Source organism: Podarcis vaucheri (genome assembly GCF_965113315.1).
Source record: "Podarcis vaucheri genome assembly, chromosome: 10".
NCBI lineage: Eukaryota > Metazoa > Chordata > Lepidosauria > Squamata > Lacertidae > Podarcis > Podarcis vaucheri.
In genome coordinates this window covers 29,117,852-29,189,940 of record NC_138748.1, presented here as the reverse complement: position 1 = coordinate 29,189,940, position 72,089 = coordinate 29,117,852, and the positions used below count along the sequence as shown (strand labels likewise).

The 72,089-nt window shown below is 41.3% G+C and overlaps 2 protein-coding genes across 5 annotated transcripts; one reads left to right on the top strand and one right to left on the bottom strand.

Annotated features, from left to right (window-relative positions):
• Positions 1-23,990: 23,990 nt before the first annotated feature.
• On the bottom strand, positions 23,991-48,165 carry CAND1 (cullin associated and neddylation dissociated 1). Of its 2 annotated transcripts, XM_082239504.1 has the most exons (15): positions 47,969-48,154; positions 41,591-41,734; positions 39,924-40,078; positions 37,799-37,922; positions 36,674-36,930; positions 36,474-36,579; positions 35,311-35,456; positions 34,541-34,833; positions 33,891-34,032; positions 31,183-32,676; positions 28,392-28,487; positions 26,936-27,105; positions 26,038-26,202; positions 25,183-25,290; positions 23,991-24,549 (listed from the first exon to the last, which is right to left on the bottom strand). In XM_082239504.1, the coding sequence occupies exons 1-15, from the start codon at positions 48,034-48,036 to the stop codon at positions 24,325-24,327; spliced, it is 3,693 nt and encodes a 1,230-aa protein (XP_082095630.1). In that variant the 5' UTR covers positions 48,037-48,154; the 3' UTR covers positions 23,991-24,324. The 2 variants fall into 2 exon arrangements, with proteins under 2 accessions (XP_082095630.1, XP_082095631.1); XM_082239505.1 differs by lacking the exons at positions 23,991-24,549; positions 25,183-25,290 and adding an exon at positions 25,935-25,964 and having other exon boundaries at positions 26,011-26,202; positions 47,969-48,165.
• Positions 48,166-48,526: 361 nt separating this feature from the next.
• Positions 48,527-51,467, top strand: LOC309541717 (nuclear cap-binding protein subunit 2). Of its 3 annotated transcripts, none has more exons than XM_082239911.1 (2): positions 48,527-48,678; positions 50,796-51,467. In XM_082239911.1, exon 2 carries the CDS (start codon positions 50,852-50,854, stop codon positions 51,356-51,358), a length of 507 nt encoding a protein of 168 aa, XP_082096037.1. In that variant the 5' UTR covers positions 48,527-48,678; positions 50,796-50,851; the 3' UTR covers positions 51,359-51,467. The 3 variants fall into 3 exon arrangements, with proteins under 3 accessions (XP_082096037.1, XP_082096036.1, XP_082096038.1); XM_082239910.1 differs by having other exon boundaries at positions 48,615-48,783; XM_082239912.1 differs by lacking the exon at positions 48,527-48,678 and adding an exon at positions 48,931-49,117.
• The last annotated feature ends 20,622 nt before the right edge of the window (positions 51,468-72,089 follow it).

Here is a 72,089-nt window from a genome sequence, read left to right as displayed (position 1 = left end):
GCAATGATCCTGGCGCCGCTGCAAAGCAACAGAAGTAGCAGCGATGCTTTAAGCTAGATCGCCTTGTCTAGCCACTATTCGTAACACCGTACAACATGAATTTCATGCACAGCGAATGCCTATTCATTCCCAGGAACTGAGAAATGTGTACTGAAAGTACATACTTTTGTTTGGCCATTGATTAACTCTGGCAAGAACAAAGGTTTTGCTTCCAGCAAAACATCTTCCACTAGGAATTACATAGTCTAAATTTACATTTCCTGGAGTAGGGGCAATCACTGCTTTTTTCCACGTGGGATCTCATGGTCGCTTGGACAGGTGCCTTGATTGGCTGGAGAACGCTTTGCGATTATTCAGCAACTCAGCAGCAGGAAATGTACATTGTTATGCCTGCTGGCAGCTACATCAGCGGTGTCTATTGTCAATGCCTTTTCATTTAGCTTTGTACCTTATGTTAGAGCTAATGTCTGCCAGGAAGCTGTTTTCCTATGACTGGGCAACCTGAAACTATGTTCAGCATTTTGTGTGCATAGGGGACTGTCCCGTGCTTCTCTCTCCTTTAATCCTGTCCTACCATGAGGATGTCTACAGGAACAGACCTCTCACAAGTAAGCAAGACAGTACTGGTTTGGCCAAACATTAATAGTAAAAAAGGGTGATGACCACTGTGGTATGCAACTGTTTCCAAATTAAAGACCCCTAAAGTTGTGCTTTTCAGGAAAATATGTGTAGCATATGTTTGTGTGCAGGCATAAATTAAAACCTGGACTAAATCATTCCTGGTCCACCGGGAATCTCCCAGTCTCTCCCATGCTTGATTCAGCATTTTATTGACATAGCAAACTTTCAGGCTGAGTACGAAGAGGCAATGGCAAACCCAGCATCAGCATTGCTGATCAGATTGTGGGGACAGCAGGGCCTGTACTTGCTTCTTCACCATCTCCATCTGCTAGATGAGTGGGTGAGGGACGAGCCCATTTTTAAAAACTTTGGGTGAGTTGCAAAAGCATTCCATGTACAAATACAACTTCACTAGGCTGGACAATGATAGCTATCTTGTGCATATATTCCAACATAGCATTTCCCCTCATTATCTCCTCCTTCTCTGAAAAATTTCTGTTGTGTCTTCAAGCGCCAAAGACATTGAGTCACAGATTCATAAAATGGCAACAGAGATGAAAGGAGCTCCTGAAAAATGTGAGATGGCTTGGCAAACACCAGCTCAGCCATCTCTGCCTGGATGAAACTGTTTGGCAGTGCCAAAATGATGTTGTTTATCGCAGGGCACAGATCGCTGGGCACAGCTTTACCAAATTGGAACACCTGCCTTTCTTGGCACTCTGCTTGCTCGCAAGCTAAACGAAAAGCTGAGCAGCAATAAAAGAAGAAGAACTTTGACTGCAAAGTGAAACTTGCCGATGATATGAAAGCTGGCCCTTCTAGCAAGGTGTACAGATTCCATATGGCAACTTTGCTAGATTCCTTCTCCCCAGGAATTGTGCTTTTGGCTCTTAGGAAGTTATAAACTGCAACAGAAGGACTGGTGGCAAACCATAAGCATGTGCCCCCCCCCCAAAAAAAATTGCCTCTGCACTCCATCAGAGACAGATGATTAGTAGAATCAAAGGAGATATTTGTCAGTTACAAATCTTGTTACTCAGCATTACCTCTGGGTCATGTTACTGATAAGAAAGGACTGAAGCATTATGGGTTTCATGATTTAAATCAGCTCTGGCCTTGCTCTTCCTACCACCATCCCCCCCCCACTTCCTATCAGAGGCTCTTGACAGTACAGTGGTACCTCGCAAGACGAATGCCTCGCAAGACAAAAAACTCGCTAGACGAAAGGGTTTTTTGTTTTTTGAGCTGCTTCGCAAGACGATTTTCCCTATGGGCTTGCTTCGCAAGACGGAAACATCTTGCAAGTTTGTTTCCTTTTTCTTAACACCGTTAATACAGTTGTGACTTGACTTTGAGGAGCAACTCATAGAACGTGGTGTGGTAGCCTTTTTTGAGGTTTTTTAAGACTTTGGTGATTTTTGAAGCTTTTCCAAAACTTCCCAACACTGTGCTTCGCAAGACGAAAAAAATCGCAAGACGACAAAACTCGCGGAACGAATTAATTTCGTCTTGCGAGGCACCACTGTAACAGCTGCATGACAGACAGAAATTCAATAGTTGCAGCATTTCCCAGTAAGTATATGCAGCATTAGAGAATACTACACTGGCTAAATGTCTGCCTGCCAAACAGTAGTTAATGTGATTGTCACAGAGCCTCTGACAGGGAAAAAAGAAGAAGTCCCCAAAGCAGCAGTTGCATGAGGCCAAGTCACCAAGTTGCTTTTGCGCTACACAGGTCTACATAGGTCTCTTGGACTAGAAAACAAAAATATGGTGCAAGTAATATTGCTGTTGCTAAAGCGCATGGTAGAAACCAGACCTACAATACGCGAACATCTTGAGATGGTGGTAGCCATTGTTAAGAACCACACCTACCCAAGCATTTTTTTTTTTAATATATCAATGGCTACTAGCTATGATGGCTATACGCTGCTTCCATTCTGAATACCAGTTGCTAAAAACCGCCGGAAAGAGGAATGCTGTTTAGCTTGGGTCCTGCTTGTGGTCTTCTCATGAGCATCCTGTTGGTCCCTGTGAGAACTAGATGCTGAACTAGATTGGCAACTGGTCCAACATTGCAGGGCTATTCCAACGTTCTTACGTCAACACCATTTAATCCGGTGTGTAAAGGTAAAGGTAAAGGGACCCCTGACCATTAAGTCCAGTCGTGGCTGACTCTGGGGTTGTGGCGCTCATCTCGCTTTCTGGGCCATGTGGCCAGCATGACTAAGCCGCTTCTGGCAAACCAGAGCAGCGCACAGAAACGCCGTTTACCTTCCCACCAGAGTGGTACCTATTTATCTACTTGCACTTTGACGTGCTTTCGAACTGCTAGGTTGGCAGGAGCAGGGACCGAGCAATGGGAGCTCACCCTGTCATGGGGATTCGAACCGCCGACCTTCTGATCGGCAAGTCCTAGGCTCTGTGTGTAGGCTAAAGCTAAAGGAAGAGTGAGGAACCAGGTGTTGTTAGACCAAAGCTTCCATCAGCCCCAGCCAGCAGTTGTAGTCTGGCAACATCTGGAAGGCTGCACATTGGGTATCCCCTTGGCTAAAGACACTATGGTAGGGATGGACGCCTCTCCAGGCTTGGCTAAACTCCATCATTCATCAGCCTTACCCAGCAGGGCCAATAGTCAGGAATGATGGAAGTTGTAGTCTAGCAACATCTGGAAGGCAGCCGATTCCCCATCCCTGCACAACAGGGTAGGGTACCAGCTATCTCAGGAACCCTGTTGTATAGTAGCTATCTTAGGCACCTTTGTAGGGATAGTGAGAATAACCTGACCCCTCCATTGGGCTTCTTTACTGTTTCCACAGCTCAGACCAGGGCACATTCCTGTCTCTCAAACTGATGCCCATTTAATAGATACATTACCATTTTCTCTATGCTGCACATCAGTTTTGGGTGGATATTTAATTTGTTCCTGATATACATTTGCAAAAAGAGTGAGAGGGCTCTCTTGATTCTTACCATCTAATCCCCAAGATGTTTCTGTGGTCTTAGTGAAGGAAAATGCCTGTTATGGGACATTAATTTTCTGGTTTGACGTCTCTATTGATACAAGTGACTACTTCACAAAAACAAACAGATGTTTTCCCATTCCGTTTTCCACTGATCTACAGCTATGCAGAGAGAGGGGAAGTAGGGAGACATTTAGTAAGACGTTTGTGTGTTTTGTTAAATTACCCAAAGGAAACACCAATAAGATCACAAAGTGCCTACAGTAAAAATGTTCCACTCATCTAAGCGATTTATAAATTAAACATCAAATATGGCAAATGGGAGATGGGGAATAGGTTCACTTTGATCCTTATAAGGATGAGTTGCTCAGGCATGATGACTGCAAAAGAAATCAGAGATGCAGTTTCAGTGGGATTTATAGCAATCTGTGCACAGGGCTGTGGAGAAATTTAGCAGCGTGCCCAGGCTGCCCTGCCTTATTGTCCATTTGCTCAGCATTTTCTACTGATTTCCCAAAGCTTACTTCAACAGGATTCCTTTGTAAAGGGGAACTTCATGCCAAAGTTTATCTCTAAGGTTAGCTGAACATAGTAGGCAGAAATGCAGCGGTGTTTTGAAAAAACAAACAAACATGATTTATTGTGGCGCAAACTATTTATTGTGGCCTGTAACTATCTTCCCCCCTTGGTAATGAAACTGTGTTGGAGCATCACCTTGACTTTAGTTTTATGTAAGCAAACTAAAGGAGGATATATCAAACATTTGGGCCCCCTTATCAAAAGGTAAGCCCTCCCCTAAACTGAAACCACTGCAGCTTTCACACTTATTACACAGATTCTCTAACCCACCCCAGCATGCAAACGCCTTCATCAAGTTGCAGCAAAATGTACATGGGGGTTAGCAGTAGTGTAGCTAGCCACTCGGGTGCTGGGTGTGGCGCACGCATCCTGCAGCTGGGGGTGTGGCGTGCCACCCATGGGGGGCATGGAGCCTCTCCATTGCCTCTCCCTCAGCTGTAGGGTGGCTGAGGGCGAGGCGGAGGGCAGATGCAAGTCCCATGCTGCCGTTTCAGGCTCCCAACTCACCATGTCACTCCTAGGAGAGATGGGTAGCTTGGGCACGCTGCAGGCCCAACAGTAAGTGCCGGCCACTGTGGTGTGGTGCCCATTGCCAGCCATGTTTCATTATGTTTGTTGACTGAACTAAAAGGTTTCGTGAGCCCAATTTTTAAAATTATTTTTTTAAACTCATATTTTTTTGTCATTTTGTCAACCCGCTCAGTGATGACACTTGGGGCAGCCTGCACCCTGCGCACCTCCCTTCTCCGCCACTGGGGTTAGGCAACAGGGAAAGATGGGTCCTGTTTCTGTTTCCATTGGGATTCTCTGACATTCCTACCTGTAGCCTAGCGGACCTATGAGTGATGTCAGTTCTAAGCGCAGTGTCAAGGAGCAGATGGGCAGCCCTGCTGTGCCCAACACCCACAGGAAGTGTTGTGGTGAAAACAGTAGTTCAGCTGCACACTTCCTTGTTCTCACTTTGTGCAAGCACAGTGAAAATGAAAAGGTCTCCAAATCCCAGACTAATAATCAGGTTTTGATTTTTTGGTGTGTGTTTTTTTTAAAAATAAAACCACCACCACCTCCTCTTTGCACCTACTTAGCAGCACTTTTAATTAATTGTGCTTATATTCAGGAGGGAGCCTCTGAAAACTACACCAACTCTTGAGGAATCATAACAGGAAGTTCTATTCTGAGGTTCCACTGTAAAACGCTGCTTGGCTGAGCCACACACACCAGGCAGATTTAGGTTCCTTAATCACACTTGCAAGCTCTCGTCTCCCAGCAGGCATTTTCTGTCCTCTTTGTTCAAGGAGACATTGGCATGTTCACACAGAGGCATGTGGAGTTCCTATATAAAGGAATAAAAGCTTTAAACTCAAATGTCGGTAGGGAATAATTCATTTAATTATAGTTTATGCAACATTGCAACAACATTTAGGAACAAGTTGTTTTCATTTTTCCAGTGACTATATAATACCATAGCTTGCTAGAAGCCCAGAAATATTCAGTTGCCACTATGACTGGCAGCCCAAGAGGGGTCAGGCAAAGCCTAAAGGCACACCAGGCCTGGGGCAGTCTGTGGTTGCTACAAGAGCTCCCTTTTGATGTGTTCGTGAGGCAAACCTGGGAAGCACTGAACAGAAACAAGGGGAGGTTTTGTAATGCAAACAGAATTATGCAACTCTTATATTCTCAAGTTAATAACAGGCAGATATAATTAACAGTTCTGTACTCACACTCACAGTTATTACTATGAATCAGATTTCCCAGCCAAAGAAATTGGGGGAGAAAATTACAATTCTTCTGCCTTGATTGTGAGTACGTATAACAGAAAGCTGTTAGGTCGTAACCATATTCTGTTAAGTGAGCTGGACTATGAATGGTAGAGATGGGGACAGTGTACTCCAGTTCCCATTAGCCCCAACCTGCATGGCCAATGTTGAAGGATGATGGGAACTGTAGTCCCATCAGCTGGAGATCGCAGGTTCCCCGTTCTTGCTCTTGAGTATCAGTCTGAAGTAAGGCTATTTACCGGTACTTATTAATTTCAGTGAGTCTACTCTGAGTAGCCCTAGCATGGGATATAGCCCATTAGCTGAGTTTGTGCAGCCCTTGAAATATTTTATTTCTTGCCATCTACTAATTATATGTAACTGAGAAATATCACAGAAAATACACAAAATCAGAGTGATTAACCACTGCTAAATATTCCTGATTTGTACAGTGGTAACTTGGTTCTCAAATGCCTTGGTACTCAAACAACTTGGAACCAAAACACTGCAAACCTGGAAGTAAGTGTTCCGGTTTGCGGACTTTTTTCGGAAGTCAAACGTGCTCCATTTTGAGTGCCACACTTCCATTTTGAGTGTTATGTTGAGGTCTGTCTGTTTTTGTTACTTACTTTGCGTTTTGTTTTTGCAGCTCTTTTGTTTTTGTGACTGTGTGGAACCCAGTTCAGCTACTGATTGATTGATTGATTGATTGCGTGACTGCAGTACATTGTTTATTGCTTTCATTTTATGGACCAATGGTCTTGTTAGATAGTAAAATTCATATTAAATTGTTGTTTTAGGGGTTGTTTTTAAAAGTCTGGAACAGATTGGTCCATTTTGCATTACTTTTTATGGGAAAGCGTGCCTTGGTTTTGGAATGATTTGGTTTTGGAACGGACTTCTGGAACGGATTAAGTTTGAGAACCCAGGTACCAGTGCATTGTCCTGCTCAAATTTGAATACTGAAATTCTGCTTGGTTTTGAATTTGCTGCTTGATTTTAAATTTCATTTTGTCCCCAACAACCCTCAGTCATCTAGCTGGCCATTGTAAGAAGAGGATGCCAATCTAGAAAGATTTGGCTGATCTAGAAATGTTCTTATGTTCTTAAACACTACACATCCTATTATTATAGAGATTAGTGTTTCATTTGTCTGGTATAAGCAACAATGTGTGTGTGTGTGTGTGTGAGAGAGAGAGAGAGAGAGAGAGAGCGCGCATAAAAATCGGGATGAACAGGACTACAGATTATTCTAGTCAATATAATCAGAGATACATGGTTAGTAAAGTGCCGTAATTTTTTTTTACCTTCATTTAGATAAAGATGGTATTAACAATATAATCTTTACAATATTTGGCTACATTTGATACTACATACAGTGGTACCTCGGGTTACAGGCGCTTCAGGTTACAGACTCCGCTAACCCAGAAATAGAAACTTTGCTTCAGGATGAGAACAGAAATCGTGCAGTGGCAGCACAAGGCCCCATTAGCTAAAGTGGTACCTCAGGTTAAGAACAGTTTCAGTTTCTGGACCTCCAGAACGAATTAAGTTCTTATCCCGAGGTACCACTGTATTTAGTTTATAACTACTATTTTTAGGTCTAAAGAATTCAAGGTTATTTGAACAGTAATAAGCAGTGCAGTTTTGCGTATGATTTTATTGTATGTTAAATGCTCCCAGTTATATATACAATTACACATTTGAAGCTGTGTTTGGCTAGCGTTCGCTTGTCTTTTTATAGTCTTGGCTGAGTTATATTTAACAAATAATGTATCCCAACAATGCAATCCACATGGATCTGAACAATAGTGTACACTTTCAGTTTTCTAAATTCTCCAGAGTACAGTACACATTGAACTGCAAAATAAATAATTTTGAGCTAAAGCCTCTGATACATGGGAAATAAAGCATTGGCTCGAAGAAGCTTATTTCTGCCTGGCTCAAACTACTCTCATTGTGACCTAATTGTATGAACTGTTTCTCATGAGCGCAGGATGCAGCTTAGAACAGCGCATCAACTCAACCCACTTTTGACAGATTTATGAGGGGAAATTGTGTGCCCATGAGGAACATGTCAGCAAATTATTTCACCATGAACATAGTTCTATTGGGGCTGCATCTCTTTCCTCTCTCTGATCCTCACATAGCAGTACTGTAGCTGGCCTGAGCAGCCTTATCTTGAGAATACTTTCCTCAGAAGAAAGTCATACTGAGTTGAATGAATTTCCTCAAGTATGTGTGCATACAATTGCACTTTCCAAGAAAAGATCGCTAGGATTGGGCTGTTCAGAATCAGTGCCAAACTAGTTGTTTTGTTACACAGGGGGGGAAACATTTTTTCCTGTTAGAAGTACAACACAATAAGCCATTCAGTGTGTGAGTTCAGGGGTTAATCCTGTTATCGGTCTGGATGACAGCAGACTCTGTTAGGATGTTCAAGTCAGGTAGACATTAGGAGTCAGTGAGGAAGACGGTTGAGAATTGACACTTGGAGGAGCTGGACAGAAATATAGTTCTGAATGAGTTTTTCCCCCTGTGGAGTTCTGAACCCTATATATAAAACCCTGTTTATTTCTCCTCATATTATATACTGTTTTCTTCAGTTTATCCTCAGTGAATTAATATCACATCCCTTTCTCTCTGGTTTCCGTCTGCTTTATTCCAGTCACTCTGCTAACATTTTCCCCATGGAAAGAAGTAAGGGGAGGCTGCCAGTATGAGTAGAGGGTGAGGAATCTGCTTAATGTTTCCCCCTTCCATAATTCGTCTGCACTAAATCACTTCCCAAAAGCTGTCTTTCCGATAAAAGGGATCCTTCTGCTGGGAAAGCAGCTGGGGGTGGAATTTTCAGCGGACCAATGGTAGGAAGGGAAAGGATTAAGAAACCTCACTATCCTTCTTAACTTGATCACTGCCTCCAATGCTGCTTTTCACTGTTATAACAACAACAACAGGCAAGAGTTCCTGTATCTCCTGGGCAATGCCTAGTTTGGCCTTTTTACTGAAAATAAGTCAATGTCTACTAGACACGTTACCATGAAGCTGTGGCTTAACAGGAAGGAGAGGGCAAAGGACAAAGCATTGCTGAGGTCATCACAGTGCAAACCATAGGAGCCAACTTTCAGGAGTAAGAGCCAACTCCCAGGGGCTGAGGTCCCTTTGCACCCCCCAATAAAATATTTGAGGGTTCCCCCAAAGCTGATGGGTTGTTGTTGTTTAGTCGTTTAGTCGTGTCTGACTCTTCATGACCCCATGGACCAGAGCATGCCAGGCACTCCTGTCTTCCACTGCCTCCCGCAGTTTGGTCAAACTCATGCTGGTAGCTTCGAGAACACTGTCCAACCATCTTGTCCTCTGTCGTCCCCTTCTCCTTGTGCCCTCCATCTTTCCCAACATCAGGGTCTTTTCCAGGGAGTCTTCTCTTCTCATGAGGTGGCCAAAGTATTGGAGTCTCAGCTTCAGGATCTGTCCTTCCAGTGAGCACTCAGGGCTGATTTCCTTAAAAATGGATAGGTTTGATCTTCTTGCAGTCCATGGGACTCTCAAGTTGATGGGTATCACCATTCATATTGTGTGTATGTGACATGTCATGTGATTGATTATGTGGGGTGGGGCTTACTTGCCCCCCCCCTATTTTATTCAAGTTGGCAGTTTTGGTGCAAACCCACTGCTGGGAATATGGGATTGGCTCTGTTGGTACATTTGAACCATGCAAGCCTCAACGCGATCTCCCTCCCAATAAACCACAGTAATGTGATGGGCGGTCAGCACTCTGCCGATTGCTGCTGCTGTTGTGAAGACATGTGCTTAAAGCTTCAAGGTTTTTAAAGGGTAGCAAAGTTCAAATCAATATGAGTAGTTCAGCAGCTTTCCTCTAGCCAGCCCTTCTTAGCCTGTTGCATCTACGTTGATCGCTTTCTTCAGCCTTCATACCTCAGGGTTCCCTGTAGATTTGTTCCTGTTTTTCTTTCCCCACTCAGCTTTCCAGCACTTTAGCCGTCCTTGCATGTACCATTTTTCCTGGTTCTAGGCCACGTGCAAGATGATTTCTCCCCCCAACTAAAATATCTTCCCTCACATAATTTCAGCACCATGTTCCAGAACTTTCCATGATACTATAAAGGCTCAGCTAATAGCTGAAGGGACTTCACCAGCACCAGCACTATGCCAAACACACACACAAACTCTTCACAATGTTCAGTGAAGGAGACGAGTCAATTAAATTTATTCCGTTTTGCCGAGTATGAAACCAGTTCTGGCGACAACCCTTAGCAAATGAAATGCCTATTTTACAGCAGTGCTAGTACTATTCCACAGGTGTTGACAACAGCGGAATAAATTTCTTCATATGGCATGTCAAGGTGCTTTCTGAAATTGTTAATTCACCTCATAATGAATACTTAAACCATTTCTTCATAATAGCATAATTAGAACCTGTTCTGCAAAGTAAGCCCCAAAGGTGAAACAGAAAGCCTGCTAGACCAGTTGAATGAATCACTAGTTAATTATGCCTGTGACAAAGTTCTAGTGTGACGGAACCTTCCTCTTATGTAGAACAAAATGCTTACAAAGGAAATTATTGGGCATTAAAAACACATATCTGTTAAATCTTTATATACATTCAGAAAGGCATATAAACCGGAGAGATGTCGAGTTTTGATCAAACCATTTTTCAAATTCTTTTGCTACTGAATCTAGCCTCAAAGCCAGAGCAATGTGTAATTTACAATGTGCATAGATTTCAATGAATGGACACGAGCAATGTAAAATATTGATGCATTTCTCTGTCAGAATGGTTGTTCTAGAGGGGGCGTGCCAAGAAAGTATCCTAATTCTGAAAATATATGAATAAGAATTTCTGCATCTAAAAATGAAAAATTCATCATGGTGTGTGACCTTTCTTAGCTCCCACACATATGGCCAAAAATGCAGGTCTGTTCCAACACACAGCACATTGTAGCTGGTTTCATTACAAGCTGGTGTTTAAAAAAAAATGTTGTGGAATTTTCCACTTTAGAATGGGTTGAATGCTTAGAGTTTTCAGTTACATTTGACAAGAAATATTGCCGTTCATGTAAATTGCTGAGCCCATAGGAAGCGCACCAGGTCAAAAACAACCAGGAGTCTTGTGGTACATTTGCCACCCAATGCTGTCTATTCTCATCATATACAAATGACATTTTTAAAAATTTGAGACACCAGGACTGGGGGGGGGGGGGGAGAGGTTGAACCTCGGACATCCTGAATGCAATATATGTGTACCTCCTCTGAGCTGGAGCTGAAACTCTCTCCAGTGCCATGGGCTTGATGTAATGAGTTCTATAACATTATTATTGCTATTATTGCTATTATTATTATTGTTATTATTATTATTATTATTAGAGTTAATATAGTGCCCTATACCCAGGGCAGTTCACAGAAAAGATCACAACATATATAATCAGAATGAAAACAACAACCCAATAACACACCCACACCCAGAAAAGAGCCACATTTTAAAAGGGTATAGGATGTCAAACAGATCAACCAAAGACCTGGTTAAAAGGGAACGTTTTTGCCCGGCGCCTAAAGGTGTGTAATGAAGGTGCCAGACAAACTTCCCTGGAGAGACCATTCCACAGACGGGGAGCCATTGCAGAGAAGGCCTGTTCTCGTGTTGCCACCCTCTGGACCTCTCAAGGAAGGAGGCACACGAAGGAGGGCCTCAGAAGATGATTTCAGGGTCCAGGTAGGTTCATATGGAAAGAGGTATTGCAGTCCCCATAACAATAGTTATCCAGTAACCATACAGTGGTTTGCTAGCTGCTTACAGGCCTATGGTCTACCTCATTTTGTGCAGGAACTAAATCACCATGTGGGTAGGTCTTCTTTTTGAATTGCAGATGACTTCAAGCATCTCTTTCAGTCCAGTAGTATGCAATGAACTACCATAAGTTCCAGGTCCAGGTCTTCATCTTCAGCAATAAATTTTTCATTAAAGACAAGCCATAATAACCAGAGGCATACTAGAAAATGAAGTGAGACATATCCGGGTGAAAATCTAATGAAGAACCAAAGCATACAGCCTTTCAAACAAGGATAGGAAAACCGTGACCCTCTATATATTGCTGGACCCTTCTCTTTGTCATTCTCTAGAGTGTGACCTCAGGGCCTAGGGCTCAGTCGCAGGAGATAAAAGCCTTTTAGCAAAGCACTTATGCAAGAGAGCAGGGTTCAGTACAGTCTCAACAAATACAAGGCATCAGTCTAGGTTCAAAATATGATCCAGAGGCTAGATCGGGCAGTGGCCCAAGGTCAATAGCACAGTGTGTTCAGGCAAGGTACACCACATGAAGGAGAGAGGGCCAGGCATGTGCGGTGTTTCCAGCAACTGGAAAGCTCAAGAGGGAAGCCTCACATACTGTGGTCTCCTGAACCATACACAAATCCCAGCTGTTGACAGTGAAAGAGTTGCATGGATTGCTTCCTTGTATTAGGAAAGGTGGGTGAATTAGAAAGTTGCTGGAAGCTGCCTGTGACAGCTACATTTGACATGTGATAATTCCGTCAGAGACTGGCTGGGTGATAGTCAGGAAGGGGGGGCGGGGGACCAGCAGTTCCCTCCCCTGTAAACACACCAGAATTAGGACTCAGCTACACAGCTGAAAATAAAAATATTTAAATATGTTGTAAAGTGCAGTATACAAATGTGACACTAGATGGCGACAGTGAGCTATGCAAAATTCGATGTATTTTTCAAAGCGTTTTTTTTTTTAAAGCATTTCCACAGCATGTTTTATATGTGTGTAGATTCCACCTTACAAAACAAACATGGAGCTGGGACCCCTACCCTGCGGATTTGTCTTGCAAGTTGCAAGATGCAGTTATTCCCTCTTTTGCACTTGTTCAGGGGAGTCAAGAGTGATTCTTTACTAGTAGTTCTAGCTAGCTGTGCAAGTGCTGGTAACAAGCAAATACATATGAGAGTGCTTAGGCCTAAGGCAATGTCATTCAGCTTATCCCATTGTGGCTGTGCACTGTCCTTTTGGAAAAGCATAGCATCTGCAAAGCCCCTAAGAATGCTGTTTAGTTACTAAATTCAATATTGTTAATGCAATATGTAGGAAATGGAAGAGACCTACTTTTGAATCTAATGTGCTTTCTTATCAATATTGCTCTTTTAATCGACTTACAGATTGGGGGGGGGATTCAAATGATGGTTTTGGAGCCACACGAAAACATCTGAGCAACCTGCCAGAAGCAAAGCCACTCAGAGAAATCTGAGTTTGGGGGACCAAAAGTGTGGGAATTGGATAAGGAATAATATGGTGGTAACTCAATGAGTGATGTGCAAAGAAAGGCAGGAATGAGATTTCAGAAGCCTGTACTTTAAAAGTCCCACTCTTCTCTTTTCTTAAAGACAAACACTCCTCTTTCCTTACTCTAATTCTGATCTTCACCTTCTGTGAACTGCTTAGCTTGTGGCTCTTGAAAGAGGGAATGGCAGTGGGCAACACGGCTGCTGCTGCTGCTCAGCTTACCTCATGCTGCTTCTGAATTGAATTTGGTGTTAAAAGCTTCTTGAAAAATAATGTATGTCTAGTAGACCAGCTTTGGGTCACCATGTTCCTCTCCGCTGAGAAGAGTACATCTCTGTTTGAATCACATCTTTGTGTGTCAGGCCTGTAATTACTGGAAAATCTCACCACCACATCTCCAGCTGCTCTATGGACTCTGTAAATACCTAGCAGGAAAATAGCCCTAGCCCATGGGTAGGCAAACTAAGGCCTGGGGGCTGGATCCGGCCCAATCGCCTTCTAAATCCGGCCTGTGGATGGTCCAGGAATCAGTGTTTTTACATGAGTAGAATGTGCCCTTTTATTTAAAATGCATCTCTGGGTTATTTGTGGGGCATAGGAATTTGTTCATCCCCCACCCCAAGAAAATATAGTCCAGCCCACCACATGGTCTGAGGGACAGTGGACCGGCACCCTGATAAAAAAAGTTTGCTGACCCCTGCCCTAGAGGAAGGAGGAATCAAGCACTAGCAACTCTGACGAGGCCAAAACAAGCCTTAGTTAGAGGCCAAGACAGAAACTATACATCACCTCTCTTGTTGTCTTCAGAACGGAGTTAACCAAACATCCTCCAGATGTTGCTGGCTATGGATGGGTCTTGCTTTCTGGGGCTGACAGGAGTTGTAGTTTGCAATTTCTGGCTATGCCTGTTTTCAGACATTGTAGAAAGACAGAAATGACCATTCCTAAACTGGAAGCTTTAAGTAAAGTCCTTGGAGAGAGGTGAACTTGTGACCTCCCAGATGTTCTGTTATGCACTGAGTTGAATGGGATCCAAAATGCAGCAGTCTGATTGGTCCTAGAACAATAGGATCCAAAATGCAGCAGCCTGATTGGTCCACAGGAGCCACCCAATCCAGCTCCAGGTGGAAGTGAATCCGCAACCTGATTGGCCAACAGGAGAATTCCGGAATTAGCCAATCATGTGGGGCCCATTGTGTAAATAATGTATATAAGCAGACTTTCTGGGGGAACTTCCATTCCTCCTCACCACTATGAGTGGAATAAAGAGCATGAAATCCACTCTCGACTATGAGTATATTTCATGTTCCTAGAACTACCAACATCCCTGTTCAATGGCTGTGCTGGCTGGGGCTTTCAGGAGTTGGGAGTCCAACTACATCTGGAGGGTGACAGGTTCTTCCCCCAGAATACCTTAAGACTTGGTGTGCTCAACTTTTCGTTTAAAAAGGCTGTGGCTGAATATTAGCCTGCTTGCTTTTCATATGCAAGGTCTGATTCACAAAGCCTTTCCTCTTTTGTTGCAGGGTTCTGTTGCAGGGCTATTATGGGCCAGCCTTTTGTGAACTAGAATCCACTCCATCAGATTCATGAAGTATTAGCCTCAGTTGGCAGGTATATGTACACATAGGCATATGTTTTGAAAAGTTCTATATAGTTACTCAAATATTCCAGCGGGGAGTTAAAGCCTTGCACACTCAAATTTCAGTATTAAGAAGAGATTTTCTTGACAGGAATCCAGTGATATAGATGGAAATAAAACTACATTCAAGTTTGTAACCCCCAGCCTAGAACCACATTTCTTATATTTCACCATAAAGGAAAAATTTCAGGTCATTTGTCTCATGTCAAAATCATTATTGACTGACCAAAACAATATTCACCCAACTCAGAGGGAGGGAGGATTCATAGATCTTGACAGATCCTATGCTGCTATGGAGCATGGAATACATTTCTTCACCAAAGTTATTAGCAACCTGCAGACATTGGTCTTTCCATCCTATAGAATCATTCGGAATGACAAGCATAGAAAAATAGTTTAAAGAGGAAAGCTAGATTGATCTTACAGGAAATGAATTGTTTTGGGTTATGGGGGCAGAAGCCTAACTGCTATTTTTGTTTAGCTAAATAAATCTGGTTTTGACTAGGCTGGTCTGGAACTCATCTCAATAGACAGCAGCCCATAAAGGAAACTGGTGTCAGCAGCATACAGGGCGATGGATTCTCCACCCGCAACCCTTTAGTAAAGAATCAAACCTTGCATAGGTTCAGACTTTAAAAAGAAGTGTGAGCTATGAGTTGTTTTAGTGTGTGGGAATGGAAGTAAGGGATGAATTGGAACAATAAATGAGCTCCTTGCTTAAAATAACAAGGAAGAAGATCGGAATCCACATATCCTGCCCATGTAATCCTGTGGTTGTTTGAAACAAATTAAAGCCAATTGCTTTCTTTCTGTGCATTCTAGGGCAGGGGAATTTGCAGCCAGCAGATGGTTTATTTTCCCCTGGCCAGAATTTTTGGATCTCAGCCACATGTCATTAGTGACCTATTTTTTGCTGCAATGAGATCAGCTGTGTGTTGCAGGACCCTGAATCAGCAGCTTTCCCCCTGGCTCTGTCTACCTAAGCCTTCAGCCAGTGTAGATTCTCCGAATGTGCTCCTTCCATAGTCCCTGTATAGACCCATAGGAAATAACCTTCAGCCATAACGATGTTGGGCCTCTTTAACCTTTAGAACAGAGACAATTATCGGAGAAACTGAATATAAATCTGATTTTCCCCGCCCTGCTCAACTCAATCTGGATGACTTAAATTCATTTAATTTCAGCGGGAACTAAATCCCACAACTTAGTCTAGGTCTTACCCACTGTATTTAAAGCACTATGGTCTAATATACATTCTATTAATGTGTCATCTACGATGCACAAGAGATACAAGTACCTTTATAATGAAACATCCCTGTGATGAACCATTATTACTGTGTCTTAGGAATTCCTTTGTTGTTTGCTGCCTCCAACAGGATGCCTGAAGAATTTTTTTTACACAATTGTGGTAAAATATGTGTTTAATGGCCTACAAGCTTCTAGGTAAAAAAGGTAAAGGTAAAGGACCCCAGACTGAGGGAGTTGATGTTTGTCCACAGACAGCTTTCCGGGTCATGTGGCCAACATGACTAAACCGCTTCTGGCGCAACGGAACACCATGACGGAAACCAGAGCGCACGGAAACGCCGTTTACCTTCCTGCTGCACTGGTGTAATTTCAAACTGTTAGGTTGGCAAAAGCTGGGACAGAGCAAAGGGAGCTCACCCCGTTGCGGGGATTCGAACCACCGACCTTCCAATCGGCAAGTGCAAGAGGCTCAGTGGCTTAGACCACAGCACCACACTTCTAATGCTGTCCAAAGCAATGATTTAGATAGCTTCAGACAAATGTAAGCCACTGGATATTTAGGACTATATTCATTCACTATTAGACCCTAAGGAACATTAAAGCAGATGGGCGATCATTTACAGATATATTTTGAATGGGTAATGTGTGTGCACACCAAAGCCCAAAATCATTGCCACTGTCATAGTCTAAGACAGATAGTGTGGTGAGCTTTTGCCTGTCCTTCTGGCTATTTTCTTTCCAAAGGGTCTTTCTGCTCCCCCTCTCGCAAAAAAATAAAAAAATTTAAAAAATCCATAATCCTGCAAAATCAATCTTGAGTATGAAGCAGCAATAAAGAGGCGATCTTTCATTTCTGCAATTAGCTCTCGATGTTACACTGTAAGCAATTATTATTCCAGTGGAAAATGCTATTCTAAATTCTGCTGAGGTACAACATGAGCTGTGCTGTTATTATGGCTGCATTTAGATTTAAATGCTAATGATCCGTTAACGCTGAAGGAGCTAAAAATATTGCTGGACATGATTTTAAAAGTAGGGAGAACGTTATTGTAACATGTCCTCTCTCCCTGATCACATCCTATTATCTGGCCTTACATTATGGGTTACACTGAAATACAGAGTCCAAAGCAAGCCACTTCGATTCAAGAACAGAAAATGAAGTTTTGTGAACCAAGCTGTCCACCTTTCTCATTTCATCAGGCCACTTGCAACTTCGCTAAAACATTGAACTCTGTTAATTAGAATTAACGGTCATTTTACATTGGAGTCTTTTCCAATCTGTTTCCCCCCAGGTTTTTCGGACTACAACTCCAGTCATCCCTGACCATTAGTCATGCTGGCTGGAGCTGATGGAACCTATGGTCCAACATCAAGGGCAGGCGCCAGATTAGGGTTTGCTCCTATTGAAGCAAGTCAGACTGTTTGGTGGCCCATGTGCAGGTGGCTTTTGTTCATTTTGTACATTTTAAGGACACTATTCTCAATTATCTAAGGACTCTCTAAGCCCATCTACTTGGCAAGAGAGGCACTAGACCTGAGATTTCCAGGTCCTTAGAACTGATTTTGAATTAGCACTCCAAGCAGAAACCTACTGTGAGGAGACACTCCACCTTTAGTCATTCCTGAGTGAAGAATCATGCAGTCTGGAAACTCAAACAGGTACTCGGTAGCCACATTTTCAGGGGCACCACCGAACAGTAGGGAACTTGGAATCTCTTGCAGTGTTACAGAGACACAAGGGTACAACTCTTGGGAGAGCGAAATATCATGCTCTACCTCTGGGAGCGGTGCAAAAAAAGAAGAAAAGGGAAAAAAGCTTGCTGCAGCTCACTGATCTTTTTACCTTCCAAATGACTATCTAAAGAACTTGGCAGAAATTGGAGGGTATTTGTAAAGGGGGAAATGGCGATCAAATTTCAGCGATGCTATTAATTCCATAATCCCATGTGCATGAGTGGTCAGAGCCAGAGATTTCTAATATAGTATTTCAAACTGCTGCCGCTCTAAAACCCGCATTGCTATATTCGTAGCATCTCAGTGTTTCTCAGTTCTTGGGAGTGGGTGGAGAGAATATGTGCCGGCGTTTGATGTGACTACTGCATCCCACACACTAGGGCTCCTAGGCCCACACTATAGACATGTGTGAGCATGGTGCCAAAGCAGTAGGCACAGCAACAGTGATAGAGAGTCCTCTTGCATCACGCGGAGTTTGCTTTCTGGCAGGAAGCAGTTCTGGTGATCCATTTTCAGGAAAATGAAGCATGACACCATTAAACACCATACAGTTGCTTAGGCAGACATCCCCGCAAGGCAAAACGAATTGCAAGAAGCCCATGATATGTTTTATACCTTTCCTAGCTTTTCAAATCTAATTGATAGAAGCTGTGACCACGGTAGGGTGGGGTGGGGAGGCAAGGAGGAAATGATTGTGAAACACACCCAAGAAAGTCAGTTAAGTGTTTCAAGCAGAAAGCAAAAATGCCTTTGAGTAAATGTTGATTTAAAATGCTGCCAGTGTGCTAGTTACTTGTGCTTGAAGAACACAGATGTTCCATTTCTTGATCCCTTTGGGCTGTTTGTGTGTACACCTGTGTGCTCAGGTTGGAATGCAAGGGGCAGATGGGGAAATCAAGGCTCTATTGTACCCTTTGGGCTGTGGTGTGGTGATATGAATCATATTTGCATAGCTAATACAGTACTGAATGCCAGTGACTTTAGATCAGTGGCTTTAGATCGCCATCTTCTGGGGGAAATTCAAACAACTCGGTTTTTAGAGGGTGTATGACAAATTAGATTCATTATCTGCTGCAACGGTTGTGACTGTGTACTTTTTTGTTCCATTTAACAACTTCTAATTTGTTTCCCTTGACACACACACACACAAACATCAGCTGAGAACAACACTTCATGCATCTTATGAAGTGGACTCTGGTTCACAAAACTTATGCCACAATAGGTGTTTAGACTTTAACGTTCCACAAGACCAGTGCTTTTTTTCTGGGAGGACGCAGGAGTACGCATACCCCTAAACATTTTGTGAATCTTTGTACTTTTGTCCATTTACTGTATTTATTTTTCCCAATTTGAACTATAAAATGGTGGTCTTCTTGAGTCAAAATGAGAGTACCCCTAAACATCTTTATTTATTTTAGAAAAAAAAGCAGTGCACAAGACTCTTTGCTGTTTTTTCTGTCACAGACTAACAAGGCTTCCCCTCTGAAAATTAGAATCAATTTAAAAACCCCACAAATAACTGCCGGTTTAAGACAAGGATTAAGGCTTTCTCATGTGGGCTCAAGTTCTACAGATTCAAGAAGCTAAGGTTGAAGCCTTAACAGTTGTGCCTCAGGTTCAGGGATAGTGTTGTTGAATGCCACTATTTGTGCTTCCTACTTGAGACTCAATGCACCCACTTTTGCTTGGTCTTTCAAGATGGGGAGGATGAAATTCCTGGGACCAGCAAAGATGCCATGCGCTGCCCTGATCAAGAATTTCCTTATGAAACAACTGGTTCTTACTGTATTGCTACTATGTGTTGACTTATGAACACCTCTTTTTCCTAATCGCCTTGACTTCAGGGGCACCAATTTCAAAATGCCACAAAATGACATGCGTTTTTATTCTGTTGTGTGTGGTAGAAATTTTCTGTTGGTAGGCTGAAAAACAAATGCCACAAAAAAGCTTAAGGGCTATTTTCCTCTCCGACAAGAGGAGTGCAGTAGAACAATGATAGAACTCATGTGAACTTCAATTACCTGCTACGTAATCTTCCTCTGAGAGATGGTGTTTATGCTCCTGTTTGGAAAGGTGACATCAGATGTCATCCATGCGGCAGTAGCAGCACTCTGGGAACACGAACCTGCTCCCAGGTGGCCAATTTCTTTCCACTGCCTGCTCCAGACGTAGATTTTGTATTCGTGATCTTCAGTTAACATCTCAACAAGATTGTTTTTCCAAATATGAAATAAATGATTGTGTATGCCTTATATGTTATTTTTACAAAAGTTGTCCAATATAGTTTGGGAAATAAACGTTTGAAAATAAAATCTGAAGTTAAAACTACTTTAGCACTCAGAAATTATACTGATTTTAAAGGTATAATGTTTTCTCTGTACATCCCATGAAATGACAGTTAAAGGGGTTATATTAAAGTGTTTGCTGATGCTGGTAGACAAAAGTATTGCATTGGAGAACAACTTCAGAGATTTATTCACCTTTATGTTATTTACGTAGCATATAAATTAAATATACTCTTTTGTGTTTGTTTTTTAAATCTTTGTGAAATACACACTCTCTGTGAATTAATTCTCCAAGCATGGATTCTTTTCAAGGTGGCACCATCCACACACAACTTGAAAGGGAGCCATGGAGGTTTGCCAAAATACCAAAAAGAAACACAACAAAAATCCCTAAAATACGGAAAATCCCGAAGCAGCCCAATGCTGCATCTGATGATGGAAGAGAATACCGAGTCAGATTATTGGTCTGTTTGGCTCAATATTGTCTATGGTGATTATTAGGGAGGCTCCACTTCTCTTCTAATGCTTATGTTCTGTGATATATACAGAAATGTAATTTTCAGCTAAGTAATTTCAGATTGGGGTGTATGGCATGTTAGGGGAGGGATGGCATTTCTGGGGGACAGGGCAGGGCATATAACATGGGTAGGCAAACTAAGGCCCGGGGGCTGCATCCAACCCAATCACCTTCTAGATCCGGCCCGCGGACGGTGCAGGAATCAATGTGTTTTTACGAGTAGAATGTGTCCTTTTATTTCAAATGCATCTCCGAGTTATTTGTGGGGCATATGAATTTGTTCTTTTTTTTTCAAAATATAGTCCAGCCCCCCACCAAGGTCTGAGGGACAGTGGACCGGCCCCCTGCTGAAAAAGTTTGCTGACCCCTGGCATATAGCCTAGTGCAGAGGTAGAAACCTCTGGCCATCTCCCAGGAGCATGGCCAATAGGCAGAGATGGTGTGACAGCCACATGTTCTCTTTCTTCAGTAGTTATTTCCTGAAAGTTTCAGTGGTTTAATGTTAGGCTTTGATAATTCAGAATGCCAATTTGTTTTTGAGGTAAGGCATGTTTTGAATGACATTAGATTTAATAAAATTAACAAATACAGAATGAAATAGCTATTTAATCCAGAACACCATCAGTTTTGCAAATGTATACTTGGTGCTGGGGACCAGGAGCAGACTGGAGGTTCTGTATGCATACTGACTGTACTGTATTGCCCAACTTTTCTATGGCAGAGCTGGTGGAAACAATCTCATAACTGGTGTCAAGATTCTCTAGGGAGATCTGTGGTCACTGGGACAGACAAAAGCCTCCATCTATGTCCCAATACAGGTGCTTGGATTTAGCATTCTGCTCATTTAAATGGAGGTGATCTAGCCATCACAATTGTCAGCAGAGTATCACAATTAATAATCATAATAATAGTTGTAGAAGTAGTAGTATTTATACCCCACCCATCTGGCTGGGTTTCCTGAGCCACTCTGGGTGGCTTACAACATATCTAAAAACCTAATAAAAACATCAATCCTTAACAATTTCCCTAAACAGGGCTGTCTTCAGATGTCTTCTAAAAATCAGAAAATTGTGTATTTCCTTGACATCTGGTGGGAGGCTGTTCCACAGGGGGGGCACCACTACTGGGAAGTTTCTCTGCCTGGTTCCCTGTAACCTCACTTCTTGCAGGAAGGGAACCGCCAGAAGGCCCTCAGAGCTGGACCTCAGTGTCCGGGCTGAACAATGGGGGTGGAGATGCTCTTTGAGGCTTTAGGGCTTTAAAGGTCAGAACCAACAGTTTGAATTGAGCTCAGAATTGTGCTACCTAACAGAAGGCTTGTGTCAGTTTGTAGGAAAACCAGCTTATCTCATCCACCACAAGCAATTCTGGACTCTACTTGATTTTCAGCATGTTAGGCTTTTTTTTTTGTCTGTTAGTTTCAGTAAAAGACCCATTTGCTACTTAGTGCTTATTATTCTTAGGACCCACTACCTGTAGTTTCTTATGATGCAACTTTATTTTCATTTTACTATACTGAGAACCGTTGGAGGGCTCAGAAAACCTAGGCAACAAGAACTTACATGTCAGAAGGCTCACAATGTATTTACTCGAACATAGTCTTCCATTGTCCATCTACTCCTATGTTGCTACTATTTGCCAAAACAGTGCAAGGCTTAAGATGGGAGGGAAATACCCTTTTTCTTTCTAAGTTTCCTGTCTCTATTTTTCAAGCAGTAAATATTAACACTTGCAGCAGAATAATGAAGTAGAAGGTTTTTTTCCAAGTAAATCCACTGTTTATCCAGTTGCTATGGGGCATGGAACCTAGAGTAAAGTAAGTTCACGAAAGCAAATTTTTTGGTCTCCTCCACTCCACAAAAGCAACTCTTGAAAATGTTGGATGGGTTGATTGCTAAGGAGAAAACCACATAAAATTGAACCAGTACTGAGGGAGTGGTTCAGGTGATGGCAGGGGCAAGAAGGGAACAATAAACTCTCCTCCCATGAACTCCATTAAATAGCATCTCTTATGAGCCAAGCTGTTATTTCTACCCTTTCTAGGATTGCCTAAGACTGGCCCAGATCCTTCACCTTTGAGAGCAGTATGTGAAATAGAAGTAGTGCTGAAGAATTTTATTTTATCCAGTAGTTCTTCGGTGCCCACCATTATTAAAAAATATTTTCGGAAATGTATTTTAATACCCCCCCCTTTTGACCATCACATAATTTTTGTATTTGTGATCTTTGGGACGCGGGTGGCGTTGTGGGTTAAACCACAGAGCCTAGGACTTGCCGATAAGAAGGTTGGCGGTTCGAATCCCTGCGACAGGGTGAGCTCCCGTTGCTCTGTCCCAGCTCCTGCCAACCTAGCAGTTCGAAAGCACATCAAAGTACAAGTAGAGAAATAGGTACCACTCCGGTGGGAAGGTAAATGGCATTTCCGTGCGCTGCTCTGGTTCTCCAGAAGCGGCTTAGTCATGCTAGCCACATGACCCGGAAGCTGTCTGCGGACAAACGCCGGCTCCCTCGGCCAATAAAGCGAGATGAGCGCCGCAACCCCAGAGTCAGTCACAACTGGACCTAATGGTCAGGGGTCCCTTTACCTTTGATTTGTCGTGTGCTGTCAACCATGAACTTCTTTCTTTAAAACTGTGTTTCCCAAACTTGGGTCTCCAGCTGTTTCTGGACTACAACTCCCATCATCCCTAGTTAGGACTAGTGGTCAGGGATGATGGGAACTGTAGTTCAAAAACAGCTGGAGACTCAAGCTTGGGAAACACTGCTTTAGACCATTCACCACAGCTATAGGCTTAAGTATCACCAGCATTGATGCTAGAAGCTCAAATGTTCCTCTCAAGCAATTTAACTTCTGTGGGTTTCTGTCTGTGACTTAAAAAAAATATTTTCGTATGCAAGTTTAAATACCTTGACATACCTAGGGTAGGTATAGAAAACACCGTCTTATTTTTGGGTGTCCCCATTTCTCTTCCAAACTTAATCACCTGAGCTCGCCATGGAAAGGACTGACACCTTAAAACTGCAGTGATACAACAGTACTCATTTGAACAGTACTCACTCGAACTTAATTATTAATAAACGGCACATACTGTTTTACACATAACATATATTTGTAAACTTGTTCATGCAAAATTAGTGTGCACAACAGGGAACTGTTTACTCCCACACCTTTAAAAAGGACATGTTGGCATTTTTTAAACTGTGCCCAAGACCTCTGCACGATAATAAGTCTTACACAATTTTTAAACTGCCAGCCAAATCAATTCATGTAGCTGAAACAGAAAGACAAAAGTTATACAAAAACACAGTAGATTTTTATATCAAGAAAAAAGGAAAAGAAAAATCATGGTCACAAATTTTTAAACTTTTAATCCTAAACATTACAGGGCAAACAGATGTTGGAATCTATTTCCATACACCATGCGTTTTAACCTTTTATTTCTATTTAATGTGTGTCCAAATCCACTAAAACTTGAGTGGTTTACAACTTTTGAGTTATGGAAATACATATTTCTGGAATAAATGCTAAAAAAAGCAACAATGGGAAAAAAGCCAAACTGTCTCCATAAAGGTAAAATGGAACATTGTGAAGATTAGATACTTTTCTGTTTGTTTGTTTTTAACTTGTCAATTCAGTGCATCGTATGGTTCAAATTAATGGTTCCCATTCTGAGTATCTAACTAGTGTCCATTGATTCCAAATTAGTGGACGACGAATCTTTCTGGATGCTTTCAAAAATGGCCGCAAGCTCAGGATTAGAGCTTATCTGTGACTGAAATTCACTCATCAGTGGACTCTTTTCTGCTTCTGGAATGGTTAATAATGCTGCTACTGCTCTCATGGCAGATCGCTTCAGTTCATCTTGCTTTTCAAATTCCTGCTTCACAGAATTTGCTTTTACCTGTTTAGTTAAAAAAGATACATATTATATAAATTCAAGAGTAAAATCTATCTAGAAAGCTATTCAAATGTACGCATACCCACATCAGATAGTATGTCCACTTGCTGAGTTGACAGCAGAACAGAGAACACTAAACAAGAATGCATGAAATGTCTAGTAGTAGCCTTACGTCATGGTGGCCAACTTTTCACTAACTACTGAACTACTACCCCTGACAACATTGTCTAGACAAGCCTCAAGATTAAAGCAAAGGTGCCATCATATAGCCACAAAAGCACACTGCTAGAAATCAGGCTTCTTTCTTCTATCTAAAAGCACACTTCTTGCTTTTGCTTCAATCAAGACTATTCCTAGGTATAAACTGAAATAATAACTGAAAGTTTCTTAAGGTAACACATGGGTGAAGAAACCTCTGAATGGACAGGACCTCAAACTACATATGAAAGCTGCTTACAAAATATGGTCAGAGAAAAAACTGGGTGAAATAGAGAAACAGCATGTTGAGAAAGAATAGGGGCTTCAAAAGATTATCTTTCCAAGACGGAGTCTGTGACCAAAGTAATATATATATATGAGACTATGCTTTACAATTATCCTGTAGGCTAATTCAAAGCAATTCAAGTCACACAATACCTTGGTTGTACATGTAGCACGTAAGGGTTCAACCAGTCTATCCAGCCTCTGCAAAACTGCACTTGGACATAGGGTAGACAGTCTCACCAGCATCAAAAATGTTAGCATCTGGTTAAGAAGAAATAAAAATTGAATAAATAACAAAGTTTTAGCCACCGCTAAGAACAGATTTTAAGTATCCAAAAATCTAACTGTGACTCTACAAGTATAGGGAGAAAAAGCAGTATCCAGGATCCATATTCTCTTGACTACACTTTTTGATGTTTCTCTACCACAAAACCAATCATTTGAATGTTGTCTTTATTAGTCGAATTCATGCTGAACTGGAAGCAATTGCTTATCAAAGCTGATAATATGTTGTAATTCATATTGTTGGAAGCCTCTGGACTACCAATGGCTATTTCCTGTAGAAGGAATTGTCTTTAAGAAAAACAGTTTCCATATAATAGCACAAAATCAGGGAAAAGAAAAGCAGCAGCAGATTTCATCTTCCTTTCCTTTGCTGTCCACCCTAGGTGCTCCTCCAGAGCAGACTGTGGTGGTGCAGGGAGGCTGGACAGAGGAGAATAGGAAGGGGAAATCATGTTTGCGCAAATAGAAACTTGTTGAGCAAGGGGGATAACCACAACTGGCTATCACAAGGGATTAGGTGCCCTAACTTGAGAGCAGAATAAAAGGTAGAAAAAGCTTTCATTAATTTTTGTACAAAGCCAATACCACCTTCCCATGTTTTGTTTTTTTACTGTTTTATTGCAATTTTTCAGCAACTAGCTTACAAATATCTACATCCGTATATGTATATGCATATGCATATGTGTGTACAAATACACATATAAGCAAATAACAAGCACTAACCTTAATATCATAGTGATCCTTCAAACCATCTTCCACATGGTTTAAGAATTCAAAGATGTCTAGCCTATCAAGGCAGCTATCGAGCAGAGTGTACATACACTCAAAAGCTGCCTTTCTAATGTCAAGACCATCATCAACTGTATGCTTAAATGGACCCATTTCAACCTGCAAATCAGATCAGAAATTGTTAAACGCACTGAAACATATGTTCTTACATTTGCCTAGCTTTTATGATATACATCTTTTGTGTATGATATAAAATAATAACTTGCATCAAAATCATTTTTAGCATCAGATATAATATCAACATGGAATTTCCCTTCACAATTAAGAGTAGGTTTTGCATTTCAAGTTACACTCTGTATGCCCACAATTCTGCAGTAAGATGAATCACATTAAAATTAAATTGGAGCTGATTGTATGGGAAAACCTATATGACTTGTGAAGATTCTGGGACATGACTCATTTGGCTTGGCTCCCTTTGTAACAATGCACGTAGTGAACACAAAACATTTTGCATTGCTCTTTATTCCAGTAGCTCAATACCTTCCCTGTATTTTCATTTCTGGTACTATGAAAGATGTTTATTGAAATTCGTTACAATATGGCAATTTTCAAATTATATTTCATGTATGTTCCTCACTCAAGGTAAACTTATGGTCTCTCTTAACTCATATCATCATATAAAATATGATGAGTTTCTTCAATAATTCTAGGTTAAAGCACTCATATGCAAAACTTTCCAGAAGGACTCGGCTTTAGTTAGCCACCTAATCAGTACAGAAAACAGTTGCCTGAACTTGCACGAGGATCTGAATACAAAAAAACTTAAACAGAAAACATTAGCTATTCTGAACACCACTGCTTACTCACCCTGTAACTTGAGTGGATTACATACCTCTCTTATTAGTTCCTTTCTCACTTTTGTTTCATTATAAAGATGTGGAAGCACAGTATCTAAAAGGTCCCTAATTAGTGATGGTTTATTGTGTGCTGCTGAATTAAATGTTACCAGAGCTACTCGTCTCACATTCAGATCTGGATCTTCCAATGTTTTCAAAAAGTCACCTGCAATCATTTAAAGAAAGTTAACAGCATATGCTCCTGTTCAATATCTGCCACTTTTCAACTTCTCACTGGCTTCTCCCTGCCCAACTGATGTTTGTAAAAGGCGGGGCCATGAATTAGGAGAGGTTGGATTAGTATGTCATCTCATGAAAAAAATGGACTACAGGTGACAAGCACAACAATACACTCAGTATAAATAAAAAGTGAGTCTCACTTTCCTTATACATTTCCTCTTACGACATGTTGCAAAAGCATAACTGTACTTCGTACTAACTGGTTTGCCTACATTTTTGTGAAATACGGCAGCAATTATCATTCCAATGCATGTTTACCTTTTGAACAACCAATTTACTTTGATAATTCATCAAGTTTGTGAGAAGTTTTTGAGAACTTCATGTGTACAGTGGTACCTCGTGTTACGTACTCAATCCGTTCCGGAAGTCCATTCGTAACAGGAAACCACTCGTAACATGAGGGGCATCTACTTCCGGGTTAGCAGAGCGTGTAACCCGCAGCATTCATAAGGGGGACGGTACATAACTCAAGGTGTCACTGTACAATCTTCCCCCACCCCACCCCACCCCAATTCCTCTATGAGTGGCATAATTAAGCAAATCTGAAAACTGCCACTTTCAGTTTTCACATTTCATAGTCTCAGACAGCCCTGTTTCAGGACTTTAAGAAATTAATTCTCCAAATCTAAGGGGAAAGCATGTTTCAAAGAAACCATACAGGAAATGGAAAACACAAATAAGACAAACCAATGACTTTAACAGGAATAAGATTTTTTTCCAGCTACCATATCAGAAAGTATCCACTTTCCCAGCCACAAAAGGCTGGGTGTGTTTTTTTTAAGACTACGTACAATTCAATTACTCCACAAAAAGCCTCATTCATGGACTGCAGCGATTATACAGCACCTACACAACCCATTCTCAACTTTTATTACAGCATCTTTGAGCAAACATTTGTTGTGCTACACTATTATTGGACATAGCTTTGAATAAATTTATAGACAACACAGAAATCAATGAGCATGTTTAAACAAAAAGTTTGCTTTAAGCTGGGAGAATCCCTGCTTCCATTTAAAAGGGAAGCATTATCCTTTGCTAGGAAAATCTCAAGTACTTGAGTCACCCTCTTTTTCCCCGACCTGAAAAAGCTACATTTGACACTGGTACCTAGAAAATACTGACCTTTTAAAACACACTCACATGCACACATGGAAGAAAGTATGTCATCTCAAGGTAAATTGCACTGCTTGAAATGATTGCAATTTCACTTACCTATACAATTCTTTAATAATGGGTCTATGGGCTGTGGATGGTCAGAGATTGTGAACTTCACAGCAGTGACCACTGAACTTCGAGCATATGATGATCCTAATAACAAAAAGATTAACCAGAATGCTTGAACAATGTCCTCATTGTCCCATGCTGTAGTATGCAATTACAAAAACATCATGATTATTAATAACAATGACAACTTTTTAAAATACTGGGATTTTATTAATACATAATTCATCCTGTAGCATTCCCTTAGTGGGGATTCAAAAAACTACTTACTACGCAAATGAATCACACAAATCCAATTAATTTTTTTTTTTCAACAGCTCCCCCCCCCATGCCAAATTACAAGCAGAATTTGAAAGGTTCCTAATGTTAAATTCAAAAGCAGTTTACCACATCACAGGGGGCAATCACTCCGGGTAATTAAGAAAAACAATATAAACAGGTCAGATCTCAGAGGGCTGTCTCCAACTAAGTCAAACATTGAGTTGGCCTACTTGAAATCAAAGGACTTCAGTTAGTTGGGTCCATTAGTTTCAGTGGGTAAGACAAATGCTGCATACAATCCACTGAAATCAATGGACTTAAATTGGTCAAGCAGGTATACTTGATGGAACACAAAATTAGGTTCTATGCATGTTAAGCCTAGTCTAGCGTGTATTATAGTAGCAGTTCTGCTAAGAACCACCCCCTTTCCGAACTGAAGCTGTCAGTTTAACACAACAGTTTTACAGAAACACTGCAGGAATGTCATGGGGTTCAAGTTGTTAAAAACATTCCAAGTTGAGTGTAAAAAGTTATGTATTTTAAGATAGCATGTTGTGATTAAACATTTAAAACAAATATCTCAAAAATAGCAGCATTGCCAACTTCAGTCCATATTTTCTCAGGATATTTTATCCTCAATACATTGTTTCCTTTTTTCTAGTTACTGTTTTTATAACTCTCTTTTTTGTTTTTATGTCATTCATATCTAGCAAGTTGTTCTGGGGACACATTGAACGGTGAAGTATATCCAACAAATAATACTAACTTTTATTTTTTTCTATAGGCAAATAATGAATTTTGTGCCTTTGGCATGCACACCCCAAAGCAAAGGCCTATTAAACAGTTTCTAGAGAAGCTGATTAATCATGTTTCAAATAAGAAAATAAGTTAGGAGCAAGCATAGACTTTTGGCTTGTCATATTTAGACAATGGAAGCACTTCATCACACCAAGCATAGCTAAGCTATGGATTCTGTAGTGATAGCCACCAACTCTGATGTTTTTAACTTTGCTCTTTCTTCAAATTGCTCAGCTCAGTGTACAGAATTATCCCCTTGTGAAAGCAGTTGAGAAATGGTGACTGTCCCAACGTCATCCAGTAAGCTTGTTAGCCAAGTTAAGATTTAAACTCTGGTTTTGTACTCTTCTTACTATTATCAACCATATGGTTCTGAGGTATGATACAGATAAGAACATAAAAAGAACCTTTGCTGGATCAGACCTAAGGCCCAACATCCTGTTCTCACAGGTCATTGAGATGTCTATGAGAAGCCCATAAGGACTTCTCTTGCCTGCTTCTCATCCCCAAGAAGTGGTACAGTGATATATCGGCTCCTCCATGAATTTGTCCAATCCCCTTTGAAAATGAATTTTATTTAAATTTGCAACAAAATTGGGCCACAGCAGCCACATAAATATGGTTTTGGACACCTTAGGTTTTCAGATGTTAATGTTTTGCTGAATTATGTACAGGTCCATTGGAACCTGACAGAAGGGTCAATTTAACTTCTTTCTAAGGGCATTTGTAGTGGCTAAACATCTAACACTTCAATAGGTCTACTCCCCATATCATACAGGGACAGAACTCAGCTGGTGACCTTCCAAAAGCACAAAAAAGAAGGGAAATTATCTGATATCTGGACTCATTATACACATCTATTTGCTTGAATGTCTTGAGCACTGGCCTGGATCACAAACCATTCCCCCGCCCCACTTGTATGAACAGAACGTATTGCCTTGGTTTTTATTATTTAGCTTATATTGTCTGACTTTGTTTGTTTCTGTTTGAATAATTCAATTTAAAAAATGGGCCGCAGCTTCGGCTGGGGAGGGCGGGATATAAATAATAATAATAAAAAAATCTACTAGAAATGTGTTCCACTAGGATTGTCTAGGCAGCAATGGCCAATTGTTCTATTACAATAAGAACTGTAGCACATGGAATTAACAAACCTTTTTCGCTAATGGTAGGCTGAAGACTTCCTGCCCTTGTTTTTATCTCCATAAGCAATCACATAGCTAAAATGTCACCCAGATGAATCAAAGATGATCAGAACGGACAAAAATGGTGGAATACAATCAACACCTGGACATAAGGGGTTTCCACAAAAATATATGGACATAGGTAATCTAATTTCTATTGGTCAGTAGCAATATCACTTTGACTGATCTCAAACTATCCTTGTTGAAATCCTTTTGGCAGGACAATATTAAGTAGATCATTTCTCTGTAATATTCTTTGCACAGTGCTTTTAAATTGGTCTCAAAAAATCCTTATACTACTTCCCTCCTAAGTGGGTGACATTTTCTAATTATTACCCGCAAAACATAACTTAGTTTTCAGTTTTTAAGAGTTACAATTTCTGTTTAAGACATGCACTGAAGAAATCCTTCTCTTCTATCAAATCCACAATCAATTTACTCCAGTCTGAAACTATTACAACTGAATAGGACCATTCTGGAGAAATTAGTTGTGGGTGGTATCCCAACACACTACATGAAGATGTTAAAAGTTTACAAACCTGAAAGCAAATATCCTTTAAGGCGCGGTAGCAGAGTCTCTGGGTCTATTAAAGTAAGCTTCCCCAAGCATTCAGCAACAACATTTCTGGTACCCTCTTCTGCACACTCACAGTGTTTCAGGAGCAAAGACCAGATGCTCTCCACATATGGTTTGAGGCCTTGCACTGTTGCAGAGCTAATTATCTCCTTCAAGGAATGGAGCAGAAGGTATTGCCTTTTAGGTTGACTAGTAATTTCTTGTAAGACAAATGGGAGGTACTCAGGAAGGTTGCCGACACTGATGCTGCCCAATGCGTAAGAAGCTGCTGATTTCACTTCTTCACTTGGAGAGGAGAATGCTTCTAATATTACAGATTTTAGCTCTATTTGTCCACTTAAGTCAATGTGGTGTCCAACTTCCCCAAGAGAAAGCAAAGCAAGGAGACGGATGGAATCTGTTGACCTTGAGTTCTTAACATCTTGAATAAACTGACCTACTACTGCTGGTCCCTCTTTAGGGCATGCTCGTGTAAGGGCAGCTACACATTTGGCAATGGAATAATAAGACTGCTTGTGAGTAAGTGCTGTACTCTGAGAGTACACTGGGCCCGTTAACATACGCAATAAGTCCATATATCCTAAGTTACTTGTTCCAGTCACAACCAGAGCTTGGAAAAATTCTAGCATGGCACTAAGTGCTCCACCCTGCAATAATGGTGACCTCACCAGCCCAATAAGTTCATTCAGTATGGAGCCACTGATTTTCGAGAGAGAAGAAGGATAAACTTTAGCAAGGGTGGTCAGAAAACTAATGGCCATTTGTGACACATGCATATCACTCTCACTGATGAGAGGTGGAAGCTCATCCAGGACAGCATCAATCATAGCAGCTGTCAAGCTGTCACTGTAGTTTTTGATTAATATATCTAAAGCGGAAAGAGTTCCTAGTTTCAGAGCTCTCTGGTTCTTTCGGAGGAAAGAAGCAAGAATAGGAACACCTTCTCCTAGAACTGGCCTCAGATCTATCTTCAGCGGAGAACCAGCTATCAGAGTCAAAGCCTTCACAGTGGTTAGCCGAGTGATCTCATTTTTTAGTCTCTCTAAGAAGATCTGAAGTGTACTAGGAAGGTCAGAGCCAAGATTGTCGCCGAGACTGCAAATGATTTGACCCATACAGGAGATTGCCCTCTCTTTTACTTCCTGGTCAATATCAGCAGCTTTGAGTCTCTTGATTGTACATGTAAACAAATCTTTGATGTAAGGGCTTGCATCAAAAGAAGAAGGCTGATCCAGAGGCCGGATGACTTTCACAAGCTGCTGGGTAACCAACAGCGCCTCAGATGTTATTTTATAAAATGGGTCTCCAACGCATGCCACAACAGGAGGCACCAATGCTTGAACATGAGGGTGAAAAACTTGGGGTGTGTGATTGCAGAGGATCACATACAAACACGATAAAGCATCTATCTTCAGATTAGAAGAACTTGATTTGTCGTTCAGTGAAAAAATTATCCCTGTAAGAAGAATAAAGAGTTAATTCACACAATTGTATATCTGAAGGACATTTGCTGATTTAAAGCAGGTTACAAACCAGTAAGTTTCTGAATTTATACTTAAGTAGCGCAGATAGGAAAAGGTGATTTGATGGTTTATCCAATATTTTTCATTAAGAGCAAAATTTTTGTCTAATTTTGAACCTCCTCTTGGCTCAGTTTTTTACTCAGAACTCATCTTTCCAAACAAAGCCTTTTATACAAATCCCATTAACCCAACAGATTCAATCTAGGTTTCGCTTCTAACTGTAACCACACCAGCAATCCTTCAAAATCAGAGCTTCCTTGGGCCTGTTTCTGCTCTTTCATGCACCTAGCAGTCAAACGATTTTACAATAGCTTAGTAGCAGCCACCCAATCTAAAAATTTTGTGCTACTAAAAGAATATGGTTTGCCAGAGAATGAAGCAGGGAGGACAAAATGATTCCTGGACCTAATCCTATTCATGTTTGGAGGCTTGCCACTAAGTATTTTATGCTTTGGATGCATACTGGTTTTTCTAGTTTAATGACACTTGCATATTGTCTCCAATCACAATAAAGGTCTACAATCTTGCTAAAAATCTGACTTGCATTACTCCTTCCCTGATCCTGGTTATATTTTTCACATTATTTCCATCTCTCATACCATTTCGAATCATTATTCTGTATGCATATTATGTTTTATCTGAAGCCACAGATAAAAAACTGCAAGCAAGTCATACCTTGGTTTTCGAACAGCTTAGTTCTCGAACATTTTGGCTCCCAAATGCTGCAAACCCAGAAATGACTGTTTGGAAGCCAAACGTCCGTTAGGGCTTCCAATTGGCTGCAGGAGCTTTAGTTTTTGAACGTTTTGAAAATTGAACGGACTTCCAGAATGGATTCCGTTCGACTTCCAAGGTACGACTGCATTACCAACCATAACAGAAATATCAATTATTAGCATCTCTTCTATCTGAATATCTTTCTCAAGGAATGCCAGTTGCAATGTACAGGAATAAATTCAATAGAGAACAAGCAAATGTACAGATATAGTTGTAGAAAGCTTGGTAAAATACACACACATAGTACACTACATGAGAACCAAAATTCTAATAATATGCCACTTCTATGCAAAATATATAAGCATGCTTCAAAGCACTACCAGATGTCAAGGTTAGAACTTTACAAAATGTTAAGATATATTTTTCATACCTGGGACAAGTACAGGAATATGCTGTGTGAGAGCCCCAGGCAAGACATTGACCAACTCTGTTAGCATGTTAAAACAACACTGACGAGTCTTCACACTCTTCTCCTTCATCTGTTTGTGCAAGGCTTTAACAATGTTGGGAACCTGTAATTATTATATACTTGTTACAATGTTCAGCAGTTAGCACTTTTTATATATACAACCCGACAGGTTTTGTGTGATTCTTAAGTAAATATGAGGACCACGGACATTCAGACAGAAGTAAGCTTTTGGCACTTTGCAGAAAGCCCAGCAGATTTCAAAAATAGCAAAGATGCTTAAAAGTAGCACAAACAAGTATCTGCTCACATAATGGGGTTTCTCCTTCCTCCCCCCCCAACAGATTTTTTGGGCACAGAGGGGGCTTGTGGGGGGAGACAGAAATTCTATGTCGCATTATGAAAGCAGGCAGTCACCACTCGGCATCAAAAGTGGTCGACAGCAGCACAATTCCAAAAGCTCTAGATTATAAAGACAGTAAAACTCCTAAACTTTCTAAAACACGTTGCTTTGAGGGAAAGGTGCAAATTAATGTTTCCCCCTTTCTCACGTTTATCCAGAGCAAACAATATGGCCTTTTATTTTACAAAATATCAAGGTTTTATCCACCAACCTGACTCTGAAGCATTGTTAAAGGAGTCTCTCCTTGTTCCATGGCATCAGGATCACAGAGCCAACTCTGCACAGGACGCGTTTGTTTTAAAAGAGAGAGATATGCATGGAAAACATCTGCTTTTACGTTTTCCTCTCGTTCCTTGAATCTAGCAATTAAAGCAGGAGACACCGTCTTGTAGAACTCTGGTAACATTTCATGTCGCGTACTGACTACAGCGTCCAAGCATTTCGCAGCTGCACGTCTAACTTTCCAGCTCATGTCATCATCATCACTGTATTCATCATCGCTCCCTTTTGGGGTGGGGAGGAAATAAAAGGTTTCTGTGTTATATATAAAATCATAACTAAAGCTCATAACCTAGAGATCACTTTGTATTTTATTATTTGGGTATTAATACAAATACAAACAAAGCATACAAGCAACACTAGGCAAATCAATGACTATCAATCTGACAATCACTGCTCTCAGGTAAACCTCATTAAAAGGAATGGATTTTTCTTGGAACATTCACTTCACTGAACATTTCACATCATTCCCCCATTAGTTATAAGTGCCAGTTTGCAATTTACAATTTACAAAATTTGGTTACTCCCTGCTGGCCTCCAACGGTAAGAGGCAAATTACTTTCACAAAGACTGGGCTGGAGTGTCCTTTTCTAACAAAGCTCTGCCATTACACTATGAAAACATTTCATTTAGAATGCTGCACTAATAACTGTATGTGCTATCTTAAGATACTTGAATATTTCAATCTTCACACAAGTTCACCTTGATCATCATCATCTCCACCATCAGCATCCATAGCATTCTCATCTTCATCTTCATCATCATAATTGTAGTTGGGATCATATGTAAGGTACTTAAGACAAATGTTTATAATGGTAGTTACATGAGGATAAACTTCTTTAGGACATCTGCATAATAAGCATAACATTAATTAGGAATCTACTGAAAATAAAGCATCACTCAGTATTGCTATATGATTGAACTGGGTCTATCAGCAAAACTGTATAGAACAATGGTAAAGTAATATATAATAAGTGGTTCTCTCTGGCCAAGCTAGTGAAGAATAAATATTTTCAGGATAAAATGGGAGGGCAGGGCTTCTGGGTGGCAATCCCAAGAGAACCAGAGTAATCTGGGGAAAGTGACCCAAATGAATTATTCTGTGCTTATCAATGAATCACATGAATTTCTTATGTGCTGATTTTGACACAGTCAGCGCTACTTCCCAAGCCAAGTCCCAAGCAAAGCCAGTGCACAATGTGCCATCTCTTCTCAATGCCCTTTCTAGGGCAACTTCCTCTCATTTAGAGGTGTGCATGCCAGGAACATCTAACCCCAAAAGGGCTGGAATCTGGATGTTTAGATGCCCATTCCCACTCCGCTACAAAGCAACAGAAGCAACTGGGGGAAGGGGCAGAAGAGGAAGAGTGGCAAGGCAATGCAGGATTCTGATTCCGAGGTAATCCCCACATACTATTCTAAATTACATGGAAGATCATATTTAGCAAAGTATTCCTGTGCAGATGTTTTATCACATATTAGACAGAATCAGACTCTGCACATGTTCACTGCAACTGATGCTTTGGGGAAACGCTACTTTGTAGCATTGGCACATCATAAGGCCTAGGTTTGGCTATATCTATGTATCCTGTGAAGTGGTGATTTGAACGGAAACTTTTAAGAATCCACTTCTCAATAGCTGCATTATTTATGCTAGGGAGATGTTAGTTGCATTAAAGTCAAAGATAGCAATGCAAGCAGTAAAAAATTAATTTCTACCAATGACACTCAAAATATTATGCAATTTAACAATTTAAGGGTTCCCACCATGTTTAACCAGAGCCTCTTCTCAGTGCCTCTAAAGCTTGCTTTCAACTTATTTTATACTGTAAAGTTAGCCAGGAAAAAACTTATTACCACCTTACCTCCTAACAAAAGATTCAAATGCTTGAATGCAATATTCTCGAAGCTCATCATCATCTACATTACAGAACTTTACTACCAAAGGGATAATTTTTTCCAGGTATTCACCTGACAACAGAAAACAGAAACAGTCATTCATGGGGAACATTTAACATTTCATGTGAAAAACAGGAAGATTTCAATAATATGCAAATTTATTTACCTATTCTATGACCTGCTTGCCTACTGATGGCAGCAATACACTGTATATAGGTCCTTGTTGTTGACATGGAATCATTTTTAGAAAGCTCTGTCAACAGATGCTCAATGAGGTCAACAAACACTATGTTTCCACAACTCATAACAAGATGACCAAGAGCAATGATGGTTCTTTTTCTCACAGCAAGCCTTGGACTAGTCAGCTGAGGAAGCAGGCATGTCAGAATAGAAGGATGGAAGTTAACGAGCAATCCTCCTTGCCTTAAAAAAGACAAAAATTAAGTTAGAATAAAACAAATTTTATTGTCCAGGCATTTCCATTTTTAAAATTGTATTTAATGGAATTTGTAAGCCACTTAATCATAAAAACCTCTAAGTGGTTTACATAAAATATAGACTGAAATTATCAATAAAGGTCAAGAGTTACAAACTAACATATATATCACATCAGCAGTTAAGAAAATATGCATTACAAAATCAAATTACATATTAAAATACATATCAACAGCTGGATAGGCTTGCCTTAACAAAAATGTTTTTAGCAAGCACCATAAACAGTACAGGAAAGGGACCTGCCTAAAGTCAATGGTGAAGGGAGTATAGGTTCTGCCAAACTAGAAAGCATATTTCCTACAAGTGCAGCATGAACATTATGTGGCACTTGTAAAAGTGCCAATTCTGTAGACATCTATAAGGTAAGGCAATCCTTCTAGTATACTGGTCCCAAGCTGTAACGACTTTCTATACTAGTAGTAACACCTTCAATTTGGTCTGGAACAAATTGGCAGCAAGCATAGATTTCTGAGTAACAGTGCAATATGTTGACATGATCTTACTCCAGGTTTTTCCCTAAATTTACACTTCAAAGCTTTTCCCTAAGTATCTCTTAGCTGTCTTTTCTCTATCCAAAGTATCAAAAAGCTCTCTCAATTACTGAATATGGAAGCAATAATTAATGCAAATTCAGCTTCAGCATTACATTTATTATGCATTTAACAACTCTGCACTCATTCAGCTTCATTAACATTCTCTTCAATAAAAAGTTTCCAGACATTTGACCTGCATATGAACATTACACAACTTTTTAAAGGAATTAATGTTTACAAGCATTTTTAACATGCATGTTTACCTGCTTAGCATATCAGCCATGATGTCTAAGGCCTCTAACTGAACAGACACATCCTCTTGCTTGGCGATAGCGCTGGTAAGACGCCCAGTGATCTTTTTACAAACATTAGCTGCTAATGCAGAACCTAGAAATAGGGAAACACCATAATAACATTTTGTCAGCATATGTATATGCAATTTCACAAGACATGTAACAAACTTGGTCTGAACTTGAGCCATTTCCAAAACAAGTGTGGGTTATCTCGTGATAGATTTATTAGAACCAATTATTGTGGGTAGCAGTGTTAGTCTGTGTTGCAGCAAAAACAACTAACAGTCTTGTGGCATCGTAAGGACTAACAAATTTAGTATGACAAACTTTGATGGAGTAGAGTCCACTTCATTCTGATTACTGCCTAGTAATCTGAACTCTGGTAATGCAGGAAAACACACACACATGCATACACCATAATCCAGTAAGAGCAATCCATGAGTAAAGTCCTCCCTGCATTCCTGATCATGGCTCAAATTTCACTGAGGATTATTTAGAAGCAGCATATTAGAAGAAACTAGCTAGTAAAGCAGAACAGCTGCATATATAAAGACTTTAAAGACTTCTATTACTGTTTTACAAGTGAGGATTTCAATAAAGTGTTGAACTCTTGGTTGCTTCTGTTGAGGATATTCCATTCCATTTCCATCCCCTCTCAGTTTTGTTTAATTTTTCTGTGAGCATTCTGTGCCCACTGAACATGTACAGTTATCATTGGTCTGTAATAATCATAACCATAATAATAAATTACTTGTACCCTGCTGATCTGACAGGGTTGCCCCAGCCACTCTAGGGGGCTTCCAACAGAATATAATAGAACACAGCAAAACATTACAAACTTTCCAATACAGGGCCACCTTCAGGTGTCTACGGAAAGTTGTGTAATTGTTTATCTCTTTGACATCTGATGGGAGGGTGTTCAACAGTGCAGGTGCCACTACCGAAAAGGCCCACTTAATTTTTCTCTCAATATTTTTTATACTTCTGTAAAACTTGCCCCCCACCAAAAGTGTGTTTGTGCTACATAAACAATAGCATTTGCACCTCACGATTATATAAAGGGAACACTGTTACTGTAAAAGTCAAAGTAAGGTACTTTCTCAAGCTTTTAATTTGTAATTTGAACTTCATTGTATGTGTTTCTTTCACAGACAACACTAATTACACAGAAACTCAGTAGTAGCACTCCTTTCCTAACCAACTAGCAAAATCAGGATCCCAAACTGAAGGCCATTAAAAATAAAATCAGGCTGAACTGTGGATTTTTGCAGTTTGGATTCAATATGTTCTATTTATTTCCATTATTTTCACTTTTCTAAAAGTACTGTCACAAGTAGTCTCAGATTAAAACCAGACTGAACGACTCTTTTCCTTGAGGTTAGGATTCATATTTAATTTAAGTGGTGAAATTTAAAACACTAGTTTCAGCGTTAGCCACAACAGAAGGTGAATTACTCCCAGAAAAAAAATGTTTGTACCTTAAAACTTAGAAATATTTTTGTATAATTCTTGGTATGATCAATAGCTAGCATTAACAAGAGCCGGTAAGCAGCAGAAGAGGATCAGGATGAATCAAAGGGGCCAAGAAGAACCTTCAGTTGGACAGAGTGGAATGAGGTACAAAGTTGCTGACCCAGAGGCCCACTGAATTACGACAGACTGCCATCCTTGTGAAACTTCAAATGTTACATAGCGAAAGCATCAATTACACCACACAACCTTGCTGGGGGAAATTAACTACAACTGTAGCACAGTCTGCACATTTGCACGCATAAATCCTGGGCCATGCTGCACAACATAATGGTGTTACAGAATACCATACACAGAACCTTAACCAAAGACCATAATATGTCCACCAGCTTTAGTTCTTGAACTCCTCTTGTCTCTTCTCCAAACACAAATACCCCAGCTAAAAATCAGAACACAATAAGAACATCTAAGGGCAAAGATTACCATTCCCCCAATGGCATCAAAAAAATCTTTTATCTCCAAGTTAAGTAAATCTTAGTGTTAGCTAGAATTCAACTGAATCCAATTTCATTAATCAATATCAAACTAGAAGAGAAATGACTAAATATAGAGTAGTAGAAATTACCACTGGAAGCAGGAGGAAGTTCTCCAATGACTGTTTTAAGGCCAATGCTTGAAATATCACGTAGCTGCTCTTTATCAGAAAGCATGTTAGTACACAGGGTATCTACAATTGTCTCCACTTGGTATTCTTTCACTTTACTCACCAGGGGCCCAAGGCTGTAACGAAACCAAAACAGCATTTAATACACTTTAAAAACTGATTCATCACATCTAAAATGTTAGAAATTCACTTACCTGTACACTCGTACCTTGGTTGCCGAATGCCTTGGAACTTGTTTCGGCTCCTGAACAATCGAAAACTGGAAGTGAGTGTTCCGGTTTTCGAATGATTTTTGGAAGCTGAACATCTTGCAGTTTCCGATTGGCTGCAGGATGCTCCTGCAGCCTATCGGAAGCCACGTCTCGATTTTTGAACAGTTCCGGGAGTCGAATGCACAGACAGGTCAATCTATGGTAACTTGCATTCGGGCAAATATAGTTTTATAAAACATCCTGGGACATTCTCAAAGTTGGCAACTAATGGCACATTTACACAATGTATATGGAACAATTTATTGGAACTTAGCTCCGTTAGTCAAAAAAGTGTTTTGAATACATAATAAACATGCAACACCAGATGGTGCTGGAGAGTAAAAAAAATTCTTTGTGATTTTCCATAGCATTTTTGTTGTTGTTGTTACAACAATTTAATTTCTGAGTTATTAATAGTGGTTTTCCCTATGTGCAGATCCACCCCAGGCGAGCCCACCCCCCTTGCACATGTGGTTTGATTTCAGGTGCTGCTGATAAACGTGCCAGCAAACCCCCCTTTCAGAATGGAGCCACATTTTTACCTGTCCCATACCTGATAGATATTATGTCTGATGCAGGGCAAGTTGGTGTAGCTTGGCCAAAATGGCCTCAGAGATCAACTGGAGAAGCCTGCTGGGGCTAATTAAGTCTACAGACCAGGAGTTCCCCACCGCAGTATTAACATCACAAATACAGAGTGATAATATACTCTGTTAACTAACATGATATTTTGTGACATGTCCAAACCAGTTACTAACAATTTCAGTAGGTTATTTCAAGTTGCATCTTCACATCAGGAAAATCTAAGTTAATAATTAATTTTAAATTCATGTCCGTTATCCATGATGACACAACTATCCAACTTTTAAATACATCTAAACCAAACACCATCTCCTTTGTTATACAATTACATGTAGAGTAGCTAAGTAGTAATTACAGGGACCGTTCCGATATTAAGATGTATGATCAAGTGCTCAACCACTCCACCTTTGGCCTTCAAACAGATGGGAAGGCATGAAATACAGAGCTCTTCAGATATTTATAAAAATATGAAATGTGTAGAAAGAGTGAATACTATCTTTTTTTCTTTGAGAGTCAACTAATGAAATTGACCAGCAGGAGTTTCAGAAGGAACAGCAATATTTCACTGACTAATATTCACAATATCAAAAATGTATTTTTTTAAAAAAAAAATAGGAAACAAGAATATGATCTATCTCCATTGTACTCTGCTGATGATCTTCTCAGGGGCATCAAGCATGCATTTTATGGAGACAAAATGCTGGACTAGACAAACAAAGCAATTCTTATATGCTCAATATAGAATCGAGTCAATGCATAAGAATTTAAAAACTCTAATCACAGACACATACATACCATTTGACTGCTAAATTTTGTACTTCACCATTTTTATCTTCCAGCAACTTCAGAATCATTTTCACAACCTTCCTTTCACTATCATCATCTAACTTAATAGAATCTTTCTGTAGTTCAGTCATCAAGTCATTTGTTGCCATAAACCTATACAAAAGAAAAGGCAATTCAATTTGTATACTATAGCTTTACAGCACAATCTAAATTAATGTTTTCCACAATTCATATTCAAATGGGCTTACATTAAAAACCATATCAAGTGTATACATTTGACTTGCAACTTGCACAGGGGTTACATTCTGGGGATGGCACATAAATCCAAAATTGCAGTGTTAAAACAACCCCAGAACTGACCCATGCAAGCATCCTTACCTTCCCAAAGCCAGCACCAAAGCAGGTCTCACCCCGCCCCCCGCTAATGCAAGGAAGAACTTTTAGCTCCCTGCCTTACATACTTGGCTCTGGAAAAGCTTTGTGTAGCGAGAACTTCTCAGAGCCCCAAAAGCAAGGTAGAGTTTAAAAGCTCTTTCCACACTGGGTTTTCGTGTCACAGAAAGAACTTTTAAGCTCTCCACCTTGCCTCCATTTAATTTGTGCGGTGTCAGCTGGCTGATCGCCAACTACGCAAAGCTGTGATTGCGGAAATTAAATGTGCACAAATGACAACTCGACTGTATTCCCATCCCCCAAAGTTCACTAATGTAAAAAGATGGGCAGATGACTTTTGCAGATTCCCCCTCCTCACTGCAGCCACTTGTGCCCCCAACAAACCCTGATCCAAAAGGCTGAGAGGCCTTCCAGAATGGCATGAAAGGTGGTGCAGGGGGACTTGAAGCAGGAAGGGGAAAATCAGTAAAAATCACCTCTCCTAATCTTACGTTATAGTGGATGCTTCCACTGAATCAAAATCCATTCCATAAACTGAATGGTAGCATGAGATGTCATTCATAACTAATAAGCAACATGCTACTTTTGAATATTAGAATACTAGGGTGCAAATATTTTAACAGTAGTTTTAATAGTATCTGTATCAGCAGCTTTTAATAAATTTGTAATATTTTATTACATTGAATAAGTTATCATATGCAGTAACTTTATGCTATAACATAGATAGGTTCTAGAGCACAGTTCAAAGGCACATGTTGTAATAACTTTGCTAACACTAAGCAAGTTTGGAAGAGTGACACCGCAGAACTCTATACCCACCCTGAGACCTGTAAGTATTAGGTAGTATACAAATTTTAATGAAATAATGAAAATAAAATAATAATAAGCCTAATGAAATGCATATTATAAATGTAATAAATAACAGCTGCACAGAATATTGGAAACAACTTTATACTATGTCATGAACAAAAGATTGTTATTGTTTTCTGTGGTATTTATTAATGGAGACTTGGTCAACAAATATTACGCAGGGGTCTTCTGTTTCTCTCAACACTCACTAGCCTGGTCAACCCTGTACAGCAGGAGTAGCGAACACGGTTCTTCCAAATGTTCTAAACTACAACTCCCACCAGCCCAGACAGCATGGTGAATTGTGAGGGATGGTGGGAGGTCCAAACCATAATGTCTGGGAAGCACTGTGTCAGCTACCACTGCTGGTGCATGCTTTTTGCTCTTTTGTCTTAAGAGAGATTATTTTGTTCTTAAATGATGACAGCTACTGAAGCACTGTTTTTTATACATCTTAGCATAGCACCTGTCTGAAGTTTTGCAGGTAGGTAACGAAAACACCAGCAGCTGGCTTCTGCTTGTCGGGTTTTGTTTTATGCATATGGCTTTAACACAACACTTCTCAAAGGCCAGGAGAGGATGGCAAGTGTAGTGGGAAGATTCAAGGACAATCAAAGAAACATTTAAACATTTCAGTGTAGTATTATATAGTTTTTTAAGTTGAAGAATATGAATAGATGTTGTTGCCATATTTGCAAAATGAGAGCAAGAGCATCAAGTGATCCTGCAAGCTCATACCTCTCATCGCATTGGTATACATACTTAAGGTCAGTGCTTTTTTTCTAAAAAAAAAGTTTGACTCAAGAAAAGCACCATTTTAAAGTTCAAATCTGGAAAAATAAATGCAGTAAATGGACAAAAGTACAGATTCACAAAATGTTTAGGGGTATGTGTACCCCTCCGTACCCACTGAAAAAAAGCACTGCTTAAGGTACGTATGTAAGAGGCTCGTTTATAATTATAGTGGTACCTCGGGTCACAAACTTAATTTGTTCTGGAGGACCATTCTTAACCTGAAACTGTTCTTAACTAGAGGCATGCTTTTGCTAATGGGGCCTCCCGCTGCCGCCAGCTCACCATTTCCGTTCTCATTCTGGGGCAAAGTTCTCAACCCGAGGTACTACTTCCGGGGTAGTAGAGTTTGTAACAACTGTATATTTTGGAAATGATTCATGTTCTTATGTAGCTGCATTGTTTTATACTTTATGGATGCCCATGATCATATTATAAAGTAGTTATGTTCTATGTTATAAATGAAGCAAAGCTAGGAGTTGCTTCTTTTTGTTTCCCAATGTATTTCTTATCAATAAGAATTTTTGTGTGGCATAAGCAAATTTTTATTCTGAAAGTGTAGACCAGAGAAGAGTTTGTGAACCACTGCTTTAACATATTCATTGCAGTTTAATACAGTGACCAGCCATAAAAAAATTAAGTCCAATGATGGGGAAACCTGCCAGGGATGAGTTGGAGTCCAACATCATCTAGAGTGTTACAGGTTTCCAACCCCGGTATTAGTCAAAATGTATGATACAAATCCAGAAAATAATCAAACAGCAATAAATAAATGGCAAGGCTGAATATATATTGAATATATATTGAAGGCTGAATATATATTGAAAAACCTATCACCCGCTGGTTCTATATCCATAATACCAAGCAAGGGCAGGAATCCAATTTTGGCCACAAATATGCATTACTGAGTGCAAAACCACAAAACACATTAACTGCAAGTACAAAATGGCCATTCACATTTTAAGAATTAGATTAATTCTTCAGTATACCCATTTATATGCACATATGTGCCCCAACTGTGACAACAGTAAGAGATGTATTCTACATAGAAGAAGAGGAGTTTGGATTTGATATCCCGCCTTTCACTCCCCTTCAGGAGTCTCAAAGCGGCTAACATTCTCCTTTCCCTTCCTCCCCCACAACAAACACTCTGTGAGGTGAGTGGGGCTGAGAGACTTCACAGAAGTGTGACTGGCCCAAGGTCACCCAGCAGCTGCATGTGGAGGAGCAGAGACACGAACCCGGTTTCCCAGATTACGTGACTACCGCTCTTAACCACTACACCACACTGGCTCTCAGTGTAGATAGAAATCAGTGTAATGTGGAAAAAAAGGCTCAATAAACAGAGCCACCAATCCAAATAATTATTCACCACTTGCTTTTCCTGGACACATTTCAAGGTCTGAGCCCTAAAATATTTAGAAAATATTGTTGAAACTTTAAAGTTGATTATAATAGGGGATTTGCAATTTCTCATACTTTTACTCATTTTAAATTTATTAAAAATGTTTAAGTGTAATTCGACAGTGAAAACTAAGAGATGATCGATAACAATTTGTATTAAGTCATCTTGCGTGTATCTTCAATGCACACAGTAAATTACTTGAAACTTCTTTCAAAGATATAGAATGTTTTCATAGTATTAAAAATGTGGTTCTGCAGCATTTATGGAAAACTGTAACAAACCTAGCTCCTGCCTTCAAAGCTTCATTTTTTAAAAGAAATCATGGAAAAAAGATGGCTCCATCATGCTGCTACACCTAGTACCACATGCCCCAGAGATGTACTGGAAACTCTGGAATCAATTACCAGCCCAAACATCATGATGTTTAGGAACTGAGTGAAGACTTTTTAAGAAGGCTTTCCCTGAGGTGTGTCCCAGTGAGGACTGGGCGATATCAGGTTTTCAACATGGCAATATATCATCAGCTGAACATCACAATATATCACAATGTCTGAAATGAGGATGGAATTATGTAGAGGGAAAAGCCTGATCATTTATGGAATATTGATTGTACATCTGTAGAAATGCTTTATAGTTTTTAGAGTTTGTAGGAATGATTATATTGCTTTAGAGTTTGAATAAATGGCTTTATTGTCTTTTAAGAAAAGTACTTTTAATATTTTACTTCATTTTTATATTCTTGTGCACTGCTTCAATTGTTTCTGGCTGTAATGGTAATGGGTACAGAAAGTCCTCAATGTTCTTTTTTCTGGCCAATAGGAGTACAGTTTGAGCAAATGCCAAAGGTATGATCTTGAATGATTGCTACCTGTACCTCTTGACTCCAGTGAATAAAAGAATCTGTTGGGATAAATGGTATTACATTTTCTCCCCCTTACATGTACAGGAAAATGCAAAACGTCCCACAGCAGCTTAGTGCATAGGTAAAACACATGCCATGTGAGATCATGTGTCTCTATGCTCCCACTTGTGTGAAAATACCTGCCTTCTACTCTTTTTGGAATTTATCAAGACACATTACTTTTACACTAATGTAAACCACATACTAACCATAGGTAGCATTAATCAAAGATCACAAATAGCTTCGAACTCGAGCTTGAAAATGCACATGATTATTTAACATTACCATTTGTGCAAAAATAAAGCTGCTGCATTGTAGCAAGCTCTGAAAAGGAAAGGGTGGGAGGAGAGAAATGTGTGTTTGAGGCTCATGGGTACGCTTCTGGTCCTCTATTCAAGGTTAGGAGGTCTGAAATAAATATGGGGGGGGCGCTTAGAAAAGTAGTGGTGGTGGGATTATAATAGGTCTCCCCAACTTTCCCAATTTCTTCCAGACCTTCACATCTCAACTAGGCCAGAACCACAAACCAATTACACAAAGAAGGATTTTTCTGACTGACATGAGGGCTGAAAAGGAAGCAGATGAAAGGCATACAAGAAGTTTAAAATACAGAGGAATATATCAACAGGTGAGCTGCACATTAATGAAGGAGCTCACAATGGCAAGTCAAATTATGGTGGAGTGACATCTTCAGAGAGTGCCTCTAACTAGCTCATATATGGTTCATTTTCAAGAGTGGATCAGCACTCATTCTGAGTAACGCAAAACAAACAAAATCAAACTAGTATGAAGATGTGACAAGTAACTTGGTTCATTAAACTGATGCAGGTGCAATACTTCTAATACCTTAACCAAACCATACAGAATCAGGGTTGGGCCACAGGATTTTGCACTGCCTTACTGCCCTTCACAGGTGAATTCATGTTTCTATATTACCACACTTACAACTACATGAAGCATTCTTACACAGGAACAATATCTATGTAATAAAGAATATGCAAAATGCATGTATGTGAATACCTTTTCTGCTACACACATACATACATGTAAGACTACCACATGTATATCAAAGTACATACTCTAAAGTAATTTTATAATACTAAGATCATCTTTGACAAGGAATGTGAAACCACAAGAAGTTTGAGCCAATACTAAACTTTTGTCAAAAGTACTGCATGTACTGAAAAATAATATTTCAAAGGATCACCTATACTGCCTGATTAAGAATGTTTGTGTTCAATTTAATTCCACCTATGGCATTATGGATAAAAATTAAAACCATTTTGTTGGCCACATTCTTATTACTGTTATTTACTAATGAGGAATGAAAGGAAGCATGCTCTACCACACCAAAGAGAAAAACCAGTGTGTCTGCAACATTTTATCCATCTTCTGTAATAGAAACAGGATGTATAAAAACCAAATCACTATACTGTATAACAAATAACTAAAACAGAGCCAGTGTGTAAGCACAGAATCCAATGGGCCAATGCTGATGTTAAAAGTAATCCTTATGTACATCGCAATATTCACAGCTTGATACTCTCTGCACGTTTACTAGAAGTCCCAATGGTCAACAGCTTTTGTTCCAACTAAACCTGCTTTAAGGCTGCAAATACAGACTGCAGGGGAAAGAAGTCCACCTTACACGGCAACACGGACGAGCATAATGGGAAGTACAAAATGCCGAGCAGCCTCCGGGGCGCGTAAGAAACAAACTTGTGGGCAACTTTCCGAGGAAAAGCGATGCCAGTGCGGCCGCGCCAGGGCCTCCTGGCTCCCCTTCGCAGCCCTGCGGAGCACAAAAGCCACGAGCGGGGCTCGGCCTCCTCCTCCTGCCCAACGGGCGCCAACCCAGGCCCGAGGCACGTTGGGTGCGGCAGGAGAACCGACGCGGCTGCGGTCTGGCCGGGGCAAGCCGGAAAAGGCCAAGGCGGCGGCGGCGGCGGAGGGGGGGGGGAGAGATCGGTGAGTCGGGGGTATGAGGGTGAGGAGGCTCCTCTTTCGCCTGGGCCGAGCCTGGAGCGCACTACCTGAGAGGCCTTACCTGAAGTCCTTGTCGCTGGACGTCATTTTCTCCAGCAAGTTGGAGATGTGGTACGAGGCACTCGCCATGTTGATGGTCCCGGTGGGGGCCGCGTCTCGCCGGCTCCACGTCGCCCAGTGCTGTGTGTGGCGGCGGCGGCGAAGGGTGGGACGGGGCGGGCCCTTGTCTGGCGAGAGAGCGCGGCGGAGGAGGCGGCGGCGACGGTTCCGCGCGGCGCTCTTCCCCGAGGCGGGGGTGGAACACGGCGAGGCGAGGCGAGGCGGGCGGGGGGCGGGGAGGATTAGCGCGCGCGCCGCACGGAGGTCAGAACCATCGCCAGCGCGGGGGAACAGTCAAAGGGAGGGCCGGGAGGAAGAGGGGGTGAGGAGGGAGGAGGAGGAGGAGGAGGAAGGAGGAAGAACGAGAGCGACCTCTCTCTTATCTCAGGCGAATGGAGGAGGAGGAGGAGGAGGAGGGCCCGACACCCGGCCGTCTGTTTGCCTCGCGCTCGAGGCCTAAGGTCAAAGTTCAAGGAGGCCCTCGCGCGAAAGGCGGGGGGGGAGCTGCGCGCTCAACGTCGCTACTTCGCAGGCCCCGATTGGTTCCCCGAGGCAGCCGTGGGCGGGGCTTGACCCGCGTGACGCACGCACGCACGCAGCGTCGAGCGAGCGAGTGCGCGCGCGGGGACGGTTAGTTGAGGAAGAGGGAAGGAAGGAAGCCTCGTTCGAAGGGTGAGAACCTCCTCCTCCTCCTCCTCCCACAATGCAATGCTTTCCGGGCTTAGAATAGTACTCGGCAGCGCGTTTTGCGAGCAGACGAAGCAGCCTGTAATATTGGTATGTGTAGGGTAGCCCAGCGCGCGGAGAGATACTCGCCAGGTTTCGGGTTCCCCCCCCCCCTACTCGTGGAGTCCAGAGGGGCGTTAGGAAGGTGCTCCTTGTCTGCCCGCGAGCGCGTTCACCGCCACGCGGTTGGGTGAAATAGTACAAAGGACGCGTGTCGCTCAGCTCTCTCTCGGCTGGTCTCTCACACGTGCAGGTCCTTCTGCAACTTCTGGGGCCGCTTTCGATGGCGGCAGCCGCTCTTCTTAAAGTATGAAAAGTTGCACGTGGCAATAGCTGCCACCCTCTGCCCGTTTATCTCAGAAGGAGGCCAGTCCTTGAGCTCAGGGTATGCTTCTCAGTAGAAATGCGTGTAGGGCTGCAGGTTTCTTTTGTTCAGGCTTCGGTTGTCCATTAAGTGTGCTGTATGGTGGTTTACTGTGATTCTCTTTATGTACTATCTTCTATCTGCAAATTGCTGTCGTCCCCTCCCCCCCAAGGTGTCCGTTCCTCATGAAGCCAATGCATCCTGTAACAGGCTTCTGGATTCTAAGCTTGCAGAATCTTAACTGATCCCACTAAGGTTAAGGTCCTAAACACACTTATAGAAGAACAAACTTACTTGACGTTGCTATAGCATGCTTCTGAGTAAGCATGCTTTTGCATGAGATTGGGGTATTGGGCTTTTCTAAATCTTAAAACACAAAGACTTGGAAATAAGCAATCCATGGTGCCTGCCTCCATTTAGGAATCTTGAGTAATTGCAGTCCTAAGCACACCTACCTTTGAGAACTCGGATCCAGTGAACCCTTGGTTCTTAGCTCTTGGAGTTGTATTTTCACTACATGTGTGGGTTAAAAGGTATGGGTGCAATGGGTGAAAAAGTGTGCTGGGCTAGATAGGGCTTTGGTCTGATCCAGGAGGTCTCTACTTAGGTCTTTTCAAAAGCTATTTGCTAATTTTGTTTTAAATTTGATTAGCACTATCATAGGCAGCCGGGTTTCAAGTAGTTGCTCTCATAACTTTAGTAAACATTTCCTTACTGTACAGATAGTCATAAAGTTTGGATGTGTGGTGGTGTATAAAGAATGAGGATTTACCCTCCGTTTTGCTTTCCTTGTCATAAGTCCAAAGATGTTCACTTAGAGCCTCTTTCCTGCAAGGAACTGTGCAGAAGTTGCTGGACTACAGTTCCCATTAACCCCAACTTTCAAGTGCAAAGAGCAGGGGTAATACCTGTTGTAGCCCAACAACATCTGAAAAGCACCATGTTGGCTACCCCTGGAGAGGTTCAGCTTCACTGGTGACAGCCTCTAAGCATTCTTTATGGGGAAAGTTCCTCCTGGTCTGTTCTTTAGACCTCAAGAACACCAACCTAGCTTCATGGCACAGTCAAGAGTGGTTGAAACAACAATCACTGCACCATTGTTTTACAACCATTTGCTTTCAGTGAAAGTGTTAAGCACACACATAATATTGCAATCTTTAGCACGTTTACTAGGAAGTAAGTTCTACTGAAAATAGTGCATTGTTTCCAAGTAGACTTACATAGTATTGCATCTATTGTACTTTTAAGTCTGTTGGGAGCCGCCCAGAGAGGCTGGGGAAACCCAGCCACATGGGCGGGGTATAAAAATATTATTATTATTATTATCATTATTATTATGTTAACTGGGGTCCATTCTTGCTCATACCTAAATACTGGTTTCTGTAGGCTTAAAAGGCTTTCATCTGGAATTATGCAGCTTCCAGCACAATTAATTATTGTGAAAACACTTGCCAGGGTTGCATTGGTACAAGCAATATACTGATGTCCTACTATGAGGTTTCATAAGGCACTCTCCTAATAACCTGAAATAAGATGTATGTGTATTTGTCCTGGCAAATAGCAAAAGGACAGGGATGAAGAAACAGGGATTGGAATGGAGCCCAGGAAGATGGTCTGAACAAAGTCACACCAGTGTGGCTGGCTCACAAAATAAAGTGGGTGATGTACTCATAAAGTTGGCTAAAACATTTCTCCCTAGGTCTGCTCAGGAGCCGTGTGAAGGAACCGCTGTTGCAAGACCGGAAGCTGGGCGAGATGTCGGGCGTGTTGAGCACAACGCTGAGCAGCCTCAACAGCGACTCGTACTGCGAGTTCAGCATGTATCGGGACCAGCACTTCCAGGGAAGTCGTTACCTGCAAGAAAAATCCCTGAAAAACTCCTGCACACTTTATGTGGGCAACCTCTCTTTCTACACCACAGAGGAACAAATCCATGAGCTCTTCTCCAAGTGTGGGGATGTCAAGCGCATAGTCATGGGGCTAGACAAAGTGAAGAAAACCCCCTGCGGCTTCTGCTTTGTGGAATACTACACGAGAGCAGAAGCAGAGCATTCTATGCGGTTCATCAATGGAACCCGTCTGGACGACCGCATCATCCGAACAGACTGGGATGCTGGGTTTAAGGAAGGGCGGCAGTATGGCCGTGGGAAAACAGGTGGTCAGGTACGAGATGAGTACCGAACAGACTACGATGTGGGCAGAGGGGGCTTTGGCAAGATTGTTCAGCAGCAGAAGACAAATCAGCAGTCAGTGATCTACTAATGGCTTTATGGATTGGGTAAAGATAATAAAAAATAATTTTAAGGGGGGGGGAGCTATGTGAAAATGCAGCAATCACATTGCTATGTGCAAGGAGGCTAGGAAAAGAGAATCTAGCACCATAACTCGGGAAAGAAAGGAACAACATCTTGCTAGTGACTTCAATAGTTCTTAACTTTCTGTCAATGCACAGCTTTACTTGCTGTGGGTATTTCTCCTTCCCATGAAGATTAACTTTACAGGCATCCTGTTCATTTACTTTGAGGTAAACACAGTAAGATTTATTCCCACCTGCTAAGTAAATACTTTCACAACTCTCGTTCTCTTATTCCATACAACTGCTGTGCAGAGCTGCTAGTGAAGTGGCTGATTCCATATGGTTGATGAACTCTATCCTTGCCTCAGATATTCCTTGTTGAATGTATGATACACACACTTTTCAGGGAAGATAAATCAACTTATCTCCTTAAACTGTTCAATTTCAATATGCTTTTAATAAGAACTTTGTAACTAAGCCTGTTTGCTTTTTCTCTACCACTCCATCTCTCTTCCTTTGTGCCTGGTCTTTTAGCATGTAAACCTTAGGGCAGGGACTGTGGGGGGGGGGAAATATGGTGATGGGCATATTATACATCCCAAAACTGCTTGCTATGTCAGCCCTACATGAGACTTACTGACTTATTTTGGTATATGATTTCAGTAAATATTATTCAAGATGGCTGCTGGTGGTATTTCAGTTATTCCATTGCAGGATTTTATTTTATTTTGTTCTACTACTGAAACTCGGATCTGTGATAGGCAACCACTTCCCCACTTCCTCAGGATGTTCCCCCCTCCCCCACTGTTCTGATTCAGATAGGGCTCTTTGTTAGCATGGATTGCCATGACTATATGTTGCCAGATATTTGACATCTGTAGAAGAACTTTATAGGGCTCAAACTTTATAGGGCTTGGACACAGACCTGGAAGGAGGAGATGGCAGGTTAGATGATGGAACTGACCTAAAACAACTGGTATACCTTTATTTTGGCACTACATTAATTATTTCCTGCAGGAACCACATCTATTATTTGTCTACTACAGCAGAGTATTTAACAGGCACAATGGAAGCAGTAAGAGTCTAAGCCAGGAATGGCCAACCTATGGGCTTCTGGATGTTGTTGAACATACAATTCCCATCAAACCTGATGGTTGGGGATGAGGGAGATGTAGTCCAACAACTTCTGGAGGGTCACAGCTTAGCCACCCTTCATCTAAGTAAAGTATGGATAGCTACTCCTACGTTAACTGTGATGCCTCCATTGGACTTGCTACCCTGCAAAGACATCACAGAGAGGGTGGGCAGATAATGATGAGGAATAGGAAGAGGCTAAGCCCGGGAAAGGTCTTTGTGGATTGGTGGCTGAGAACCTGGAGCTGCAAAAGGAGTCTGACCTGAGATAGGGTCCCAGTGGATTGGAAGTTGGAGCTCTGAAGTTCTGATTCCATAGGAAAGGACACCAGCCTCGCCCTCTCCCAAAGCCATCACCATTCCTTTGTTATATAACATTCCAGTGCCTGGATAAATATACCGTAGTTCTTGTCGTTTTGTTTTGTTTTAACGTTTGGCTCCAGGTGTGGGGGTGAGTTTCTGGCATCATTACCTATTTTGGCATCAGTTCAAATCCTGATCTAGAACTGAAAGGGTTTCCTTCTTGCCATTGGTTGCAATTCCAGCCTACAAACTTAAGTGCAGAAATCCCTAAGCCAGATTTTGATCTTTTCAGTATAAGCCTGATGTAATTAATTAGGTTTTGATTTAAGTAGTTTTGTGAATCATCAGTTCTACTAGCCTTTCCTAAAATTAGAATTCCAAGTTTGAAGCAAAAACTAAGGCCAACTTCATAATCTAATATTACTCCATTAATTTCAGTAGATTGATTTGGCCCATTTGGGGCTGAGTCCAGCATTTTTCTTGTAAGCAAAGAAAGGTTTTCATAGTTAAATTTGCACTGGTATAAATAGCTGAAATTAACTAGCACAGTCCATCCATCATGCAGTTCTCCAGCATAGCCAGGTTGTGCTAACACAGCACAAACTGAATAAAAGTAGATGGCCTTATGGTGGGCTTTTTCCTCTCCTCCCTTGACATCTGAAGGCAGCCCTGTACCAGGAGGTTTTTAAAGTTTGATGTTTTAATATGTTTTACATGTACTATAAGCTGCCCAGAGTGGCTGAGTATAAACCCCGCCAGATGGGCGGGGTATAAATAATAAAAATATTATGATTAATTATTATTATTACTACTGCTACCACTACAAAGTGGGAAGAAAGAGTCCTTACAGTTACAAGGGGGGATAAGACACTGGATAAAGTTTATTCGAATGTAAATCACGGCTATAGGGCTTTACAGCTGCCACACTTGGGCCAGTCCGACCATATGTCTCTGTTCCTGGTGCCAGCATATATCCCACTCAGGAAACGGGCTCCTACAATATTAAAATCTGTTAAAATCTGGCCGGAAGGTGCTATTCACCAGCTGCAGGACTGTTTTGAGAGAACCAATTGGGATATTTTCGATCGTTCGGACCTGGAGGAGTACACGGCGGCAGTACTGTGCTATATCAATCACTGCACAGACACTGTCACAGTAAATAAATCCATCCGGTTTTATCCCAATCAAAAACCCTGGATGAATGGAGAGGTCCAGTGCCTGCTGCGGGAAAGGAACAGGGCTTTCAGGTCGGGCGAGGTGCAGCTTTACAGTGTGGCAAGAGCAAACTTGAAGAGGGGTATTCGACGGGCAAAACTGGATTATAGGCAGAGGATTGAGGATAATTTAAGAAGCAACAACATAAGACAGATGTGGCAGGGGATTCAGCATATTACCAACTACAAACCTAACCTTGGCGCTGTCGACGGTGACCCCTTGCTGGCGGAGGAGCTTAACCTCTTCTTTGCTCGCTTCGAGAAGGAGCCACCTGAGACGCCGGTATTACAGCCACCAGCCCATAGGGGCCCCTCATTCACTGTAGAGGAGCACGAGGTGAGACAAGTATTGAGGATGGTGAATCCGAGGAAGGCGGCTGGACCTGATGGCATCACTGGAAAGGTGTTGAAGGGCTGTGCGGATCAGCTGGCGAGGGTCTTCACTAAGATCTTCAATAAGTCCTTACACCAGTCTATTGTCCCACCCTGCCTGAAGTCGTCAACTATTGTCCCTCTGCCTAAAAAATCCACAATCAGTAGTTTGAATGACTACAGACCAGTTGCACTGACTCCAATCATCATGAAGTGTTTTGAGAAACTGGTGCGCCGTCATATTATTTCCTGTCTTCCATCAACTTTTGACAACTACCAGTTTGCATACAGGGCAAATAGATCCACAGAAGACGCTATCACCACCACTCTCCATGCTGCTCTGTCCCATCTGGAGCGGCCGGGGAATTATGTGAGGCTGCTGTTTGTGGATTTTAGCTCTGCTTTTAACACTATCCTCCCCCATAGACTGGTGTCCAAGCTAGAGACGATTGGACTCCCCAACTCCACCTGTCTCTGGGTTTTGGATTTTTTGTCAGAACGTTCTCAGAGGGTTAGAGTAGGGTCACATGTGTCCACAGCCCTTAGCCTTAACACCGGCTCACCACAGGGTTGCGTGTTGAGTCCCCTGCTCTATGCTCTCTATACGTATGACTGTACAGCCATCTACTCCAGCAACAAAATCATCAAGTTTGCTGATGATACTACGGTGGTGGGGCTCATTTCAGGAGGGGATGAGTCCGCCTATCGGGACGAGGTGGAGCGGCTCTGTGTTTGGTGTGGAGAGAACAATCTGGCTCTTAATACGGCTAAGACCAAGGAATTGGTGGTGGATTACAGGAAGAAAAAGGCGGACATTCAGCCCTTGTATATCAACGGGGAACGGGTGGAGAGGGTGGCGGAATTCAGGTTTTTGGGAGTGACTATGGATCAGGGCATGACTTGGAGCGCAAATACCACTGCTCTGGTGAAGAAGGCCCAGCAGAGAATTTATTTCCTCAGACTTTTAAAAAAGAACAATCTGAGTGAGAGACTGCTGGTGTCCTTCTACCGAGGCTCCATAGAGAGCATACTTACATACTGTATTTGTGCTTGGTTCTCCAGTTGTACAGCTAGGGAGAGGAAGGTGCTCCAGAAGGTCATAACCACAGCCCAAAGGATTATTGGTCACCCTCTCCCACCTTTGGAAGAACTGTACGGTTCCCGTTGCCTTAGGAAAGCAAACAACATCCTGCAGGATCCATCTCACCCGGGATACAGTCTGTTTGCACTACTGCCTTCTGGCAGGAGGTATAGAAACATCAAGTCAAGGACAAATAGACTGAAAAACAGTTTCTATCCAAGAGCTGTGGCCTTTTTGAATGCTGTAACTCGATAGTGAGACCTGGGAGTTTGGTGGGGGTGGGGGTGGGGGTGGTTGGAAGGTGGTTTGTTTGGTTGTTGCTGTTGTTTTGCTTTTGTTGTTTTTAAGGGATGGCATCCAATTTCGTTGCACTTGTGCAATGTTGCACTAGTGTAATGACAATAAAGAATCTATCTATCTATCTATCATCTATCTATCTATCTACAGTTATAGAATATTGACAGCCTTTTTCATTAGGCAAGGGTTTGACATCTGGCACGTCTGTATTAAGGGAAATGTATGTCTAGCTTGCTAGGTAATTCAGAGTAAAATCTAATTACTTTGTATTCTAGAATTCTGGCTCATAGGATCAGCCATAAGATTTCTACTGACGCAAAGGCTAGAGCCCAAGCCCAGTCCTTGAGTATAACTCAAGTACGCCACCCAGGTGCCAAAGGTAGGACAGAAGCCAAAGGCATCTGGCAGGCTTTTTATTGACTCCAGAGTGAAGTTAGGAACTACTATACTCCTGTATCAAAGGGAATATATGACAAGTGGGGCAGGGCGACATATTGTGGTGTCCTTGCCATGGGCATAGCCAGGAGTTTTGTTAGGGGGCCCCCAAAAAGTTGTTGAGCTCTTCTTCTTTTATTTCTTGCTATGAACGTGATTCTACTCTGGCTGCTGCAATGAGGGGAATTCTACCCAGTCCAGAAAAACTAGAATGAAACATAAGAGATCTGGGTATCATATTCATTCACACACATACACACTTATTCCTAAATGTAAACAAGCACATTCAGCAAAATTGAGGCTGTAGTGCTAAACAGATTTGGATGTTATGGGTAAGTAAAATAAATTGGTCTTAATCCCAACCAAGACTGCCATTTTATCTGCAGGTAAGCGTGTATAAATCCAACAGAATTATCTTATTCTGAATATGATTGTGGTGTTTAGGATTAGCGTGTCCGTATCTAGCAGATATCACAATATGTGGTTAAAATTATATGCTTATATTTGTTACCAATGTTAGCATGAAAATATGGTGAGGATAACCATAATTTTAAACTGTATGCGCCTGGGTTCTTCTGCCTCATTAGGATCCAGTAAAGTAAAACATCCAGAGATGACTTGTCAGTTACTGTCAGACGGTACTCAGGGTTTGCTGGTCCCACCCTGGAAAACATGGGTCCAAGTGGTTTTGCTTTTGCACCACTGATTTCTCCCAGAAAACCCAATTGACATTTGATTCAGCAGCAAACAGTGGTGTTTCCTGGGGGGAAGTAGCAGGGCAAGTGGAAATGTGGTCGAGCCCTTAGACAGTCATTCTCTAAACATCTGCATAGAACAGATCTTCTAAGTCAAGCACTCTGCTGTGGTTTCTGTTCCCTGTGGACATTTCCTTGAAACAATATGCCTTTCAAGGCAGGGATTTTCTCAGTAATTCATTGCTCAGAATCCTGCTTCTCAAATAACATGGTTAAAGGAAGCAATAATGTAGAAGTGATCAAGCGATAAGCATGTTCAGTTAGCCGCTGTTTGCTAGAGTGCCATTGAGAGACCAGCTGCTTCATCCGGCCCTCCTCTCCTGCCAGCTCCTCAACCTTTGCCCATACTGCAGTGTTTCATTTTCATCTGTTATTTCTTTAGCCAGGCAGAGTGCTTGTAGGGCTAACCCAGCTCCCGCTTCTGGCCTTCTAAAGCCTGCAGAAGCATTTGGAACAATCCTGGGGAGATTTTTCTACCGATGGTTGAAAAAGCAGTGCAGAACTATTCCCCCAGGGTGGCGGGAGGGAAGCACTGCAGGGTTGTTCTTGCCGTCTTCAATATTTGAAACGATAATAGAAGAGAAAGCAAGCAAGACTTCTGGTTTGCGTGTTTGTTGCTTTACTATTTCCCTGAGCTGAAAATAGTACTGCAGTGCTACTTGAACTGAATCGCTTTGGCCCTCGAGGGCTGAGAGATGCCATTGTACTATTGTCGAAGTGAGACAGGGGTGCCCATGTCTACATTTTTGCTTTCTATATTGCTACTGGGTTATATGAATCTATTACCTAGGTTTGAATCCATTACCTATGAATCTTTAATAGATCATATAGGGTCAAGGGATGAATTTGATTAACCTACAGTAAGTATTTCAGACAGTCAATGTGGGCGGTAGCTGTACAGAAATACCTTATATTTAGTACCTACAGCTAAGTGCTGTTTTAAAACACTCCACAGGACTACAAGCTAAATGACATATAATAATAAAAAGACAGAGGAATAAAAAGTGTATACATGGAAGAAGACTCATTTGATTAATTTCATCAACTAAGAAGGCTTGGCAAAAATACAGGTTTTCAAACACTGATTTTTTTTAAAGGAGAGATGGGGCTATACATGTCATGAATCGCACTAGTAACCTTGTGCAAGTCACCATCTCTTAGTCTAACACACCTCAGTGTTGTTAAAAGCATAAAGTGTTATAATCCCATCAATGCCATTTTCAGCTCCTTGGATGAATGGGATTTGAATTCGTGTAACTGTTGGCTACAACTTGTAATTTATAGAGAGTAGCAACAACTGAAATTGATAAGCAACTTTAATTATCACTGACAGTGGGGAATAAGACAGGATCAAAGTATTTAATCAAGTATAAGAGAAAATGGGTAGGAATGAGCAAACATGACAGTCCTAACCTTAATTGTGAAAAAAATGCAAATTGATGTGGTGCTTGTGCTGATAAATAGTCTGTTACGTGATGGTACAGACAAGCTTTCGATACAGCAATTTATTTACTTCTGCATCTCATCATAAACGTGTTTACTTGGAAGAAAGCTTCTTTGATTTTAGTAGGACTTAAAATAATTCAAATCAGCATGTTAGAGTTAAAAAGGGATTCTAAGCCTAAATATGGCTAATTAATGTTATGGATCCAACCCAAATAACTTCATTTGAAATTATGCGTAGAGGTAATTTAAAAAGTGGCAGTAACAAGATTACACACAGTCACTGTGCTTCCAATAACCACATGGTTACAGGAAGTGAACTGTAGTACGTTATTGTCCCTTGTAGTCTCAGCATTTTAATTGGAGCTTTAAATGCAACAAGCAGTACAATAGTTAGAACATCACTGCTGGAGAAAAACTCATTTTATTAAGAATAGAAATGTTTTTGATAGCAGTAGGAGCTTATGATTTCTCAGGAGTACTAATGCAGAAATAGTTATCTTCAGTCCTTTCAAGCTAGGCCAGGTCAGAATATTTTGCTGCCTGAGGCATAGCAGCAAATAATCTCTGCTCCCCCTCCCCACCAATTCAGTCAAAGTGCATAGTACCCGTAAACATGCACAAAATTGGCTTTAAAGGAACACCTTCTTATCTGCTGGTGGACCAGACAAAACCCACATTATTATGCCTCCTGCCTCCCTTTCCTATAAGGCCAAATATATGAATCCTATAACCCCCAAAACTGGAGGGTGCGGCTGGCTGATCTGAATATAAGTCATACTACAGTATATCCTATGGGTTTGGGCATTCTTTTCCTTCTACAGCACGATCTGTTCCTGCTGTGGAGGCTCAGGAGGAGGGTATGGAGTTGCCGCCTCTCAGCACCTGTCACCTCATTTTGCCTAATGGTAGGGCCGGCCGGCCCTGCTTTTACACAGCATTTACATTTTGAATGGACCTAAATATATACATCTCTCCCCCCACCCACCCATTATGGAACATTAATTGTGACCTCATCATCTTCACACATTTTCAGTGCCATGAGGTCACAATTAATGTTCCATAATGGGTGGGAGGGGGAGATGTATGTATTTAGGTCCATTCAAAATGCAAATGCTGCGTAAAGCATAGAAGGCCTGTTACAAATTAGGAGCCTATTTGTAAACGTATACATAGCATAAGGGTAGGGAGCAGATTGGGCCCTCCCAGCCTTGGGACCCTCCCCAGGCCAAAAAACCCTCCATAATCCAATTTCTGCAGGACATGTGCTGGCCCTGATTCAAATACCTGGAATGTTTTTACTTAGAGCCATAGTACTTCAACATGGAACCCATGGGCCACATGCTGTCTTGGCGCAAGGGATGTGGGAGTGAGGCCAAAATTTGACGTCCAGCCCTCATGCTGCCTTTCCAAAGCTGGATAGATAAAGCTCAGGGCTTTGGGAATAAGGTGTGAGGCTCTGGCAAAGCCCTAGAGCCCTCCCACCTTCTTCCCAAAACTGGGAAAATGCCAACTAAGCCTTGGAAAGGAGGAAGGAGGACTCTAGGACTCTGTCCGAACCCCTCCTTCCCCAAACCCAGTGCCTCACTTGCCTGGGCTTTGGGAAGGCAGTGCAAGGGCTGGGGGGGGCGTCAGATGTTACTGAGGGCCTCCAGTAAAGGCCTCGAGGGCCACATGTTGGACCACCCATATTTAAATGAAGGATACAGAAGTGGCTGTGCACATGTGTAGAAAGTAGCCTACCATACAAAGGTCAATTTTACATTTGTTTCCTCACATACTTTTGCCTCTGTCCCCCGAAGAAAGCAAGCACCAAGCATGCGATATCATATTGTGGAAATTTAGCCAGGAATTTTATAGCTCTCATTATTATTATATTGAGGAAAGCTTCTTAAAGGAAGTCTGCTGTGAAAGCTTGATAGCTATGCAACTCTAAACAATATAAAAATTAAACTAATATTGATTGAGCATCTATAATCAACTTTGCTTCAGTAGCTCCAGAAGTGTTAATGTTGCTGGCCATCTTACAAATATAGCAGCTCAATTCTTTTCTGACTCATTCAGTTGTTGAGTGCTAGTATTTGTTGTGTGTGTGTCATAGCACATGGCCGTGCACCTCATTTCTGAAGCGATAGCTTGTGTGGTTTTTAAATGGTCATAACGGGAAGAGCTTATTTCCTCTTGAGATAGATATACAGCAATGAGCCATAAGTACTAAAAACACAATTAATAGCTAATAAGATAAACCAAATTCCTCCATTACTGGCTTTGTGTGTGTGTTTGTCTGTTTTGCAATATAGGGGAAAAAAGGACTCTAAAATATCTGAAATTTGCAAATACGATGAATCCTGTTAGCAGTTGTGAAAATGAGAAAACCAGAAATGGCTTTTAATCTAATTAGCATCTCAAATTAGAATGAAGGCAATGGGGGGGGGCTCTGCAGATAGTGCTGTTGCTGATTTGACATTTGCTTCCTGGCCTTGCTCCAACTATCATTTCCAGGCAAGATAAAACATTCTGGATCTACCCACAATTCCTTAAAGAGTAAAACAGATAAATAAGTGCTTTCCTTTTAGCCACACAATTCAGTTTAGGGAAAGGACAGTTCAGAAATTCTGTCCCAGGAGCTGCAAAGCCTTCCCTGATTTCCTGCATTCCGGCTCCAATATCACAGCCTTCATTTTTCTCAGAGGAGGCATACAGATAAATTCCGAAGGCAGCAGCTTAAAGAAACATTCACTGTCCCTAAATCTGCGTATTTAGTTTTTTAGCCTGTTGCATTCCAAAAGGCGAGGGGCAGATAAGAACATATTGAAAGCCTATGAAATATCCAGTTAAAACAAAGGAAAAGCAGTGCAGCAAGACTTCTCATCCCTTTTACACAAAACTAATTCTGAAAGATGGTCTGGCAGAGCAGTACTGAAGGAGTGGGTGTGTGATCTAGCACTACAGCCCAAGCCATAATGGCTCGCTCTGGCCACTGCTGAATACTTGGGAATGGTTTCTTGGCAATTTCCCCCTATAGCAGCTCCAGGGTGGTACAGCTGATGGGCCTAAGGACTGGGTCCCTTGGAGCTTCACAGCTATGGACCCAGGAGATCCCAAGCTACTTGCATCCTATCTCCACAACATAATGGGCCCTTCCTGCTTCCTGTTGCCAGTGACATAATCGGAAGTGGTAGCTTTCTACCTATTAGGGCACATTTGGGACCTCTACTACAGCAGAGCGCCCAATACCAACAGTGTTTTCTTCCATCTGCAAGTCCTCTGGAGGGTCTCCATCCTAACCCACCCACCCGCAGCCATTAACACTCCGGCGTTAGGACTGTGCTAGGATTACCCATCATATGTTTTTATGGGGTGTGTGGGGAAGAAACTCTACAGTATTAGTTATGCACATGTTGGAAATAATAAAAACAGACACTGTGAATATATATTCATACGGCAGCGCTTGTGATTAATATTCTGCAAATGGGGACCCAGTGGAAATGTCACCAGTGAAGGGCAGAAATTGGCACAGCCTCCGCCTGGCAGGAGGTAAATTGGGCTCAAAGGTTTGTATCGTCCATTCCCTCACCCCTTTTAGGCCTCAGGTTAAAACGAAGAAAGTGGAAAGTCGATTGCTTGTTCTCCACCCCCTGCCAGCCCTTGCATGCTCCTCTGTTGCCAGGGTTACTGAATTTCAATATTCAGTTTGGCTTTATTAATAAAGTTTAAATATTCGCCACTAAAACCAAACAGACACACACTGTTTCCAATGGCTTCATCAAATCGAACCCTAGTAATTTGCAGCTCGTTCCGATGTATGATTACACAGTCCCCTAGGTTTTCAGCTCTGGACAAACTGCCTCTGAAAATGCTGTCTGAAGTAGAGGATCTTGTAACTAAATTGTAGTTGCTTACTGTTTAAAAATTGGGCAATAAGGAATGAGATGCTGACATTCCAGTGCAGTGTGCTCCCAATGGCTGACTGCCACTAGGAGTTGGACCACCAAAGTCTGCACTCTTGTGCTTGCAATTGCTTTAGATATGCGGGTGAGGCAGGACTAGCCCACATGACCCCCTCATACATGTTTTAAGGAAGACGGTAGCACATGTTTTGTATGAAGAAGGTCCTGGGTTCAGTTCCTGGCATCTCCCTATAGGGCAGGGAAAGATTCCTACCTGAAACCCTGTAGAGCCACTTGCCAGGCAACAATGAACTAGTTGAGCCAATAATATAACCATCCTATGAGGGGGTTCATCGAAGTGTCATAATATATCCACTCAGCTTCCACCTTTTCCTTCCATGCCTTCTGAACTAAAATGTCTTAACTCAAGTGCCTTTTACACCTGAAATGTAAATTTCCAGACCCAGTCTGGTTTTTTTGTGACTGTATTTTTTTAATAGTAAGATCACCTGCCCAGGGATCTTAAAGTGAAGGGCAGGTTCATCATCATCAACAACAACAACTAAATGATTATCATAAGCAAGGAGTGAGAGTGTTAAACAGGGAGAGAGGTCTGAGCATGTGGGTGTATTTCATATCCCCACCTGCCCCTTGTTGCTTCTTCCACCTTCTGGGAAATGAAATTGTCATCGAGGCAATTGAGGAATTTGTTGGACCTTACATTCATGGCGGGTGGTGCTGTGGGTTAAACCACAGAGCCTAGGGCTTGCCAATTAGAATGTCAGTGGTTCGAATCCCCACGACGGGGTGAGCTCCCGTTGCTTGGTCCCTGCTCCTGCCCACCTAGCAGTTTGAAAGCACGTCAAAGTGCAAGTAGATAAATAGGTACCGCTCTGGCGGGAAGGTAAACGGTGTTTCCGTGCGCTGCTCTGGTTCGCCAGAAGCGGCTTAGTCATGCTGGCCACATGACCCGGAAGCTGTACGCCAGCTCCCTCGGCCAGTAAAGTGAGATGAGTACCGCAATCCCAGAGTCGTCCGCGACTAGTCCTAATGGTCAGGGGTCCCTTTACCTTTACATTCTTGGCAGAGTTTGAGTTCCAACAGATATTGGGGGTAGTTGAAGTTTCCCATGCAAGAAAACACACAGAGGCCACATAACATAGTACACATCTTGTATCCTTGACAGCCATCATGCTACTGCTATTAATTTTTGATTGATTTATTAGTTTAATAAATTGTTATCCAGGTTAAATCTGCATGTAGTATGGGAAGAGAGGTTAACAGCTACTGTGATCATGTAGCACTTAAACACTGGCCTATTTTGATGATGTCCTGTAATATCTATATTACTGATAAGATCTATCATGTTGTAATAAAATTTTGTTTTTCATTCATACAAAAATCCAGTACTTCTCCATTAAGTTCTGACTTGCCTGAGACCTGCAAACTCATATATGAGCATTCTGAATTGCAGGCGATATTAAATTCTGTGTAAGGTGATCTATATTGCAAACACTAAGGAAATGTAGGGGGCATTCTTCTATCAACTGGAGCAATGCACTGGTTTATTAAAGGTAAGCTGAGGACAATATGTCAAACTGGAGGTGGTGGGGAAAGGAAAGCACTTTCTGTGATTAGGCAGAGAAAAAAAAATCACAAACCTCATGACATCATAAGTACTAAATAGTGTCAAGAACAAATTACACTAGCATCTCCCCTTTCTGCCACAATGTCACCTTATGTAGGCACAGCAAAATTGCTCAGCAGCCATACTTCATTATCTGATGGCTGAGAGCAGCCAGAGTCATCTATCATTTCAGTTCAGATTTCAGGACCAATCAAAGTTGGCTTCAGATAGTTAAAGACAATAATCACTTCAGCTGTCAATGTTTTCTCTCAGTTTTCCATTCAAAAAATATTCGTGGAACAAATCTCCTCCCCCCCCCCCTTACTGTATGCAACACACACACTTACTGCATGAGTCATGGCATGTTTAGAAATTGAAAATGCTGTCAAAAGAATATGTTAAAATGGCTTGAGCATAGGAAAGAAACTAACAAAATGGGTGCTGGGTTCTTTTTTATGAGGACTACATGAAAATAAAGACCTAGAGCCATAGATGTGTTTCAAGTCTAATTCATGCTCCTAGAGTTAAAGCTCCCGATATGTAAACTTGAATCACATTCTGTGCCAATTGCAAAAGCATTTTGTCTACTGCCCTAAAACTTGTAATTCCAATGATAAAAACAACTTCACTCAAATTCTGTAGCTTTATTCTTATCCCTTCCAACCAAACCCCAGGAAATGATTATGATATGGGCAATTATATACCACATCAGTTCAAAACGATCTAATCTGCACTGATGCAGAGGTCCTGAAGAAATATTGCGTAAAGACAATCCCATCAGCCACAGTTTAGTCATTTCACTTTCCTGTGTAGAAAGCTGAAGATGCATTCAGAGGGGCAAAATTCTATGCCTTCCAGAGAGTTACCTTTGTCAATTTAGAAAATTTAGAAAAGGATAATGTACCTCGAATGAAAATTGGAACACCAAATGTATGTCTATTTGAACTATTTTTTATTATTAAAGAAGGAATGGTACATTTCTATGGGCAGGGTATAGGCATGATGGGCTACAGAAGAAGGCTCACACTTGTTCTTTTGCAGCTGCATCTTTATGTGCATGTGGATAATGTGGATAAATGATGTATAAATAATGAGGTGCCCACTTCTCTTTTTTTAAAAAAAATAATATTTATTAAGAATTTAATAATTACATAAAGAAGAAAAAGAGTTAAACAATACAATAAAATACATAAAAAGAAAAAAAGAAAAACACTGCTTATCTTAACAAAACAAAAACAAAAACAAAGACAGAAACAATTAAAAACACATCCAATATTTTCATATCTTGTCTTTCATTTACTTGTTTCAACGACCTCCTCACACCTCCCTTTTTTGTATTCTAGTTCAATTACCGGTAGCTATTCCAGCAAATCCTTTCCATCTTTCCCAGTTTCTGTCCTATAGTTTATCTTAACACAGGACCCTTGTCTGGCCTAATTTGGCTGAAATACGTGGAGCAGACAACAGCGAAGAGAAATCTTACAGTATCATTCTATGATGTATCTGCCCATGAATTGTTAAAAATCTATTAATCTAACAGTTATTAGGCTGTTGGTTTCAATTAAGCACAGAAAATTGTTGTCATAATCTAGCAGATACCGGTATTTGGTTTCAGGAATATATGTCACTGTGTCCTTTTTTGAAAATTCTCTTTCACTACATGTCCTGTAATGGCCTTGTGGGCAGCTTACAAAAAGCTTTAAACGACAATAATTATTATTGCACAGTTGCATTGCAATGTTCATTTTTGTGCTGTTTAGCTTTTATTCTTAAAAAACATTTTCCTATTCTATTGTGGCTTTTTATTCTGCAGGATAATGTCTGGATAGCACATAAATATTTTGGTATTCTCTGAGATGGTTGGCCAGGGTAATGCAACCTGTGTGATGTTAGTGTTTATCTGCAGGGCAGTACAAATTATTATAACAATGTGCAGTAACCAGTTTATCTGCAGGGGTTTTTCCTTCACTTTAAAAATAAATAAATGTTAAAGAATTTTATTTGTAACAAATGGATTCCTGAACTTCAAAAACTAGCATAAGCATATGGAATATTATATAGTATTTAAAAAGTAATAAAAGTGGCAGGTTAGGGGCTCCATTTGTCCATGACTGCTATCTTATTTGTCAGTGTGCTTCACTTATTATATATTTTTATTGTTTATTATTTCCAGTTAGAGACTGCTGACTATCTGGATATCTCAAAGCAGTTTACAAGATAGAAGATAGATAGATAGATAGATAGATAGATAGATAGATAGATAGATAGATAGATAGATAGTAGGTAGGTAGACAGACAGACAGTCAGACATTCCAAATACATAAAAAATATCCACAGCCATAAACACAATATAAAGTCAGAGAGCATTACAAGGCAGCCTAATGTAAAATCTCAACCAACATAAAACACACTATTCATACAAACACTGTCACTCAATCCATTCCACTCAACCACTATAATAATTCATTACCTTCTACATGATCTCTGTCAACCAACTACTCATACTTAACAATATTACCACCCACGTAAAATGGATCCCTGACAAACACGTGTAAGATATTCTCCCCATCTCTGAAACACTAATGGGCTCATGCCCTACATGCACTGACTCATCTAATACTTCCCTCCTATCTCTCACCTGGGAGGGACCCAGTTCTGTACCAGACGGGCTTTCACCCCGGGAGGTATAAAACTACTACTGTCCACTCATTCCCAATGACATAATCATAAGATGCATGGCACTGCACAGCCACAACGCCTGATAACAGTAACAGTTACAAACATCAGCCTAAACCAAAAGGAAAGCAAAACTACTCTTGCTTCTCTAGTTTCTCTCTATTAAAAACAAGTGCTTCAGCAACATACCAAACTTGTTCTGCAGGGAAAACAAGTTCCCCCTGGCAACTCTTCGCTTTACTGATTAATTCCTATCTCCCAGCAGCCCCAGCAAGTTATGTTTACCTTGCTAACTCCATAGTTTTAGAAGTGAGGTTGGTACATATCAGCATGATGAGAGCTGCTGAAGGCAACTGAAGTTCAAGTCCAAATAAGTTCAAGTCCAGTTATCACTGAATGAAAGTTACACAACGATTATCTGGTTGTAAAAACAAAAAGCTTGGAAAGCAGCCATCCAGGCCTCCTTGTATAGTGGTACCTCTGGTTAAGAACTTAATTCGTTCTGGAGGTTTGTTCTTAACCTGAAACTGTTCTTAACCTGAGGTGCTACTTTAGCTAATGGGGCCTCCTGCTGCTTTCTGTTCTCATCCTGAAGCAAAGTTCTTAACCCGAGGTACTATTTTAGGGTTAGCGGAGTCTGTAACCTGAAGCGTATGTAACCTGAAGCGTCTGTAACCCGAGATACCACTGTAGTTGCATGGGCAATCTGGCAGAATTGCTTGGCATGGCTAGAGGGTGCATGTGTTTATTTAGCTGAAAAATATCACACATTCCCTGAGACTTTGCATATGCCTCACATATTGCTTTTTAAGTAGTGGAACCCTACTGAAGTTAGTGTGATTAAACCAAGATAAATAATTCGTGAATTCTCTTCCCCACCAGTTTCTGCCAAATGCGCAATATAGGGATCATCTTACACAGAGAGAAGTGAAACACTACATGGCCCAGTTGCAGTCATCTTTGCTTTTTGCTGTTTGGAGAAGTGACCGCTATTACAGGGGAAATTATTTAGTGTGCAGGACACGCTACGAGAGAAAAACAGAGATTGAATAGGAATTGGGTCTGAGCTTACTGGTGGCAATAAAAGTTTGCCAGTAAGTATCAGCACTCCACCTGCTGAGAAGCTAGAGTACCGGCTTTGCCTCGCCTTGCAAGCTGCATCAGCTAGGAGTAGAATACTTGCACTTATCCTCTTCTTGTATATTAGTAGGGGGGGGGAATGATTGTAGAAATGCTGTAAGTTCCCACACATCTGTTACTTTAAAAGGAAGCCAAAGCTGGGTAAGTGCTGTGCCCCTGGAACTTAAGATAACTTAGGGATGGGGCCATGTAACAATATCCTATTCTTCCTCCCGGGGGGTTTGGGGCAGTATACTGTACATGAAGTTTTACCCTTTAAAAAAGAGGGGGAACGATTTAGACAGACATGACACATCACAGTGAGTTCTACTTTCCTTTCTGTGTTTTCAAAAAGCCAATGTTATATAAGGCAGAGAGAAGCTGCTTAATCCTTTCCCCCTGGGTAATTTTCCAGCTCAAAATCATCCACCACCATCACCTGCAGGGAAGAAGATACAGAATTTGTTTGCTGAACCACATTTTGCAACCTCGTAAGTCTCATGCCAGAATGCAATACTCTTCATACTCACATGAAGGTATTAATACAAGCACACACAAAAAAGGCAATAGACTGTGTCCCATAGCAAGGTAAAAGCACAAAGAATTGACCTAAGCATCTCGTAGGAGGTCTCTAGCCATAACAAGGTTAGTTAGATTATGTACCGTATGCTGCTCCACCTGGCTGCATTGGAGTTGTTCAGTTATGCAGAATTCAAAGCACAGTGTCAATCCCTATATCACTTTACAGGAGCAATGAGCGTGTTTCCATTTGTGGAGACACTTTAAAATATTTGAATTCTGATCAGAATAAAGAATCCGGTTGTTTATGCTGTTCAGAATTTCAATATTTTAAGTGTCTCCATAAATGGAAATATCACCATTGCTTCCTTCTAAAGTGATATGGGAATTGCCATTGTGCTTTGAATTATGCATCATTTTAAAGAACTCCAATGCAGCCAGGTGGAGAGGCAGGCATACAAACAGAGGGCAGCAAAATAGCTGGGGATCTATTCTACAGTAAGCTAGAGTAATGGTTCAGCAAGCTTTGAAAGTGTGATATTTCCTTGGAACAACATTCATTGGGTTGATAATATGTAGGTATGTAGGTAATATGTATCTTTCCATCCTTTGCATGATATTATAATAATTCCTCAAGTTCATACTGCCCAGCTGTACTCTTTATTTTTGCCACTTGCTTTAACTTGTCTAGCAATACATGAACGTGTATTTCACAAGTTTAACTTTGATTGAGTTCCTGGACTTGAGTAAGCTTACTTTTCTGCATTCCATTCCCTAATATATAACCTGGCACTCAGTAGTTCACACTCTCCCAATTAAAATTTGGCCTTGAGTTCATTTAAACATTTTCCAACAAGCTATGCTGGTGCCAGAACTGGTCAGGCTATATTGTTTCCCTTGGCAAAAAATTATTTTGCTTCCTTTTCCCCATCTTGTTTCACACAGGGGAAAAGCTATATTTGTCCTTATTGCTATCCTTTCCCATGGAGTGAGTTATTGGGAAAACTAAAAAGGGGGGTGGGACACATCTATTTCATGCGCAGGCCTGTTACCCCAAGTCTCAGGGCTAGGGAGAGAGACTGCATAACCTCCTTGAGGGTTTTCCATGGCAGTTCATGGTCCCTTGAATTCTCTCTCATGCACATACATGCGCACATAGCAACTGCCTGTGGGTTTGGGTTGGCCCTGGCTGGAGCATAGCTGCTCACTGTTTGAAACATAGTTCTCCAAACTTAATTGCAGAGTTTGACTGAGATGTTCATTATTTAAATCTTGGAGCACCATCAGTTTTATTTTTACATTTTGGCATGTCGTGCTGTTTCCTATGCTTATTAAATCCACTCTGATAATTACATGCAAAAGAGCAATTAGGACAAGATAATTTAATCACGAAGAATTCATAATTTTAACTGCTAACTATCCAGAGATGATGGGAAATGATGGCATCTGCCTTCTATCCCAATGAAGAAACTTCGATACTAGAATGATGGGACCTATGAATAAAGATTTAAAATAAAAAGCAGCTAGGGTGTGCAGCAACTGCGAGATTCGCCTTGTATAAATAGCATTTGGAAGCAGCTCGATTCATTGCAGAGCTACTCTTGTGTCACTCTGATATGATAACATTAGTTGAGTTTGAATTCGACCTGTTAAACCCAAAGCAGTGTTTCAACCCCACTGACTAGTATGGAAAATTGGATGCAGATGGCAGACATGGTTGCGCTTGCCAGGAGGATGAAGTCCACTACATTTCAGAAAGACGTTTGCAGTGGTCTTCCTGCAAGAGCAGGCTTTTAATGTTTTGGGGTGGAAAATGAAGTATTCTCCCCTTATTTTTTGTGGGCAATCCACCCTCCCAGTTCCAATGAGCACCCGCCACCACTGCTAAGCTTGCAATTGATATTCTGTTTCAATGTGTGTACAGTGGTACCTCAGGTTAAGAACTTAATTTGTTCTGGAGGTCTGTTCTTAACCTGAAACTGTTATTAACCTGAAGTACCACTTTAGCTAATGGGGCCTCCTGCTGCCGCTGCACCACCGCCGCATGATTTCTGTTCTCATCCTCAAGCAAAGCTCTTAACCCGAGGTACTATTTCTGGGGTAGCGGAGTCTGTAACCTGAAGCGTCTGTAACCCGAGGTACCACTGTACATGCAAACATACGTCTATATTGTGGGGGAATACACAACCTAAATTAGAGGTCATTAAATTAGATGCAGTTCTCTCATCCCCACATCCCCTGCAACACCTCAATTGCTCCAAAAAATGCCATAGGTGTTTGTTGAACAGTTTTTGCCATTAAAGAAGAGTTTGGATTTGATATCCCGCCTTTCACTCCCCTTCAGGAGTCTCAAAGAGGCTAACATTCTCCTTTCCCTTTCTCCTCCACAACAAATACTCTGTGAGGTGAGTGGGGCTGAGAGACTTCACAGAAGTGTGACTGGCCCAAGGTCACCCAGCAGCTGCATGTGGAGGAGCGGAGACACGAACCCGGTTTCCCAGATTACGTGACTACCGCTCTTAACCACTACACCACACTGGCTCTAGCCTGTTCCTTTTACAATTTTCAGACAGTTGCTTTAAATTTTTTTCAAGCTATTTTTGGGTAAGTCTTGTTTTGCCAGATAGAGGCAACCCTTTAAAAATGGCAAATACTTGCCCCTATCCCAGCTGCCATGCCTCTCTGTGGCAAAACTGTTTCTTATATTTCTCAGAACAACGTTGTTCTGAGACAACGTTGCTGCAATTGCACTTTGTATTTGCCTGCAGTACAAGAGCAAAAGGGGTGATGCACTTCCTTAAGGCTTCTTTAAAGGAAAAAGGAGGGGAGGAGCTGAACCTTATTACAGCCTTGTTTGGAAGAAAAATCTAATGTCATGGAATTTATTTCCAAATAAGTATGCTGCATTCGCCATGGGACCACATCCAACCAGTGCTATATCAGCTGCACTGGCTCCTGGTGGAGTACAGGGTCAGGTTGAAGGTGCTGGTTCTAACCTTTAAAGTCTTATACGACCTGGGACCTTCATACCTATGGGACCGCCTCTCTTGGTATGCCCTGCGAGGACCTTATGGTTCGCAAACAATAACATCTTGGAGGTCCTGGGCCTCAAGGAGGTTATACTGGGCCTCAAGGAGGTTATACTGGCCTTTTTGGCATGCACACGAAAGCTTATACCAAGAATAAACTTAGTTGGTCTCTAAGGTGCTACTGGACATTTTTTTAAAAATGCATCAGACCAACATGGCTACCTACCTGAATCTTCTCACTGGCTCATACAAATAGCTGAGCCTGGTGAGTACTTAAGGTTCCCATCCCCTATAGTTATAGTTATAATTTGCAGGTAGCCATCTGATCTTATTTTGATTTTAATCCAATTTTAAGCTGTATTTCAGTCGATTGCTGAATTTTATGTTTTGATGCTAGCTGCCTTGAGCCCGGTTCTGGCCAGGGAGGGCGGGATATAAATAAAATTTATTATTATTATTATTATTATTATTATTATTATTATTATTATTATTATTCTATGCACATTGGGGAACAAGAGTGATTGAATTCCATGGGACATGCTTCTGAGACAACATGTGTAAGATTGGGCTGCATATTTTATTTTATTTTATTTATTTTATTTTATATTTTATTACCTGCCCTTCACCCTAAGTTCCTAGGGTGTGTTAAAATAATTTAAAATACAGCACTGAACACAGTTGAAAACTAATTACAGCTACAAAAATAAGGTGGGTCCTTTAAAAAGGTGTCAAAGGCCAGGGTAAAGAGGTACATAAAGTTTGCAGCATTTGCTGAAAACGATAGTGAAATTGCTGGAGGCACC

Coding starts and splice junctions, on each gene's coding strand:
- CAND1 (XM_082239504.1), bottom strand. CDS start 48,036: ATGGCGAGTGCCTCGTACCACATCTCCAACTTGCTGGAGAAAATGACG. Junction 41,735..47,968: donor TCCAGCGACAAGGACTTCAG/GTAAGGCCTCTC, acceptor TCTTTTGTATAG/GTTTATGGCAACAAATGACT. Junction 34,834..35,310: donor TGGAGATGATGATGATCAAG/GTGAACTTGTGT, acceptor CCACCCCAAAAG/GGAGCGATGATGAATACAGT.
- LOC309541717 (XM_082239911.1), top strand. CDS start 50,852: ATGTCGGGCGTGTTGAGCACAACGCTGAGCAGCCTCAACAGCGACTCG.